The sequence below is a fragment of the Mobula hypostoma genome, chromosome 14 (assembly GCF_963921235.1).
Source record: "Mobula hypostoma chromosome 14, sMobHyp1.1, whole genome shotgun sequence".
In the NCBI taxonomy this organism is placed as follows: Eukaryota; Metazoa; Chordata; class Chondrichthyes; order Myliobatiformes; family Myliobatidae; genus Mobula; species Mobula hypostoma.
This window is the reverse complement of record NC_086110.1, coordinates 70,876,475-70,948,563: the sequence shown is the minus strand read 5'-3', so window position 1 is coordinate 70,948,563 and position 72,089 is coordinate 70,876,475.

The following is a 72,089-nucleotide window of genomic DNA, read 5'->3' as shown; positions in this document are numbered from 1 at the left end:
TATTAAATGTTATGAGAAGTATAATTAAACTGACACTGTTATAAAATGGCATTGATCATAGCATAGACAGTTTGTTGTCTTCATGTAATCACAAGTGCGAGGTAATGCATTTTGGGGAAACAAAACGCCTTCCTTAGTCAGGAGACTGAGTTCAAGAACTGTGAGGTAATGATGTAGTTTTAAAAAGCACTGGTTAGACCACAGCTGGTGTTCAGCTCTAGTGGGGTGACACGGTAGTGTAGTGGTTAGCACAGCGCTTAACAGTACCAACAACACAGGTTCAATTCTTGCCACCGCCTGTAAGGAGTTTGTACCACGTGGGATTCCTCCGGGTGCCCTCGTTTTCTCCTACAGTCCAAAAACGTGCCAACTGGTAGGTTAATTGGTCTTTGTAAATTGTCCTTGAGTAGACCAGGATTAAACTGTAGGATTGCTGGGCAGCGTGGCTCGAAGGGCTGGAAGGGCCTGTACTGAGCTGTTTCACTTTATGATCTATGGTTATGTTAAACCAGGGAAGGACTTTTGCTTCAACCTTCTATCGCATTGTTACCCTGCCCTCGAGTCTTGTATACTCCTCCAACAAGCTTGTGAAACAACTCGTCTTTCACTATGGGATTGTGTAACAGTAATGTCAATAAAATTTGGGCCATGTTCTTCCATTCATTCAGACTGTGCCTGTTGGCCCATTGACAGAGATTCAACACTTTTTGACTTGCTTTTTATTCCTTACCTGTGCACTTCTTGTTTTTTCTTCTAATATCTCCTTACAGGTCTCAACCCTGGGTGCCACAATAGCACAGTGCTTAATGTGACACTATTAAACTTTGGGCATCGGAGTTTGGAGTTCAACTCCGGGGCCATCTGTATGTTCACCATGTGACTGTTCGGGTTTCCTCTGGGTGCTCCAGTTTTCTCCCACAGTCCAAAGGTGTATGGGTCATTTTACCTACACCTTGTTCAAGCTCTCCTTCACAGAGTCCAAGAGTCATAGAGCATTGCAGACCATCTAGTCTGTACCAAACTTTTATTCGGCCCTGTCCCATCAACCCACACCTGCGCCATAGCCCCTATACTCTGCCCATCCAGGTACTTATCCAAAACTTCTCTAAAATGTTACAATCAAACCAGCATCCAGTACTCAGTCCAACTCGCACCACCCTCTGAGTGAAGAAGTTCCTCCTCTGGTTCCCTTTAAATGTTTCACCTTTGGCCCTTAACCTATGATCTCTGGTTTTAGTTTCACCCAACTTCAGTGGAACAAGCTTGCTTACATTAACCCTGTCTATACCCCTCATACTTTCATCGAGCCTCCCCTTGTTCTCCTACACTCCAGAGAATAAAGTCCTAAGTTATACAACTTCTCCCTGTAAGTCACATCCTCAAGTCTCAGCAACATCCTTGTAAACTTCCTCTGTACTCTTCCAATCTTATTTCCTATAGGTAGGTGACCAAAATTATACAGAATACTGCAAGTCTGTCCTCACAAATGTCTTATTCAGCTTCAATAACACATTCCCATGTAACTATGATTTATGAAGGTCAATGTACCAAAAGCTCATTATATGCCACTTTCAAGGAATTCTGGATCTGTATTCCCAGATCAGTCAGCTCTTCCTATCACAAAGCTTCCTTTTTGATTTATTTTTGTTGGCCCACTCCCCACCTGCCTCAAATCTTATCTTCAACTGGAACATTAACTCTCTTTCTGTGACCCCAGATGCTGCCTAAGCCACTGGACAAAGGACACAAGAAAATAGGAGCAGAATTATGTCATTCGGCCCTTCAAGACCTCCCTACCATTCTGAGAGTCTTAGAGTGATACAGCATAGAAGAAGGCCCTTCAACCCAACTGGTCCTTGCCAACCACCCATTGGTTCCAATTGCCCTTGTTAGGCCCATAGACTTCCAAGTCCTTCCTCTTTATGTTCCTATCCCAGTGCTTCTTAAGTACCTGCCTCAACCACTTCTTCTGGCAAATCATTCCAGGTATTCACTAGCCTCTGTGGAAAGAAGTTATCTTTGGAGTCTCTTGTAGATCTCTCTTCCAATACTGTGCATCAGAGTCTCCATACCAGGTTGTAATGCAACCAGTCAGCAAGTTCTCCATCAATACCCCTGTCCTCCATCTACACCCCTGCTCACCTCCCCTATCTGGCACTACCTGATGGTTATCTTACACTCCACCTCAGTCCACCAATCACCTCAGACTCCAGTCTCACCTCTCCCCTTCTTCTCTTTATACCATCAATCTCACCTCTCTACTCTCAGTCCCGATGCAGGATCTTGACCAGAAACATTGACAACTCCTTTCTTCCCCACAGATGCCGCCCGGCCCGTCGAGGTCCTCCAGCAGATTGTTTGCCACTTCCAGTTATCTAGTGCCTAATTTCAGGAAATCGCTTCTTAATCCTGACCACTCTCTCTTTTATTCCTTTAAAATGCTCATTTCCTCTGATGAAGTTTATGCTCACCTCTTCCTGAGATCCCCTACATACTTTAATAATGGGGTGCCACGGGAGAATAGCCATTAGCAGAACGCTATTACAGCTCAGGGGTGTCGGAGTTCGGACTTCAATTCCGGCACCGTCTGTAAGGAGTTTGTACGTTATCCCTGTGACCATGTGGGTTTCCTCTGCGTGCTCTGGTTATTAGGTTAATTGTTCATTGTAAATTGCCCTCTGATTAGGCTAGAGGAAGTATAGGAAGTATAGGCTGTTAGCTGGTGGTGTGGCTTGTTGGGCTGGAAGGGCCTGGTCCACACTATATCTTTAAATAAATAAATAAATGAACAATTTCTCTCTCTCTTCCTCTCTCTCTCTCTCTCTCTCTCTCTCTTTCTCTCTGAGAGCATTCCCATGAAACAGCTTGAGACATTTCACTGCTCTAATACAAGGTGTTGCCGAATTCAAAGCTGTCACTTTGCCACAGCAGTAGTTTAAGCTTTTTCTCCCGAAGGTTTGATTGGTGGCGAGCAGCAGCCTTTTGCATGTAAATCTCACCACTGTACAATTGTGCCAGAGAGATTGTCCGGCGATTATTTTTTTTCTCTCTGTCCCCAGTCGACAGAGAAGCTCATTATCCTGCACTCTCTGACACCACATAACTGAAAGTGTCGCCAACTGTGGCAGATTGCAGGAGAAACTGCCACCATCAGCGATCTGCAGATCAATGCGTGCAGCCTCCCTGTCTCGCCAGCCGCTGCACCTACAGGTATCAGAGAGTGATAATGGCTCAATCTGTCACTCTGATGAGAAGCTGCATTGGCTCCCGTTGATGGTAGCTGACAGACTAAGATAAATGAGACTAGTTGGTGAGACTTCAAAGACTTACTAGTTCAGCATTGCAGTTCATTTGTAAGTCATCATGGTGAAAATGTTGAAGCAAGATTTATTAGATTTTAAAAAATTGGGAAAAAATGCCTCCTACTCTTGCAGCCCCTTTGTCCAATGTTATTATTTCTTGGTTGACATTCATAACAAATTCACAGACATGGTGGTTCAGAGCTATAGAGTCATACAGCACAGAGTTTTCCGAGGATTGTCACCTCTTCATGATGGAGAGGCCTTTGAGTTCCTGAGATACCAAGAGTGATGCTGTCTGGTACTTAGCCATCTGACCCTTACCTGCTGGGAGGGTCACCCATGGTATTAAGGTCAAGGGGGAGGTCCCAGACAAAGAGTGATCCAACCAAGACCGCAATGCTGGAGCTGGCAGAAGATGGTGACACATCAGTACATCAGTGAAGGCGGAGGAAGGCTGCAGCTGTGAAGGGACCTCAGCCATCTTGTATTTCATGCCTTGGACTCTGACACTGATCTGTCCAGGACCGCGCAGTGGCTGCCCATGCATCAGTGTCCCCACATTAAATAAAGTCACACACAGGCATTCTCCATGAAGAGAATCCACCCTAAGGTCTGACTGTGCATGTGAATTCTGGATCAGCCTCTATAGCCACCTGAGGATCCACCAATAGGCAGCCCCTTAGGAGAAGATCATACTCAAGCCAAATGATCGGACCACAGCTTGAAAATAGGCCCAAACACCGGGAACTCTGCAGATGCTGGAAATTCAGGCCACACACATCAAAGTTGCTGGTGAACGCAGCAGGCCAAGCAGCATCTCTAGGAAGAGGCGCAGTCGACGTTTCAGGCTGAGACCCTTCGTCAGGACTAACTGAAGGAAGAGTGAGTAAGGGATTTTAATTCCACATCCCATTCCCATTCTGACATGTCTATCCAAGGCCTCCTCTACTGTAAAGATGAAGCCACACTCAGGTTGGAGGAACAACACCTTATATTCCGTCTGGGTAGCCTCCAACCTGATGGCATGAACATCGACTTCTCTAACTTCCGCTAGGCCCCACCTCCCCCTCGTACCCCATCTGTTACTCATTTTTATGCACACATTCTTTCTCTCACTCTCCTTTTTCTCCCTCTGTCCCTTTTTGTTGCTGTTTTCTGCGATTTTGGTCAGAGCAGACTGGCTCTGTGGCCAGGCAGCATCTCTAGGAAGAGGTACAGTCGACGTTTCGGGCCGAGACCCTTCGTCAGGACTAACTGAAGGAAGAACTAGTAAGAGATCCCACTTTCAAATCTCTTACTAGCTCTTCCTTCAGTTAGTCCTGACGAAGGGTCTCGGCCCAAAACGTCGACCATACCTCTTCCTTGAAAATAGGCCTTTTGGTTTAAATGATACATGCCAACCAAGACACCCATTCAGGACTCGGAGTAATGTGTTCATTTCTGGTCACCTTATTATAGGAAGGATATGGAAGCTATAGTCCCATTTGGGTTGATAGGTTCTTCATTAGTCAGGGTATCAAAGGTTACAGGGGGAAGGCAGGAGATAGAATATTATTTAGGCTCGATGGGCCAAATAGCTTAATCCTGCTCCTACGATAATGGTCTTATAGGTTCCATTACCTTGTCCGAATGCCATCGTCCTGGCTATTGGTAGAGTGGAAGCAAAACTGGATTGCCTATGAATTTGATCCAATACCGACCATCAACTCATTTTCTAGTCAGGACTGCCAGGTGAGAGACGTAGAATGCAGAATGGTGAGGATGTATCTCTTTTCCTGTTGAGCTCGGACTTCTGAATGGTCAATGAACCCATTTATACTACCTTGCTATCCCTCTTTTGTACTATTCATTGTATTTTTATTGTAACTTGTAAATTTTTACGTATTGTACTGTGCTGCTGCCACAAAACAAGACATCTCACAACATATGTTATTGATAATAAACCTGATCTTGACTGTGCAGAGTAGAACAAAGGACAGTATAGCATGCCATAACCACGGACCCTGCTTCAGGCTCCATGTGCCCCTGCAAGTGGACAGAACGCCAGATTCAGCAATTGCGCCCGTGAATATGCATGTGTCAGCTAATTACTATTTCATTACGGCGGTATTTAACTCCCTTCTTTTCATTGAGGTACTTGTCAAGATTTGAGCAAACCACAACAACTTTTCGCTGCCTGCTTGCATTCAGCCTTTCCTGAGAAAGTGAACTATCGACTGCTGGAGACTAACGATACTCATTTTATATTTAGATATTCCTTTCAGCCGCGGTGTTCGCATCTAGTTTGCTGTTTGAAAGTTTTAGTTAATGGCCCTCTTTGGCCTAGCATTTATTGCTTTCTTTTCCCTTAAATCCTGTTCACATTAAAGTCTGTGAACTATCAACCTGCCTCAGTGCCTCTCTCTCTCTGCATTTGGACTATATATGAATGTAGTGACAGCAAGTCCCTACCACACAAAGATGGACCCAGCACAGACAGAGAGAGACAGAGCAGCTGAAATTCATTGGTCAGGTAGGGGACAAGCTACAGGTGATTGAATCTGTTCTGGGTGAAGTTATTGGAACAATAAGCCCAGTTTCATTTGGAGAAACAGGTATCATCCCTTGCAGCAACTGTTCAGGTGCCTGTGATTTCTGAACTCACTCCAGACAGCCATCTTCAGATAACAACCATTAGCATTCTTGCCAACGCAATTCAGCAGCCTCTGGCCACATCAGTCCCATTCTCAGAATCTTGCAGGTCCTTCTTTTTCTGCTGCCCTGACAATCCTGCCATTAATGCTCCCTATCCCATGCCTGGACCAGAACTGACCCCTGCCTTCAGGCCACCACAGGCCTACATGTTCGGATCACTGTTGACTCCTGAGTAGATACAAGAAACGAGTATTCCACCGGGTAAATACTCTGGTAATCCCAATGGCTGCAGGAATTTTATTATCCAGTGCGAGCTGACATTCTAAGCCCAACCTGGTCGTTTTAGTGATGATGCATGAAATCTGTCGTACATGGTTCTGAGAGGCGGGACTGCGCAGGCGTGTGACGTCGGGCAGTGCAGCGCGGCAGATTTAAAAGGAACAGAGCCTCATAGAGCGGGCAGCGTAGTTTGCGGGCGGCGGAGTGAGCCGGGAGCAGAGTGAAGACTTAAGGGCTTCGGCTCAACGGGCTTAAGCGGAAACGGGCGAGGCGAGGAAGGTTTGGCATTCATTTTCTGTTGTTATTTGAGGAGAGGGGCAGTATGAGTGTGAAGGCAGTTTGCTGTTCTCGGTGTCGGATGTGGGAGGCCCTGGAGTCTCCAAGCCTCCCTGATGTCTACATCTGCGCCAAGTGCATCGAGATGCAGCTCCTAAGGGACCGCGTTACGGAACTGGAGCTGCAACTCGATGACCTTCGTCTGGTCAGTGAGAGTGAGGAGTTGATAGAGAGGAGTTGCAGGCAGGTGGTCATGCCAGGGCCACGGGAGGCAGACAAGTGGGTCACGGTTAGGAGGGGGAAGGGGAAGAGTCAGGTAATAGGGAGTACCCCGGTGGCTGTGCCCCTTAACAATAGGTAGTCCTGTTTGAGTACTGTTTGGGGGGACAGCTTACCCGGGGGAAGTGACAGTGGCCGTGCCTCTGGCACACAGTCCGGCCCTGTAGCTCAGAAGGGTAGGGCAAGGAAGAGGAGGGCAGTTGTGATAGGGGACTCGATAGTAAGGGGGTCAGATAGGCGATTCTGTGGACGCAGTCCAGAGACCCGGATGGTAGTCTGCCTCCCTGGTGCCAGGGTCCGGGATATTTCTGATCGTGTCCAAGATATCCTGAAGTGGGAGGGTGAGGAGCCAGAGGTCGTGGTACATATAGGTACCAATGACATAGGTAGGAAAAGGGATGAGGTCCTGAAAGGAGAATATAGGGAGCTAGGAAGGGAGTTGAGAAAAAGGACCGCAAAGGTAGTAATCTCGGGATTACTGCCTGTGCCACGCGACAGTGAGAGTAGGAATGCGATGAGGTGGAGGATAAATGCGTGGCTGAGGGATTGGAGCAGGGGGCAGGGATTCAAGTTTTTGGATCATTGGGACCTCTTTTGGCGCAGGCGTGATCTGTACAAAAAGGACAGGTTACACTTGAATCCTAGGGGGACCAATATCCTGGCAGGGAGATTAGCGGGGGCTACTGAGGTGACTTTAAACTAGAATGGTTGGGGGGTGGGAATCAAATTAAAGAGGCTAGGCGAGAGGAGGTTAGTTCACAACAGGGGGATGGGAACCAGTGCAGAGAGACAGAGGGGTGTAAAGTGAGGGTAGAAGCAAAAAGTACTAAGGAGAAAAGTAAAAGTGGCAGGCCGACAAGTCCAGGGCAAGCATTAAAAAGGGCCACTTTTCAACATAATTGTATAAGGGCTAAGAGGGTTGTAAAAGAGTGCCTGAAGGCTTTGTGTGTCAATGCAAGGAGCATCTGTAATAAGGTGGATGAATTGAAAGTGCAGATTGTTATTAATGATTATGATATAGTTGGGATCACAGAGACATGGCTCCAGGGTGACCAGGGATGGGAGCTCAACGTTCAGGGATATTCAATATTCAGGAGGGATAGACATGAAGGAAGGGGAGGTGGGGTGGCGTTGCTGGTTAAAGAAGAGATTAACGCAATAGAAAGGAAGGACATAAGCCGGGAAGATGTGGAATCGATATGGGTAGAGCTGTGTAACACTAAGGGGCAGAAGACGCTGGTGGGAGTTGTGTACAGGCCACCTAACAGTAGTAGTGAGGTCGGAGATGGTATTAAACAGGAAATTAGAAATGTGTGCAATAAAGGAACAGCAGTTATAATGGGTGACTTCAATCTACATGTAGATTGGTTGAACCAAATTGGTAAAGGTGCTGAGGAAGAGAATTTCTTGGAATGTATGCGGGATGGTTTTTTGAACCAACATGTCGAGGAACCAACTAGAGAGCAGGCTATTCTGGACTGGGTTTTGAGCAATGAGGAAGGGTTAATTAGCAATCTTGTCGTGAGAGGCCCTTTGGGTAAGAGTGACCAAAATATGGTGGAATTCTTCATTAAGATGGAGAGTGACATAGTTAATTCAGAAACAAAGGTTCTGAACTTAAAGAGGGGTAACTTTGAAGGTATGAGACGTGAATTAGCTAAGATAGACTGGCAAATGACACTTAAAGGATTGACGGTGGATATACAATGGCAAGCATTTAAAGGTTGCATGGATGAACTACAACAATTGTTCATCCCAGTTTGGCAAAAGAATAAATCAAGGAAGGTAGTGCACCCGTGGCTGACAAGAGAAATTAGGGATAGTATCAATTCCAAAGAAGAAGCATACAGATTAGCCAGAGAAAGTGGCTCACCTGAGGACTGGGAGAAATTCAGAGTTCAGCAGAGGAGGACAAAGGGCTTAATTAGGAAGGGGAAAAAAGATTATGAGAGAAAACTGGCAGGGAACATAAAAACGGACTGTAAAAGCTTTTATAGATATGTAAAAAGGAAAAGACTGGTAAAGACAAATGTAGGTCCCCTACAGACAGAAACAGGTGAATTGATTATGGGGAGCAAAGACATGGCAGACCAATTGAATAATTACTTTGGTTCTGTCTTCACTAAGGAGGACATAAATAGTCTTCCAGAAATAGTAGGGGACAGAGGGTCCAGTGAGATGGAGGAACTGAGCGAAATACATGTTAGTAGGGAAGTGGTGTTAGGTAAAGTGAAGGGACTGAAGGCAGATAAATCCCCAGGGCCAGATGGTCTGCATCCTAGAGTGCTTAAGGAAGTAGCCCAAGAAATAGTGGATGCATTAGTGATAATTTTTCAAAACTCGTTAGATTCTGGACTAGTTCCTGAGGATTGGAAGGTGGCTAATGTAACCCCACTTTTTAAAAAAGGAAGGAGAGAGAAACCGGGGAATTATAGACCGGTTAGCCTAACGTCGGTGGTGGGGAAACTGCTGGAGTCAGTTATCAAGGATGTGATAACAGCACATTTGGAAAGCGGTGAAATGATCGGACAAAGTCAGCATGGATTTGTGAAAGGAAAATCATGTCTGACGAATCTCATAGATTTTTTTAAGGATGTAACTAGTAGAGTGGATAGGGGAGAACCAGTGGATGTGGTATATTTGGATTTTCAAAAGGCTTTTGACAAGGTCCCACATAGGAGATTAGTGTGCAAACTTAAAGCACACGGTATTGGGGGTAAAGTATTGATGTGGATGGAGAATTGGTTAGCAGACAGGAAGCAAAGAGTGGGAATAAACGGGACCTTTTCAGAATGGCAGGCGGTGACTAGTGGGGTACCGCAAGGCTCAGTGCTGGGACCCCAGTTGTTTACAATTTATATTAATGACTTGGATGAGGGAATTAAAGGCAGCATCTCCAAGTTTGCGGATGACACGAAGCTGGGTGGCAGTGTTAGCTGTGAGGAGGATGCTAAGAGGATGCAGGGTGACTTGGATAGGTTGGGTGAGTGGGCAAATTCATGGCAGATGCAATTTAATGTGGATAAATGTGAGGTTATCCACTTTGGTGGCAAAAATAGGAAAACAGATTATTATCTGAATGGTGGCCGATTAGGAAAAGGGGAGGTGCAACGAGACCTGGGTGTCATTATACACCAGTCATTGAAAGTGGGCATGCAGGTACAGCAATCGGTGAAAAAGGCGAATGGTATGCTGGCATTTATAGCGAGAGGATTCGAGTACAGGAGCAGGGAGGTACTACTGCAGTTGTACAAGGCCTTGGTGAGACCACACCTGGAGTATTGTGTGCAGTTCTGGTCCCCTAATCTGAGGAAAGACATCCTTGCCATAGAGGGAGTACAAAGAAGGTTCACCAGATTGATTCCTGAGATGGCAGGACTTTCATATGAAGAAAAACTGGATGAACTGGGCTTGTACTCGTTTGGAATTTAGAAGATTGAGGGGGGATCTGATTGAAACGTATAAAATCCTAAAGGGCTTGGACAGGCTAGATGCAGGAAGATTGTTCCCGATGTTGGGGAAGTCCAGAACGAGGGGCCACAGTTTGAGGATAAAGGGGAAGCCTTTTAGGACTGAGATTAGGAAAAACTTCTTCACACAGAGAGTGGTGAATCTGTGGAATTCTCTGCCACAGGAAACAGTTGAGGCCAGTTCATTGGCTATATTTAAGAGGGAGTTAGATATGGCCCTTGTGGCTACGGGGGTCGGGGGTATGGAGGGAATGCTGGGGCAGGGTTCTGAGTTGGATTATCAGCCATGATCATAATAAATGGCGGTGCAGGTTCGAAGGGCCGAATGGCCTACTCCTGCACCTATTTTCTATGTTTCTATGTCTATGTTTCTATGGTCAATGTCCTAGATGGACCTCCACTCAGCCTATTCAACGCTTTGTTGCCCTCCTAAGCTCCTGTCAGCTTGTGAGACAGCCACCCTCTTGGTTCATCATGGGTTCAAGCTCCACTGCATCCCTCAAGATGTGGAGTCTGATTGAGGACCACACTTCACTTCCTGCTTTTGGAAGGCTTTCTGCTCTCTTGAGTGAGCCGCAGCCAGCCTCTCATTTGGTTTCCACCCCCTGACAGAAAGAGTGAATCAGGAGTTGGAGATAACCTGCTCAGCCTTGCCTCTCCCAACCTCACGTCCTAGAGCTCCCACTTGGTTTGAGTAGAGATCACCCACTATAGCCTACAGTCATCCTCCATGGGTATGTCACACTTTGAATGCCAGAAGGGTTTCCAGCCGTTGCCCTTCCCTGACCAGGAGAGTGATGAGCAGGGCCCTGTCACAACTATGAACTCTGCTGCAGGGTCTACGTTCCCCCACAGGCGGGCTGTGCAGCACTTCCAGCAATCGTGCTTGTGAACATACACATGTCAGCTAATTATTATTTCATCTGGGCGATATTTAACTGCCTTCTTTTTGTTGTAGCATTTGTTTGAAGGATCTATGTGTGCATTAGACTCCAAGATTTATCAGTTCCTCCACACTGCTGGAATAAGTGAGCTTCTTGAAATCCTATCACTCTACTACCGCTTCAGAAAAATAATCAGTTCACTACAAGAGACTTTTGAATATTTAATATACCTTATAACTACAATGAGTACAGAGAAAATTTACGAAGATGTTGCCAGGACCGGAGGACCTGAGTTATAACGAAGGTTGTACAGGTTAGAACTTTATTCCCCAGAGCACAGGAGAATGTGGGAAAAATTTTTGGAGTTAACAAATTTATGCAGAGTATAGGTATGGTAAATATGAGCAGGCTTTTTCACTGAGGTTGGGTCAGACTAAAACTAGAGGTCATAGATTAAGGGTGAAAGGTGAAATGTTCAAGGAGAACATGAGTCAAGAGAAAATCTGTAGAAGTCAGAAATCCAAACAGCACACACAGGATGCTGGAGGAACTCAGCAGGCCAGGCAGCATCTATGGATAAAAAGTACAGTCAACGTTTCCGCAGAAGGGTTTCAGCCCGAAATGTTGACTGTGCTTTTTCCCGTAGATGCTGCCTGGCCTGCTGAGTTCCTCCAGCATTTTGTATGTGCTGCTTAGAGAACATGAAGTGCAGCTTCTTCACTCGGAGGGTGGTGTGAGTGTTGAATGAGCTGCCAGATGGGGGTTCAATTGCACAATTTAAGAGAATTTTGGTTAAGTACATGGACGGGAGGGGTATGGAGGCCTATGCTTCAAGTATAGGTCAATTGGATAAGGAAGAATAATACTTCAGTACTAATGGTCTGAAGGCTTTTTGCTGTCATGCTCTCTGCCTCTCTGACTCTAAGCTGCTTTATTTCAGGGAGGAGGAGTATTATTCTCAATCTGAATCTGACCACAAACAAATGATTGACACCGAAGTGAGTTGGAGGGCGTCTGTCCAGGTGGAGACTTTCAGTCACAAAGACAACCAGGAAATGGAGCAGAAACTCTCTGACATCGAGAGGCAAGGTGAAGCTGCCATCATCCTGAGATTAATCTGAAAACAAGCTCTTTGTCAAAGTCAATGGGAAGCATCCGCAGCCTCCTGATGGTGCACTGAAGCATTGAGAACCTGACGCTGGGAACTGATTGACCACTTGGGACCATCCAGAAAGAAGCTGAAAAAAAAACATTCCGTTTTTATTGTTAACTCCCCAGGATATGCCTGTCCATTCCCTGACACGTATCAAAGGAACAAGCAAAATAACTTGCTGGGTATGTCTAAACTGTGAATGCCACGAAAAGGGGATTTCACTCTTTGTAAAAAACAGCTAAATTGGTCAAGAAACATCTGAAACAAGGCTAAAATGGTAAGTGTCCTAAAATGGTCTGCCCAGGGTTTCCTGTTGGACTTGATTCATTTAAGGATTACTGGCAATGCTTTGTTAAATGCAAAGGTAGAGACCATGATGGATCTAAGGAACGGGAAGAAATGAGTTGTGTTGTCTTGGAGCACATCCGTGATCAGAGGGAGGAGCTATTAGGGGGCTTAAAATACATTAAGGTGAATAAATCCCCGAGGCTTGACCAAATGCAATACTAAACCTTTAGGAAACTAGAGAAGGGTAGCATGGTAATGCAGCAGTTATCATAGTGATATTATAGAGCCAGCGACCTTGGTTCAATTCCACCACCCTCTGTAAGGAGTTTGTATGTTCTCACTAGGACTGCATGGATTTCCAGTAATGGCACAAACACTGATGCTTTACTGGTTCACTGGCAATTCCCTCTCTCTGAAATGATAATGCTACATTAGTAATGCAGACGTTGGCTGAGTTGGATTAGAAGATGCTGACCAATAGCTTTGTTTTGCTTCTAACAGCATCAGAGGTATTCCAATCATCCAGAAGACTGCCAGTGTCTTATGAGGATACATTGTGCTAGCTCAGGCTTCTCTCTTCAGAAAAGAGGATATGAAGTGACTTGACAGAGTGATAAGATGATAAGAGGCATAGAAAGGTTGGACAGCCAGTGACTTTTTACCAGGGTGGAAATGGCTAGTATGAGATATCCTCTGGGTGCTCCAGTTTCTTCCCACATACCACAGACATATGGGTTAGGGTTGGTACATTGTAAGCATGCCATGTTTAAATGTAAGGTGTTGGTAGGAAAGCACAGGGTAGATCTCAGAGGTCGGCTCTTTACATAGAGAGTGGAACAAGCTGCTGGAGGTGGTGGTAGAAGCTGACACATTAGGGGCATTTAGGAGACTCTTAAAATAGAGACATGGAGTGCTGTGTGGGAGAGAAGTGTTAGAATGGTTTTGGAGTAAGTTAAAGGGCTGGTAAAACATTGTGGACCAAAGAGGCTGTACTCTGCTGTACTTTTCTGTGCTCTATGTTTAGTGCTCATGATGTTAAGCTACTAAGGAACACTTCTGTACAACACATAAAAAGGCCATTCAGCCCACTCCATCCATGCTAGCCTTTTCCCCTTCTACTCAAATTTCATTTTCCTGCGCTAAGGTTCTTCTACACTTTGCCTTTTGTCTGTCTAAATGCCTCTTAACTGTTCTATCAGTGCCAGCAGTTTCCTTTCTCCTCACCTCTTCCTTTGTGAATTGAGGCTCAGTGAATAATTAATACTTCAGCCACGTCCTCTGGCAGAAGTTTCAACAGAGGCTGTGGATCAGTATTCTTTAGAGGTGACAGGACACCAGAAGCCAATTAGACAAAACTCTGGTGTGGAAAGGAGGCATCCACTGACAGGTGAAACAGAAGATCAGTATGGACATGGGCTGGAGAAGGGGAGTATTCAGAAAGAGAAACAGTTTCAATCTGCTTTACTTTGTCTTGTCTCGCTCAGTTCCTTAAGCTTGTCATAGCCAGGGGAGGGGTCAGATGGGGACGTCAACTGTATTTGGCAGCCTATCTAGGAGAAGGAAGACTGATCTCAAACACCTGCTGCCTTGCGCCTATACCCACTCATGGGGAAGGCTTCTGGAGTAGCACGGAAGAAAAATCTGAAGCTCAAGTCCCTAGGCAGTCCTTTGTTTAGATAGAAACATAGAAAACCCACAGCACAATACAGGCTCTTCGGCCCACAAAGCTGTGCTGAATATAATTACTTTAGAAATTACCTAGGCTTACCTATAGCCCTCTACTTTTCTAAGCTCCATGTACCTATCCGAGAGTCTCTTAAAAGACCCTATTGTATCCACCTCCACCACCATCACCAGCAACCCATTTCATGCACTCACCATTTTCTGTGTAAAAGACCTACCCCTGACATCTCCTTTGTACTTACTTCCAAGCACCCTAAAACTGTGCCCTATCATGTTAGCCATTCCAGCCCTGGGCAAAAGTCTCTGACTATCCACACGATCAATGCCTCTCATCATCTTATACACTTTGATCAGGTCACCTCTTATCCTTTGTCACTCCAAGGAGAAAAGACCAAGTTCACTCAACCTATTCTTATAAGGCATGTGCTCCCCACTCCAGATATCATCCTTGTAAATCCCCTCTGCACCCTTTCTATGGTTTCCACATCCTTCCTGTAGTGACGTGACTAGAACTGAGCATAGTACTCCAAGTATGGTCTGACCAGGGCACTATATAGCTGTAACATTACCTCTCGGCTCCTGAACTCAATCCCAGGTTGATGAAGGCCAATGCACCGTATGCCTTCTTAATCACACAACCAACCTGTGCAGCAGCTTTGAGTGCCCTATGGACACAGACCCCAAGATCCCTCTGATCCTACACACTGCCGAGGGTCTTACCATTAATAATATATTCTGCCATCATACTTGACCTACCAAAATGAACCACCTCACACTTATCTAGGTTGAACTTCATCTGCCACTTCTCACCCAGTTTTGCATCCTATCGATGTCCCACTGTAAACTCTGACAGCCCTCCACACTATCCACAACACCCCCAACCTTTGTGTCATCAGCCGATTTACTAACCCATCCCTCCACTTCCTCATCCAGGTCATTTATAAAAAATCAGTGCAGACTGACAGCTACTGGGACTCTGCTGGTTGGCAAACTGCATGTGTCTCTGCTGTTCCTTTGGATTCATCAGCCGGATGGAGAGGGGGAGCCTGCTGAAAGGGCAGCAGCTTACTTTCCATACCAATCTGCCATGTCTTGTGTATACATAGACAGCTAGGACGCAAAATTCATGGTTGACCCTGATCAATGGAGGGCCTCACTGAGTGTTGGCTCTCTCTATCACATGTGGCACAATCAGGAATGAGATGCCGAATTGTTGAGAATCGCCCCTCCCCCAGATGAGACACAAATCCTTGACCTCATCTGCCATTTTGTGCCACATTCCGAGATACTTTTCCATGATGCACTGAAGCTCTTTTCCATAATTCCACAATCAGTTTGTAATTTGAGCGTGAGACTTCTAAATCTGTACAAGTTCATTCCGAGGCAGCCAGTCGGCTTCTCGATGACTTAGTGTTCAACATGAAAAATGATCCTGATGGTGCCATTATATTAGATTATCTTTTTATTAAATATGAGCTAATTGCAAAGGGTTTCTTACAACGTTGACAAAGGGACTTTAATCAGCGATCACTCAAACATGTAATTAAATCAATAAAGCTAGAATGACAGGAAGATTATAAACCACGAAAAGAGAATCTTAAAGGTATTTTTATTTATTTATTCACCATGTCAAAGGCACTGTCAACACAATAAAAATCAGCAGACTCTCTAAACTCAACATGCGAGCTCACTGAAGGTCAAAATAATTGTTCCCATGGTTCTGCCGTGGAGCTGTGAAGGAAAAGTTAACTCTTTTCTTCATTTGGATATGGTGCTGAAGAAGTACTGCACTGCCGGAGGTCTGGCTATTGGACAGGATGCTCAAACCAATCTGCTCCATCCCACTGGATGAATGGAGAGGAAGGAGAGAAGAGGTATCACCCCCCTGACCTGGTTAGACCACACTTGGAGTATTGTGTTCACTGCTCATTATATGAAGGATGTGGATGCTTTAGAGAGGGTGCGGATAAATTTCAGGATCTGCCTGGATTAGAGGGCGCACCTCATGAGCATAAGTTGAGTGAGCTAGGGCTTTTCTCTTTGGAGCAAAGGAGGATGTGAGGTGCCTTGATAGGGGTGTACCAGATGGCAGCATGGAACTTACAAACTCACAGTTTGTAAGTTCTCACTGTGATGTGTGTGTTTCCCCTGAGTGCTCTGGTTTCCTCCCATAGTTCAAAGGTGTACTGGTCAGCTGGTTAATTGGTCATTATAAATTGTCCCGTGATGAAGCTAGGATTAAATCGGGGTTTGATGGGTACAGAAGCATTTATTCCGCACTGTATCTCAATAAACAAGAGGTACAGACGGAGCGGACGGCCAGAGACTTTTTCCCCAGGGTGGAAAAGGTTAATACAAGGAGGCATAATTTTAAGGTGATTGGAGGAAAGTATAGGGGGGATGTCAGGGTTAAATTTTTTACATGGAGAGTTGTGGAAGGCCCTGCCATAGGTTGTGGTGGAGGCAGATACATTAGGGACATTTTAAAAAATCTTACATAGGCACATGAATGATAGAAAAATGAAGAGTTATATAGGAAGGAAGGTTTAGATTCATCTTAGAATAGGTTTAAAAGTCGGCACATCATTGTGGGCAAAAGGGCCTGTATTGCACTGTGATGTTCAATATTCTATCTTCTGTGTTTTATGATCAATGTGAATCTCTTGTAACACACACAAAGTGCTGGAGGAACACAACAGGTCAGTTAGCATCTATGAAGGGGTAAAAACAGCCAACATTTTGGGGCTGACACCCTTCATCGGGTCTGGAAAGGAAGGGGGAAAAATCCAGAATAAAAGGTGGGTGGAGGGGAAGGAATACAAGCTGGCAGGTGATTTATGAGACCAGATGAGAGGGAAGACAGCTGAGTGAGAGAGGCTGTATGAAGTTAGAAGCTGGGTCCTGATAGGTGGAAGGGGTAAAGGACTGAAGAAGAAGAAATCCAGTAGGAGAGAAGGGTGGATCATGGGAGAAAGAGAAGGAGGAGGGGCACCAGAGGGAGGTGATGGACAGGTGAGGAGAAAAGAAGGGGCAAGAGGGGAACTAGAATGAGGAATAGAAAAAGAGAGGAGGAGGAATAAAGATTAACAGAAGCTGGAGAAATCAATGTTCATGCCATCAGGTTTGAGGCTACCCAGATGGAATATCAGGTGTTGCTTGTTGAAGCTGAGTGTGGCCTCATTGTGGCAGCAGAGGAGACTATGGACTGACATGTTGGAATGGGAATGGGGAGTAGAATTGAAGTGGATGGCCCCCAGGAAATCCTGCCTTTTGTGGTGGACAGAGGGAAGGTGTGTGACCCAATTGTCATTGACTGTCACTAATGTAGAGGAGACCTCACCAGGAGCACCAGATATAATAGACGACTCCAGCAGATTTGCTGTGAAATGTGCTCTTAACTGGAAGTACTGCTTGGACCTTCAGGTAATTGGTTTCTTTTGTGCTCTGTGTGCAATGGCCTCCTCGAGCTTCTAGGTGTGTGGCACACTTTCCTTCCCATTCCCAAACTGACCTGCTAGCCCTTGGCTTTGTTTTTTTGCTATGGAGAGCTAGAAACAAATTAGAACATAGAACATAGAATGCCGAACAGTATATCTCAGAAAAAGAGTCTTTGGTGCACAATGTTATTAGTTTAATAAGTTTCCACATCCTACGGGAAGGACATGGAAACCATAGAAAGGGTGCAGTGGAGATTTACAAGGATGTTGCCTGGATTGGGGAGCATGCCTCATGAGAATAGGTTAAGTGAACTCAGCCTTTCCTCCTTGGAACGATGGGGGATGAGAGGTGACCTGACAGAGATGTACAAGATAATGAGAGGCATTGATCGTGTGGATAGTCAGAGGCTATTCCCCAAGGCTGAAATGGCTAGCATGAGAGGGCATAGTTTTAAGGTGCTTGGAAGAATAGGTACAGAAGTGATGTCAGGGGTAAGTATTTTATGCAGAGAGTGGTGAGTGCGTGGAACAGTAATCAAATGGCTAACTAAACTAATCTCTTTTGCCTCCATATCTTTCTATTTTCCTCACATTCATTGGACTGTCTAAGTATCTCTTAACAGTCTCTAATGTATCTGCGTCTACCACCAACCCAGGAAGTGTGTTCCAAACACTTACCACTCTGTGTAAAATACTGACCTCTGATATCCCCCCAAACATTCCTGCAACCACCTGAAAATCATGCCTTCACATATTAATCATTTCTATCCTGGGGAGGAGTCTCTGGCAATGTCACATCATCTTGTACATCTCTACCAAGTTATCTTCCTTCACTCCAGACCAGAAAGCTCTAGTTTGCTCACCTGCAAATGCTCCTCCCCTACCCCCACCCTTTTATTCTGGCTTCCGTCCTCTTCCTTTTCAGTTATGAAGAAGGGTCTCCACTTGAAACATTGACTGTTCAGTTCTTCCAGAAGGGTCTTGGCCCAAAAAAATTTTGATTGCCCACTTATTTCCATAGATGCTGTCTGACCTGTTGAGTTCCTGCAGCATCTTGTGTGTCATGCTTCAAAAAGTCTACATCCATTATTAATGACCCCCACCATTCAGGGCATGCCCTCTTCTCATTGCTACCATCAGGACTCTGAAAAAAAGACACTCAATGTGTTAGGAACAGCTTCTTCCCTTCCACCATCAGATTTATCAATGGTCAGTGAACTCACGTACACTACCTCACTATTTTTATGCTTTTTTTTTTGCATGACTTACTGAATTTATTATATATGTATATTCTTAGTTTAATCTTGTAGTATTTTTGTTGCTATATATTGCACTGTACTTCTGCCGCATAACAACAAATACAAATTTCATGACATTTGCCAATGATATTAAACCTGATTCTGTTTCCACGATACGCGATGACCTGCAGATGCTGGAATTCTGAAATAGAAACAAAACTGGAAACACTCAGCTGGTCAGTCAGTATCTGGGCAGGTAATCTCTCAGCTATGGGTAGCTTCAGCCTTTCTTCAGACTCCACATAACTTAACAGCTTTCTCACCCCCTCTCTTGCTCTGAGAAAACCCCACAGATTCTTTGCCCCTTTATAGCTCAGTTCTTGGAATAAATTTGCAAAAGTTTAATAAGTTTCCACATCCTACAGGAAGGACGTGGAAACCACAGAAAGGGTGCAGAGGAGATTTACAAGTATGTTGCCTGGATTGGGGAGCATGCCTTATGAGAATAGGTTAAGTGAACTCGGCCTTTTCTCCTTGAAGCGACGGAGGATGAGAGGTGACCTGATAGAGGTGTACAAGATAATGAGAGGCATTGATCGTGTGGATAATCAGAGACTTTTCCCTAGGGCTGAAATGGTTAGCATGAGAGGGCATAGTTTTAAGGTGCTTGCAAGTAGGTACAGAGGAGATGTCAGGAGTAAGTTTTTTACACAGAGAGTGGTGAGTGCATGGAATGGGCTGCCAGCGGTGGTGGTGTGGTGGAAATGATAGGGTCTTTTAAGAGACTCGTGGATGGCTACATGGAGCTTAGAAAAATTGAGGGCTATAGGTAAAGCCTAGGTAGTTCTATGTAGGGACATGTTTGGCACAGCTTTGTGGGCCGAAGGGCCTGTATTGTACTGTATGTTTTCTATGTTTCTATGTTTCTAAGTTTGTCAAAGTGCTACACCTCCAATTCACCTCCTCCCTCACCTCCATTCAGGGCCCCAAGCAAATCTGCTCGGGTTGTCTATTGTATCCAGTGCTCCCAATGCGGCCTCTTCTGCACTGATGAAACCTGATGTAGATTGGAGGACTGCTTCATTGAGCTCCTCCATTCCATGTGCCAAAAGTAGAACTTCCCAGTGGCCACCCATTTTAATTCCTGGTCCCATGCCCATTCCGACATGTTGGTCGATGGCCTCTTCTCGTGAGGCAGCTCTCAGGGTGGAGGAGCAATGCCTTATGTTCCATCTAGGTAACCTCCAACATGATGTAATGGACATCAATTTCTTCTTCTAGTAAAAACTGTTTCCCTCCCCCTTCCCTCTTCTATTCCTCATTCTGGCCTCTTCCCTCTTCTTATCTGCCTACCACCTCCCTAGGCTCCCCTCCTTCTTCCCTTTCTCCCATGGTCCACTCTCCTTTCCCATTAGATCCCTTCCTCTCCAGCTCTGTACTTTTCCTTCACCTTAACCTCACCTATCACTTTCTAGCTAGTCCTCCTTCCCTTCCCCCCACCTTTTTATTTTATCGTCTTCCCCCTTCCTTTCCACTTCTGAAGAAGGGTTTTGGCCCAAAACATTGTTTATTTATTCATTTCCATGGATGCTGCCTGACTTAATGAGTTCTTCCAGCATTTTATGTGTGTTGATCAAGATTTCCAGCATCTTCAGAATCTCTTGTGCCTTTGAATAAATTAATTGAATCACAAATGAGACAGTGAGGCTGAACAGGGGTCGTTCAATATTAGAATTGAAATCTGGCTTATTATTGTTAGGGATTATGGAGGAGTTATGGAATTATTTGAATATATCCGATATTAGTTCAAATGACTCCCACTCCTCAGTTCTTAATGTAAATTAGAAGAAGTAATCAGTTTGAAGTCAAAAGGGCATCTTTACATTAAATAATACTGTCTATGGACCTAGGCCTACAGCAGTGGGCTGGCTGTAAGAAATATGGTCTGTGAAGTCAAATGACCATGCATTAGCTAAATATTATATTTTAATTGTCCAGCATCAATCCAGGCAGCTGTGAGTTTAAGTAATTTGCACCATTGTAAACAAATTCAAGAAGATTGCAGACCAGACTGATATTATCTCCTACAAGAGAAAATCTGCAAGTACTGGAAATCCAAGCAACACACACAAAAGATGCTGCAGGAACTCAGCAGGCCAGGCAGCATCTATGGAAAAGAGTAAACAGTCGACCTGATGAAGGGTCTTGGCCTACAACATGGACTGTTTCGATGCTGGCTGGCCTGCTGAGTTCCTCCAGCATTTTGTGTGTGATCCCTGATATTATCACTTAGCAGATCAAATAGTTGACCTATCAATAGTTGGGAGACTTGTGTGTACTCAGAGAGTCAACCCTCAACATTAATTTTGGGTATTAGCTCTCTTAGAAACCTTTAGACTATCTGCGTGAATTAGTTTGTCCCAGCAAAGGTATTTGAACTTTCCGAGGTGCCTTATCAGTTACAGTGTGCCTCTACTGTAAAAATACATGCACCTCAAAGGAACAAGTTGTCGGACACAAAATATTGAGGAGATAATGCAACTGTAACTATGGAATTGTATTGAATCACCTTTGATCTAAAGCAGAGGTTCCCAGCTTTTTTTATGGCATGGACCCCTACCATTAACTGAAGAGTCCGTGGAGACCTGATCGGTAACCTCTGATTTAAAGAGTATACGAACATGGTCAGAATCGGAATCACATTATTGCCAGTATGTGAAACATACCAGAATCGATTGTGGCTTGGTAAAAAACACAGGCTAATACCATAACAGACAATACTACAGCAACCAACGGTTTACAGTCCAATAGTGCAAACAACCATGAGCAATCAACAATTAGCAGACTGGTCACATCCGCAAATGTCAATAATCATACTTAAGTAAAAGTGAACACATGAGCAGACTCAATAATTATCAAAAGAATGAGGAGAACAGGAAAGGCCTTTTAACAGATGTTGAGTAGGGACATTTTAGGGTATTATACCTGAGTAAGTTTTGTTAATGTTTACAGGAAAGAAGCTTTGGAGGTGATGTGCAGTCCTGGTGATAATAGACTTGTAGCATCTCCCTGACAGCAATTTGATGAACAGGTGACTGTTAGAGTGTTTGGAGTTAGTAGTAATTCTTTGGATCTTTTCTTTGCTCTGGCAATGAACTTCAATGTACTTTGTATTTGGGGACTGAACCAAGATGGTCTCCAAGAGAATCTCTGTTTGTCATGATAGAGGCCCCAGAGGACGGTGCATGCTTTTGACTGGTCTCTATTGTACTCTCATTCGATGCTTCCAGAGGAAGTTGCTCACATTTGATTGGCCTCTCTCTCCCTCTCACTGGATGCTACCAGAGGATGGGGCGGAAATCTTTGGTCCTGAGCAAGGTTTAACCTCCAACGGGATCCCACCACTAAGCACATCTTTCCCTCCCCCCCTCTCTCTGCATTCCGCAGGGATCGCTCCCTACACAACTCCCTTGTCCATTCGTCCCCCCCCATCCCTCCCCACTGATCTCCCTCCTGGCACTTATCCGTGTAAGCGGTACAAGTGCTACACATGCCCTTACACTTCCTCCCTTACCACCATTCAGGGCCCCAAACAGTCCTTCCAGGTGAGGCATCACTTCACCTGTGAGTCGACTGGGGTGATATACTGCGTCCGGTGCTCCCGATGTGGCCTTTTATATATTGGTGAGACCCGACGCAGACTGGGAGCCCGCTTTGCTGAACATCTACGCTCTGTCCGCCAGAGAAAGCAGGATCTCCCAGTGGCCACACATTTTAATTCCACATCCCATTCCCATTCTGACATGTCTATCCACGGCCTCCTCTACTGTAAAGATGAAGCCACACTCAGGTTGGAGGAACAACACCTTATATTCCGTCTGGGTAGCCTCCAACCTGATGGCATGAACATTGACTTCTCTAACTTCCGCTAAGGCCCCACCTTCCCCTCGTACCCCATCTGTTACTCATTTTTATGCACACATTCTTTCTCTCATTCTCCTTTTTCTCCCTCTGTCCCTCTGAATATACCTCTTGCCCATCCTCTGGGTCACTCCCCCCCTTGTCTTTCTTCCCAGACCTCCTGTCCCATGATCCTCTCGTATCCCCTTTTGCCTATCACCTGTCCAGCTCTCGGCTCTATCCCTCCCCCTCCTGTCTTCTCCTATCATTTTGCATCTCCCCCTCCCCCTCCAGCTTTCAAATCCCTTACTCACTCTTCCTTCAGTTAGTCCTGACGAAGGGTCTCGGCCTGAAACGTCGACTGCGCCTCTTCCTATAGATGCTGCTTGGCCTGCTGCGTTCACCAGCAACTTTGATGTATGTTGCTTGAATTTCCAGCATCTGCAGAATTCCTGTTGTTAAGGTTTAATTGACATGGTTTGTGGATTGAACCTTGTAGTTCATGTTATTTTGTGTTTCTGCTTTCTGGTGGCTCCTTTTTGTCGCTGTTTTTTGCGATTTTGGTCAGAGCAGACTGGCTCTGTGGCCAGCAGTTAATAAACAACACAGTGCTAGATTGAACTGAACTATACATTTCTGGTGTGTTTCGATGACTTTGTAGTTTGATGTTTTATGTTCTATGTTTTAATGCTAATTTTTGTCATTTGCATGATTTGTTTTTCTTTTTGCACATTGGGGGTTTGCTGTTTTTTCTTTGAATGGGTTCCATTTTTTTTTGTTTTGTGGGTGTCTGTGGGAAGACAAATCTCAGGGTTGTATACTGCATACATACTTTGATAATAAATGTACTTTGAATCTTGAATCTTGAATAATCATTTGCTATCCACAATTTCTCCAATTTCTCTAGTGACTTTGTCTGAATCACTACAATTAACAGTTAATGATTTGGTCTGACTACTGTCCCCTATAAACTGCAACGGTGCTGTAACTGTTAACATTCAGCTGGAATTTTTAATATAATATTAGATTGTTGAAATTATGTTAATATAATGGTGAAATACCCTGTAATTAATTATGTGTTAATGAATATATTCCATTCACATTCTAAATAAAAAAAATTACAGCATTAGTGTATTTACATTGCCAGTGTTTCAAATTACAATAGTTTTACAAATTGTAACAATAAGCACAGAATGGACATCAGTAGCCCATCATTAATAAACTAACAGGCCGCTGAATGCGGACACCATCTAACCAAAACATTTTACTTTTGTCATTGGGCCTGTCAGTGTTGTGACTGCTTGGCATTGTTTACTTGTGTTATAAGTTTTGGCTTGTGTTTGCTTGTTGTGAATATTAAAAACAGAAAATGAAAGTGCTGCACAGTTTACAGGTCATTCAGAACAATGGCTGGTCTTAGCAGGTTTTTAAAACATTAGAGAGAACATTGGCTGAGACCCTTGGATCTTAGCCTGAAATGCTAACAGTTTATTCTCTTCCACAGATGCTGCCTGACCTGTTGAGTTCCTTTAGCATTTTGCATATGTTGCTCTGGATTTTGAACATTTGCAGAATCTCTTGTGGTAATATTTGACTCAAGGCAATCTGAGCACTTCCTATCCACAAACCTGTCCAAATGTCTTTTAAACATTGTAATTGTACCTTCCTCTGGCAGCTCACTCCATAAACATGCCACCCTCTGTGTGAAAAAATTGCCCCTCAATTCCCTTTTAAATCTTTCTCTTTTCCCCATAAACCAGTGCCCTGTAGTGGTTACTTGAAAGAAAATGAAAAGCGCTTGGAGATTAAGCACAGGAGTTGACACTGTATGACACACTCCAGAATAGTGACATTCCAAAGTTCAAAAGAGTACATAGAAACATAGAAGACCTACAGCACAATACAGGCCCTTCGGCCCACAAAGTTATATTGAACTTGTCCTTTCCCCAGAACTACCTAGGCTTACCCATAGCCCTCTATTTTTCTAAGCTCCATGTACCTATCCAGGATTCTCTTAAAAGACCCTATCATTTCTGCCTCCACCACTGCCAACGGTATCCCATTCCACGCACTCACCACTCTCTGCGTAAAAAACTCACCCATGACATCTCATCTGTACCTACTTCCAAGCACCTTAAAAACTATGCACTCTTGTGCTAGCCATTTCAGCCCTGGGAAAAAGCCTCTGACTATCCACATGATCAATGCCTCTCATTTAATCCTTTATTAAGGAACCAGCAAAGGCAAACACTCTTTTAACAATAAACAACTAACAAAACTACAGCTAGCACTATAATGAAATAAACAATGATACAATAGTAATCTGGTGGTGGTGTTAACATTAGCGGTCAAAAAAATGTATCATTCAGGTTGCCTCTCTTGCCCTACCTTGAGTAATATGACCTTAAATAAAGCATGAATACATAACTATACTCATTTGCTTCTACCACACCCCAACCCATGTAACAAATTACTCATGAAGAACATGTAACACAAAACACAATAATGACAGAGAGAAAATAGATTCATGGCTCCTACTCTCCCCTCCTCTGGGAAAAATCTGTGGGCATGCTACAGTGCCTATAAAATGTATTCACACCCCTTGGAAGTTTTAATGTTTTGTTGTTTTACAAGATTGAATCACAGTGGATTTAATTTGGCTTTTTTTTTACACTGATCAACAAAAAAAGACTTTACTGTGTCAAAGTGAAAACAAATGTTTACAAAGTGAACTAAATTAATTTCAAATATAAAGCACAAAATAATTGATTGCTTAAGTATTCATCCCCCTCCAATCAGTATTGGATAGGTGCACCTTCAGCAGTAATTACAGTCTTGAGTCTGTGCGGCTAGGTCTCTATCAGCTTTGCACAACTGGACATTGCAATTTTCCCCAATTCTTCTTTACAAAGCTGCTCAAGCTCTGTCAGATTGCATGGGGATCCTGAGTGAACAGCTCTTTTCAAGCCAGCCATAAATTCTCAATTGGATTGAGGTCTGGACTCCGACTTGGCCAGTCCAGGACCTTAACTTTGTTGTTTTTAAGCCATCCCTGTGTAGTTTTGGCTTTATGCCTGGGGTCATTGTCTTACTGGAAAACAAATCTCCGAAGTTACACTTCACTTGCAGGTTTTCCCCCAGGGTTTCCCTGTATTTTGCTGCATTCATTTTATGCTCTACCCTCACAAGTCTTCCAGGGCCTGCTGCAGTCAAGCATCCCCACAGCATAATGCAGCCACCACTATGTTTCACTGTAGGGATGGTGTGTTTTTGATGGTGTGCATTGTTTGGCTTACAGCGGTTAGTCTGACGGCCAGAAAGTTCAATTTTGGTTTCATCAGACCATAGGACCTTCTTCCAGCTGAGTTCAGAGTCTCCCACATGCCTTCTGGCAAACTCTAGCTGAGATTGCATATAAGTCTTTTTTTCCAGCAGTGGGTTTCTCTTTGCCACTTTCCCATAAAGCTGCAACAAGTGAAGCACCCGGGCAACAGTCATTGTATGCGCAGTCTCCCCTACCTCAGCCACTGAAGTTTGTAACTCCTCCAGAGTTGGCATAGGTCTCTTGGTGGCCTCCCCCACTAATCCCATTCTTGCACGGTCACTCAGTTTTTGAGGACAGCCTGCTCTAGGTAAAATATAGCAAAATATAGCTGTGCCATAGTCTTTCCATTTCTTGATGATTAACTTAACTGTCCTCCAAGGCATATTCAGTGACTTGGAAATTTTCTTTATCCATCTCTTGACTTTTGTCTTCATAGTGTAGTTTTTGCCAGGATACTGACTCACCAGCAGTTTGACCTTCCAGATACAGGTGTATTTTTACTACAATCAATTGAAACACCTTTACTGTATGCAGGTGATCTCCATGTAACTAATTATGTGACTTCTAAAACCAGTTGGCTGCACCAGTGATGATTTGGTGTATCATATTAAAGGGGGTGAATACTTACGCAGTCAATTATTTTGTGTTTTATATTTGTAATTAATTTAGATCACTTTGTCAAGATCTGTTTTCACTTTGACATGAAACAGTCTTTTTCTGTTGATCAGTGACAAGAAAGCCAAATTAAATCCACTGTGATTCAATGTTGTAGAACAACAGAACATGGCAACTTCCAAGGTGGATGAATACTTCTTACAGTCACTATATTTACCTGTATACCTCATGATCTATTCTACCTCAGTAAGTTCATCCGTCAGCCTGCTTCACTCTAGAAAAGAGTTACAGGGAAGTATCACAGTGATATCGTTAGTGGTGCCTCTGTCTCACAGTGCTAGAAACCTGGCTTCGATCCTGACCGCGGGTGCTGTTGGTGTGGAGTTTGCACATGCTCACTGTGGGTTTGTGGTTCCTTTGGCTGCTGTAGTTTCTGTAAAACTATAAGATATGGTAACAAAATTAGGTCATTCAGTCCATAAAGTCTGCTCCCCAACCAATCATGGCTCAGCCCATTCTTCCACCTTCTCTTCATAACCCTTAACCACTTTACCAATCCAGGACCTATTAATATCTGCCTTAAATCCACCCTTTATCTTGTTCTCCACAGACCTCTGTGGCAATGAATTTCACAGATCCACTGCCCTCTGGCTGAAGAAATCCCTCCTCAATACGGTTGTAAAGGGATGCCCCTTTATTTTGAGATCATATCTCAAAGATGTGCAGGTTAGTAGGTAAACCTGTCACTGTCAGTTGTGCCCAGTGTGTAGCTGAATGGCAGAAACAGAGGGATGATGATAAGAACATGGGAAGAATTTAAAAAATGATGGGATTAGTGCAGGACTAGTGTAAATTGGCAATTCTGATTCATTTATTTATCACATGTACATGAAAGCATACAGTGAAATGCATAGTTTGCATTAACAACAAACACAATGTAAAGATGTGCTCAGGGCAGCCACAAGTGTTCTACACATTCTGTGCTAACATAGCCTGGTCACAATGTTTAACAGAACAGCAACAAAGCAACAACAGTAAAACAAGCCCATTTCACCCCCTCGTCTACAGTCCACCCACTCACACACTCTGATATCTTCCAAGCCCAGAACAGGTTACCTCACCAACCTCCACTGGACTTGTGGACCCACATACATCAGGCCTAAGACTTCCCCAGGGGACTCACAGATTCGCAGACCCTCAGCTTTGGCCATTGAGCCTCAGCTTCTGAACTTCCAGTCAACCTTCAAGCTATGATCTTCCGTATTGACTCCAGGACTCACAGATAATGGGACACTAAAATCCAGGCCTCGAAATGCAGATTCAGTGATGATGGGATACTGAACCCCAGGCCTTGAACTCCAGACTCGTCAATGACAGGACCCTAAAGTCCAGGCCTCATAGTCATACTTTATTGATCCCGGGGGAAATTGGTTTTCGTTACAGTTGCACCATAGATAATAAATAGTAATAGAACCATAAATAGTTAAATAGTAATATGTAAATTATGCCAGGAAGTAAGTCCAGGACCAGCCTATTGGCTCAGGGTGTCTGACCCTCCAAGGGAGGAGTTCTAAAGTTTGATGGCCACAGGCAGGAATGACTTCCTATGACGCTCTGTGCTGCATCTTGGTGGAATGAGTCTCTGGCTGAATGTACTCCTGTGCCCACCCAATACATTATGTAGCAGATGGGAGATATTGACCAAGATGGCATGCAACTTAGACAGCATCCTCTTTTCAGACACCACCGTGAGAGAGTCCAGTTCCATCCCCACGACATCACGGACCTTACGAATGAGTTTGTTGATTCTGTTGGTGTCTGCTACCCTCAGCCTGCTGCCCCAGCACACAACAGCAAACATGATCGCACTGGCCGCCACAGACTCGTAGAACATCCTCAGCATCGTCCGGCAGATGTTAAAGGACCTCAGTCTCCTCAGGAAATAGAGACGGCTCTGACCTTTCTTGTAGACAGCCTCAGTGTTCTTTGACCAGTCCAGTTTATTGTCAATTCGTATCCCCAGGTATTTGTAATCCTCCACCATGTCCACACTGACCTCCTGGATGGAAACAGGAGTCACCAGTACCTTAGCTCTCCTCAGGTCTACCACCACCTCGAGCTCTGAACTCACCTACTCATGTACCTTTGTGTCAGTGTCCAGTGTAGACTCAGAAGTTCGAAAGGCCTGTGTCCATATGTTTCTGCATAACTCTATGTCTCTTTGAGAAATACACAAACAGGAGAAATCTTCCTTTATTGCTACATGTTCGGGGATTCTCTGCTTCATGTTCTGTGTTTTGTTTGTTTACTTTTTTATTGTTTCCACAAAAAGAATCAGAATCAGGTTTATTATCACTGGCATATGTCATGAAATTTGTTAACTTTGCAGCAGCAGTACAATACAATACATGATAACAGAAAATGAAAACTGAATTACAGTAAATATATATATATATATTCATAAAATAGTTAATTTAAATATGTAGTGCAAAAATAGAAATAAAGGAGTCGTAAAGTAGTGTTCATATGTTCAATGTCCATTCGGAAATTGGATGGCAGAGGGGAAAAAGCTGTTCCTGAATTGCTGACTGTGTGCCTTTAGGCATCTATACCTCCTTCCTGATGTAGCAATGAAAAGAGAACATGTCCTCTTTGGTGGGGGCCCTTAATGATGGACGTCACCTCCCTGAGGCAACATTCCTTGTAAACGTCCTAGATACCATGGAATCTAGTGCCCATGATGGAGCTGACTAATTTTACAACTCCCTGCAGCTTACTTCGATCCTGTGCAGTACCCTCTCCATACCAGACTGTGACACAGCCAGTTAGAAAGCTCTCCACAGTACGTCTGTAGAAATTTGCTAGTATTTTTTGTGACACAACAAATTTCCTCAAACTCTAATGAAATATAGCTGCTTTCATGCCCTCCTTATAGCTGCAGCGATATGTTGCGACCAGGTTAGGTCCTCAGAGATATTGAAATTGCTCGCTCTCTCCATTTCTGATCCCTCTGTTAGGACTGGTGAGTGTGTTCCTTCATCTTACCCTTTCTGAAGCCCATAATGAGTTCTTTGGTCTTACTGACATTGAGTGCAAGGTTGTTGCTGCACCATTTCTCAGCCAGCTGGAATATCTCATTCCTGTACACTCTCTTGTCACCACCTGAGATTCTGCCAACGATGGTTGTATCGTCAGCAAGTTTATAGATGGCATTTAAGCTGTGGCTCTGTGGCTGGCCACACAGTCACAGGTGCAGAGAGAGTTGAGTACCCAGTCTTGAGGTGTGCCAGTGTTGATTGTCAGCAAGGTGAAGATGCTATTTCCAATCTGCACAGATTGTGGTCTTCCGGTTCGGAAGTTGGGGATCCAGTTGCAAAGGGAGTTGGTACAGAGGCCCAGGTTCTGGAGCATTTCAATCAGGACTGTAGGAATGATGGTGTTAAACACTGAGCTGTAGTCAATAAACTGGATCCTGACAAAGGTATCTGTGTTGCTCTGGTGATCCAAGGCCATGTGAAGAGCCAGCGAGTTCACATCCATTGTGGTAATGGGTGAATTGCAGTGGGTCCAGGTCCTTGCTGAAGCAGGAGTTGATTTGAGCCGTAGCCAACTTCTTAAAACACTTCATCAGTATAGAGGGCGTGCTGCTGGATGATCGGCATTAAGGCAGCTCACTCTCTTCTTCTTGGGCGCTGGTATGATTGCTGGCCTTTGGAAGCACATGGGAACTTCTGACTGTAGTAACGAGTGATTGAAAATGGCTTTGAACATCCTAGCCAGTTGGTTGGCACAGGTTTTCAGAGCCTTACCAGGTACTCCATCAGCCTGTGAGGGATCACCCTCTAGAAAGGTAGCCTAGACAGCCTCCAAGACAGAGATCACAGGGTCACCGGGAGCTGCGGTTTTATTGTCCCTTTCAAAGTGAGCATGAAAGGCGTTGAGCTCGTCTGGGAGTGAAGCATCTCTACCAATGGGTTTTGCTTTGTTGGAAGTAACGGATGGCAAACCTGCCAGAGCTGACACACATCCAATGTCACTTCCAACCTCACTCAGAATTGTTCCTTAGCTCTTGAAGTAGCCCTCTGCAAGACATACCTAATTTTCCTGTGCAGACCTGGGTCGCCAGAGTTGAATGCCACAGTTCTAGCCCTGAGCAGACTATGAACCTCTTGATTCATCCATGGTTTTTGATTTGAGTATGATCAATAAGCTCTTGTAGGCACACACTCAACCATATAGGCTTTAATGAAGTCAGTTACAACTGTGCTGTACTTATTCAGACTCAGAGATGGATCCCTGAATATTGTCCAACATATTGTGTGTTTGACGGTCTTTGTTATGTCAGGTCTTTGTTTTTTTGTGAATTCTGTTGTGTTTCTTTGTTTGTTAGTGGCTAGCAAGTAGATGAATCTCAAGGTTGTATATGACGTATATACTTTCACCTCCGTTGCCTTGTGGCCGTACCCACTCATAGGAAAGGCTTCGGGAGTAAACCCTGAGGACAAATTTGGAGCTGGAGTCCCTAAGGCAGTCCGACTTTACTTTCAACCTCACTCTGACAGCTCCTGCGACGTCACTGGTGCCAAGCTGTATCATCCCTGGCCCTTCCCTTGGACAACATCGTTGGCATGGAGAGGGGAGACTTGCTGCATGGGCAGCTGCCGGTCTTCCATGCAACCTTGCCTAGGCCTGGCCCTAGAGAGACTGAAGCAAGACTTTCCACGCGCAGATCGATGGTTTCGCAAGACTAGCAGATGCCATATACTTTGATAATAAATGTACTTTGAACTTTGAATTGAGCATGCAGTGTTAAAACTGAAACAAAAAACTGCAGCATTACTATGGGAAAACCAAAAGCAGCAGAATCTTGCTGTGCAGTGATTCTAAAGATCATGAAATGCTGTTTGTATCTTGCTGAAGCTTATACTAATAAATACGGGATTGAAATGGAGTCACTAGCATTGGGGAAATCAAAATTGGGTGGCAACTTGTAATTATGGTGAGCCATTTATCATCAGCTAACATCGTGTGTGTGACTTGTGACTTGTCAGTGTTAATTACTGAAACAATAAATTTGGACATTAATAACATCTTCAACAAAAGGCGACCGATTTCCGTGGATGAAGAATGATGACAGCTCGGCACATTGAACGAGACACTCAGAACACGGCGCAGATTGAATTTAAGATCTCCAGCACGGATAATAAATTGTTATTCCACCAAATAGAAAATGATTGATTTGTTTGCCCGGCCCCAGCAAATCACTTGGGAATTCCTTCAGCTTTCATCCTTATTGTTGAGGACAGCGGTAAAATTTCTGTCCCAACTGTGTGACAAATGTAACTCTCTCAAAGTGTGACAGCTGCTTGGCAAAGGGGAAATGGTTGCCTCGCTTTTGCTGGGGGCTTGGCTCACTGATTCGTGAAGCCTCGTTTCTCATTTTAGGACAATGTTCGAGGAACACAGAGAATTCCCCGAGCACCTGTAGATAGATTTCTGAGGGAGAACTTGCTCAGACAAGTGATGCCTGTCACCTTGAAAACTTGATCCTTTTTCTTTAGATTAATGCTGTAAATTAGCTGTTACATTTTGTAACTTCAAAACATTAAATTAATTCAAACAAAGACACTGAGTCCAGGAATTCGAGTCTAGTGCGAGTTTACTTTAAGCGAGGGGGGAATCGTTTCATATGGTAGTGTGATGACGTGTGCAATTAATGTATTTTTACATATAACCTGTAATTTATTATTTAAACAAACAATAACGTTTAATCAACAACATTAACCTGCTCTAAAGGTTCACATTTATACATGGTGATCAGTGTGACACTATTACAGCTCAGGGCATTGGAGTTCAGAGTTCAATTCCAATGTCACCTGTAAGGAGTCTGTATGTCCTCCCTGTGGAATGCTTGGGTTTTCTCCAGATGCTCCGGTTTCCTCCTACAAAGATGTAATGTTTAATAGGTTAATTGTTCATTGTAAATTGTCCCATGATTAGGAGGGTTAAGTCGGAGGTTGCTGAGCAGCTCGAAGAACAGGAAAAACCTATTCCATGCTGTGTCTCAGTAAGTAAATAAATACATATATGCAGACCTTTTATTATTTTTTTACTGGATTGATCATTCCTTAACATGAAAAGAAAAGGACATAGGAGAAATTCATCCTTCACTGGACCCCAGCATCAGAGTCAGGGCTTGAATTAAATTGTGGTAGAGAAATGCAAAACTCATGAAGCACTAAGGAGGAAATCTTGAACAAAAGAGTGAAATTAAAATTCTGCAACAGTCTGCAAAACATAAGTAGTCAGAAAGCTTACCTCAATCAAAATTCTATTTGGTTCCTTTTCATTCAGTAATTGTGAGAAGCTACCCTGATTTGGAACTCTTATACTCTCCTAAAAATTGGTTGTTAGTCTGTCCTGAGCTAAAGTGGGATTATGTCTGATACACAATTACTGGACATTAAGGGGAACAGAATTTCCACCTAGGCTATACTTCTCAAATTTACATTCAATTTAGCAAACAGATTGCTAGCCTGTGAATATTAAATTATACCTATTTTGCCTGCTAATAGAATGGATAGGTTTCTATTCCATTCATGGCCTCAGGTTGAATAAAGCAAAAATTTAATAATGGTTTGGGAATGTAAACACAAGGAAATCTGCAGACAACACACATCAAAGTTGCTGGTGAATGCAGCAGGCCAGGCAGCATCTCTAGGAAGAGGTGCAGTCGACGTTTCAGGCCGAGACCCTTCGTCAGGACTAACTGAAGGAAGAGTGAGTAAGGGATTTGAAAGTTGGAGGGGGAGGGGGAGATCCAAAATGATAGGAGAAGACAGGAGGGGAGGGATGGAGCCGAGAGCTGGACAGGTGATAGGCAAAAGGGATACGAGAGGATCATGGGACAGGAGGTCCGGGAAGAAAGACGGGGGGGGGGGGGGGAGGTCCAGCTCTTGGCTCCATCCCTCCCCCTCTTGTCTTCTCCTATCATTTTGGATCTCCCCCTCCCCCTCCAACTTTCAAATCCCTTACTCACTCTTCCTTCAGTTAGTCCTGACGAAGGGTCTCGGCCTGAAACGTCGACTGCACCTCTTCCTAGAGATGCTGCCTGGTCTGCTGCGTTCACCAGCAACTTTGATGTGTATTGCTTGAATTTCCAGCATCTGCAGAATTCCTGAAATCTGCAGATACTGGAATTTCAAGCAACACACATAAAAGTTGCTGATGAACGCAGCAGACCAGCCAGCATCTCTAGGAAGAGGTACAGTCGACGTTTAGGACCGAGACCCTTCGTCAGAACTAATTGAAAGAAGAGCTGGTAAGAGATTGGTTTGGGGGTGGTTTATGAAGCTGAGGGCGGTGAGAGTAACTATGCTACTGAGGGGGAGAAAGAATCCCAAAATCCATAGACAGGGAGATGACTTGGCCTTTTCAGTCTTTGCGAGTTCCTCACAGATCAATCGATTTCCATTTGTTTACTGCCTGTTGTGTTGCTGGCATTTAGGGCAGCAATGAAGGACCTCCATCTCTGGTGGTGTTCACAGCTTCCTTCATCGTGTCAGTAGCTTCCTCTCGGTTTTCACTACTGTCAGCCATGCAAGTCCCATGTGGGGACTCTGGAATACCTTCACACTCAGATGTAGCAGGATTCTTCATTGCTGCTTCCGTAACAATTTTGTTTTACCAGTCAGGGTTACTAACCCTGAGCTGAAACCCTGAACCTGGAGGACTGGTGTGCCACTACCCTTTGACCTGTTTGGCATGGGTGACCCCTACCAAGAGCCAAAACATAAAGCCCTGACTCCAGCCAATATAACTCTCCAAGTCACTGAGGCATGCAAGCCTCCAAATTAGAAAAGGTTGTGGTCCTTTTGGAGGAATTCTATTTCCACCCATCCCCTTTCTCCTTGATGTTCTCAGATTCAGACCCAGTTTCACATTCAGATTTAATTATCACACAAACATTGAACATACAATGAAACATACTGCTTGTGTCAACAATCAACACACAAGGGTGTGCTGGTGACAGCCCGCAAGTGTTGACACACATTTCGCTGTCAACAAAGGAAGCCTACAATGTTCAACACAGCAAAAACACAACACACAACACAAGCAGCAACAAAATATAACAGAACAAAGCAAGAGAACAACAGGACAGACCACCTTCTGGCCTCTAGTCCTTGGCCCCGGACTCTCAATCTTGTAGACACCAGGCCTCCAAACTCCAGTTTCTACCCCAGACTCACCCTTGACCTCTGGACCTGCCGACTTCAATCTTTGACCTTTTAGGCTCTCCACTTCTGGAATCACCAGCTCTGTACTTTGAACCTCAAATTATTGTCCTTCATGTCTCTCCAATTTCCTGCTGAATGTTATGATTGACTTTGTCTCCACCACCACTAATTGCAGTGAATTTCAAATGCTCTTCATCGTCTCCCTGTGTTTGTAACCCAATACTTTAAGTCCTCTCATTAATGAACTTTCTATGAGTGGGAACAGCTTCCTTCTAAATACCCTCTCAAAATCAACCTTGGTTCTGTCCATGTCAAAGTTCAAAGGGAATTTCTTGTCAAAGTATATATGCCAATCAGAGGTTAATTTTCTTGCAGGCATTCACTCGAGAACAATAAAATACAATAGAATCAGTGAAAGGCTACAAAGAAACACACAGATAAAGACTGACAGACAACTGATGTGCAAAAGAAGACAAACTGTGAAAATATAATACTCATTTTTGCTTTATTATATGCTCTCTCTTTTGTCTTTTATATTGTCTCCTCTCCACTTTTTTTTATATAGAATCATAGAGCTCTGAAGCACAGAAACAGATCATGGTGAAGTGTTTTTCTGCCTAGTCCGATCCACCACACTCAGATCAAACAGCTGATGTTTCGAGCCAAGACTCTTCACTGTGACTCACTCTTTGCTCTTTTCAAAATCCATGTTGGCTCTGTCCAATCATAGTAAATGTTCAACATGTCCTGTTGACCTTAACGACAAGTTCTGGAACTTTATCTCTCAGACTAATTCATCAAGCTCCCTCTAGTTTCTCTCCTGCTCTTGAAAAGCTGGGCTTCCTTTGTCACTGTCCAAATTGAGAGGATTATGCTGGAATCTGAAGACATTTGAAAGATCAGATCAAATGCATCCATTATTCATACGGTCACTCCTTCTGAAACATCACCAAGTCAGAGGCATCTGCATATTTACCTAGTACTGATTCTTCACCATTTGTAATTCCTTTACTTTCGATTTTCTACTTCATAAAGACACACTCACCCCAGCCATTCTCTACTATCCCCCTCCTATTGGGCGGAAGATACAAAATCCTGAAAACATCTATCACCAGGCCCAAAGACAGTTTCTACCCCATTGTTTTCAGATTATTAATTAAAATAAACTAAACGATTGACTGGTCCCCTAATGTGATTAGTCATAGTCATAGTCATACTTTATTGATCCCGGGGGAAATTGGTTTGTGTTACAGTTGCACCATAAATAGTAATAAACCATAAATGGTTAAATAGTAAAAAGTAAATTATGCCAGGAAATAAGTCCAGGACCAGCCTATTGGCTCAGGGTGTCTGACCCTCCAAGGGAGGAGTTGTAAAGTTTGATGGCCACAGGCGGGAATGACTTCCTATGACGCTCTGTGTTGTGTTGCATCTCGGTGGAATGAGTCTCTGGCTGAATGTACTCCCGTGCCCAACCAGTACATTATGTAGTGGATGGGAGACATTGACCAAGATGGCATGCAACTTAGACAGCATCCTCTTTTTAGACACCACTGTGAGAGAGTCCAGTTCCATCCCCACAACATCACTGGCCTTACGAATGAGTTTGTTGATTCTGTTGGTGCCCGCTACCCTCAGCCTGCTGCCCCAGCACACAACAACAAACATGATAGCACTACCACAGACTCGTAGAACATCCTCAGCATCGTCCGGCAGATGTTAAAAGACCTCAGTCTCCTCAGGAAATGGATTCTTGGCCTCACCATCTATATCATGACAAACTTGTACCATATTGTCTATCTCAGCGGTCCCCAACCACTGGGCCGCAGAGCATGCGCTAACGGGCCGCGAGGAAACGATACAATTTGGCGATAGGAGTCAGTTGCACCTTTCCTCATTCCCTGTCATGCCCACTGTTGACCCATTACGCATGCGAGGTCATTACCCGCGCATCATCCATGTCTGCGTGGGAAGAGGATCAACTCCTCGAGCTTGCAAATGACGGCGGGCTGAGAAGTATGTTTGACATAACATCTCTGCCGGCATTCCGGATCAAAGTCAAGGCTAAATATCCTGAGATACCCACAAAAGCACTGAAAACGTTGCTTCCAACATATTTCTGCGAAGCGGAGTTTTCTGCAATGAATGCAACGAAAACTAAATTGCGGAATAGACTGGACATAAGGAACCCCGTTCGAGTATCGCTGTCTCCCATCACCCCTCGATGGGGCTGCTTGTTGCAGGGAAACAAGCCCAGCGCTCCCACTGATTCAGTGATATTGGTGTGTTGCAATGATTTTATATGTTCATACGGGGAAAATATGCGCTGTGTGTTTAATATCCAAATGTTACTTAAAATGTTATGATGCTATTGACTTACTTATATAACCATATAACAATTACAGCACAGAAACAGGTCACCTCAGCCCTTCTAGTTCGTGCCAAACGCTACTCTCACCTAGTCCCACTGACCTGCACTCAACCCATAACCCTCCATTCCTTTCATGTCCATATACCTATCCAATTTTTCTTTAAATGATAATATCGAACCTATTTCTGCCACTTCTACTGGAAGTTCATTCAACACTTACTTCAAGCTCCCCTGTCCTCCCCTGACAATTGACTTATCACGGCATTCATGCGAGGAAAATATGCGCTGTGTGTTTAATATTAAATTCGTTAGATAAACCCTTTTAGAAACGAAACTGGGTGTATTAGCGACTTATCACCTATATTCCGGTCATGATTAACACCCCCGCCCCCCCCGCCGAACAGAATCACCAAAAACGATTTGCGGGGTAAAAAGAAATCGGCGGGCGTACGGACGCATGTGCACTGGTGCTCGCGCAAGGCTTCATGGCCATTGTAGTCTTCCTCTGGGTAAACGCAACGTATTTGACTGCTACTCTTGTCCGTTGGCCACCCTTCCCCCCCCTCCTCCCCCCACACCCCCCGGTCAGCCGGTCCGCAAGAATATTGTCAATATTAAACCGGTCCGCAGTGCAAAAAAGGTTGGGGACCCCTGGTCTATCTGCATTGCACCTTCTCTGTAAATGTAACATTATAAGACCATAAGATATATTATAGGAGCAGAATTAGACCATTTGGCCCATCAAGTCTGCTCTGTCATTCCATTATGGCTAATTTATTCTCCCTCTCAATCCCGTTCACCTGCCTTCTTCCTGCAAACTTTGACCCCCATCCCCTTACAATTCAAAAACCCATCAACCTCTGTTTTAAATATACCCAATGACTTAGTCTCCACAGCCATCTCTGGCAATGAATTCCACAGATTCGCCATCCTCTGCTTAAAAAAATTCCTCCTTGTTTCTGTTCTGAAGGGACGTCTTTGTATTCTGAATTTGTGCCCTCTGGGGTTGAGAGGGACCACTAAATCAGCTATGATTAAATGGTGGAGCAGACTTGATGGGTCAAGTGGCCTAATTCTGCTCTATACCTTCTGCTTCTATGGCTGTATTCTGCTCTCTGTTATTTTTTCCCCCTTGTATTAACTCAATGCACTGATTTGCCAGAATAATCTTTTTTTCTTAAGTGCAATCGTGAACAATAGCCAGATCAGAAATGCTGATCAAGTCAACTAGTTCCCAAAGAGAACTTTGATAAGCCAATCAGATGGTTCACTGCTGCTTAGCGATAGAAAATAGGCACAAGGGTCGCTAGCCCCTGCACCAGAGAAACACACCTGAGCATTGCGGTGGAGGTATGTGCTATGCATGACCTGATCTGAAAGCACCATGACGACTCATAACAGATCGTGTTCATGGTGGAACAGCTTGGTCAAGGATGGGGTGATCAGCACTGATGGACAAATTATACCTCCACTACCCTACCTGTACGGATGGTATACAAAACTACATTTGTCACTATATCTCAGTGCATGTGACATTACTAAACTAATTTACCAATTATTTCTGGGATAAATCCTTTCATCGTGAAGGTAAACATTGAGTGACACACACAATGCTCGGGGTACTCTATGGAGGCGAATAAACAGCCAATGTTTTGAGCCATGACCCCTCATCGGGATTGGCAAGGAAGGTGGCAGAAGCTGGAATAAGAAGGTGGAGGGAGAGGAAAGAACACAAGCTGGAAAATGATAGATGTGACTAGCTGAGGGGGAATATGGGTGAGTAGGAGGGTGAGATGAAGTAAGAAACTGAGACGGGATAAGTGAAATAGGTGAAGAGATGAAGAAGGAGAGGACACAGAATAAAGGGAAGGAGGAGGGGATCTAGAGGGATACCAAATACATGTCTGATGCATATGGTGTTTCCCATTAACCATTGTAATTTACCTTTTTTCCTGCCAAAAGGGACCCAAGTGGTTTTACTACTAATCCTCTTTTAAAACCTTTAGAAATCTTAAAATTCAGTTTTTTTTTCCCTGTAACTTTTGTCTGATTACTCTAATGTTTATTTTTTTTTCTGTCAATTCCATGGGTGTCCTTTGCCAACACTTGGTATTCTTCCAATACTCAACCTGTCTAGTCTTCTTGGCATCATTTATAACACTTCCTTTAATTTAATGTGATATTTTACTTCTCTTAGGAGACATATTTGGAGACTTTCAGTGTGGAGATTTTATTTCCTAAGGGAATTATATTTTGTGATTTTTTTAAAGAAAATGTTTTTCACTATTTATTTACTTTCATAACTTATGATTGAATTTCCCAATTTGTTTTTGTCAACTTATTCCAAATACCTGAAGTTTACACTGTTGAAGATTATGACTTAAGTTTTGTGCTTAACTAAATTACTCTATTGATTGCATTCTTTCCACAAGCCTCTTTGAGAACATCCCAATATTTTATGAATCTTCAGGCCATGTCACTCAGGGATTTGTGCCAATATTATTTTTGTGACTGTGCTATCTTAACAATATGCGCTGCATTTGATTGAATGTTCTGTATTTTGCACCTTGGCCCCAAAGGAACACTATATGTGTGTGTCTGTATGTGTTTGTGTTGGGACACAGGGGTTGGTGACTCAGATATATAAGAGATTTCAATTTATTAATTCAGGACTCGGAAATAATTTCTGCGGAGCAAGGCACAGAAAACATCAGTCAGGGTAATTTGCAAGTTGTATGTTCGAATGACAATCAACCTTGAATTTGAACTTGACAAGGTTATGCATTCACCCTGTCTTTGTTCTAGATCCAAACTAGTCACATTCCTGAGTGCTCTGAAAAGTATTGTGTGTATCATGAATTTGTACTCCACACTGTTATTGGTCATTTGTTTTTGGATATCCATGTCTCCGATGTGTACTGCATTAACCCTGATAAATTCTTCTCTATTTTTACAAGCTTCTTTGTTTTTGAGGTCTATTAATGATTTACAATATTACTACTTTTCTGGAACTTGCAAGTTACCATGACTGATGTTTTCTGTGCCTTGCTCCGCAGAAATTATTTCCAGGACCTGAATTAATAAGTTGAAATCTCTTATATATCTTGGTCACCATCCACTGTGTCCCAGCACAAACACATACAGACACACACACGCACACAAACACACATATACAGGAACACACACATGCACACATTTACACATACAGACACATACACACACACACACACACACACACACACAGACACATAGAGAAAGACAGACACACACATACAAACACACACACACACACAGACAAAGAAAGGCTCAGTTTTTTTTTTATTTTGCTTCCCTTCCAAATCAATCAGCCTGGAACATTCAATTCGCAGTTTTGCCTACTCTGTCAGTGTTCTGTTAGAAAAAGTTTATTCATTTTATTTCCATCTTTGTTATTAATTCTTTTATTTGGTTGGAAATGCTTCATGTGAAAGTGTCTCTGGCTTTAACATCCTTTCCATTTTCTGCTAAAAAACAGTTTTCTTTTGTTAAGCTTCCCCTCTTTTCCTGATGCACTTGGATGAAGAACATTTTGTTCATCTGCTTTTCATTGAATTATCCAATAATTCAACTGATGATACTTTTCCCTTCAAGGAATTGCTTTAACTGTGTCATGGACAGTCCCAAGCACAGCTGCGAAAGGAGGAGGGTTGGGCATAGGGCTAGCAACATCATCCTGTAAAAAACTCAGTGCTACAGAAACACCAATAGCAGCTCCAAAGACCTCATCCTTGTGAGAGGAAGTATCTTCGCCTTGGATACATATGAAATCTTGTGGTAAAAGCAGAAAGGACAAGGCCCATCAACCTTCAGCCCAGGACAGAGGACTCTGGTGAGCTATTGTCTGCAGCCTATGCCCCAGTAAGGGTGATGGATTTAAGAAGAAGAAGGAATTATTTTTCTTCTCAAACATGCATCTAAGTCCACTTTTTGATGGCTCAACCTTAAAAACAATATCAGAGCAATTACTACACCCAAATCATAAACACAAGAGATACTGCAGATTCAGGAAATCCAAAGCCACATACCCAAAATGCTGGAGGAACTCAGCAGGTCAGGTAGCATCCATGGAAATGAACAAATAGTCAATGTTACGGGACCTTTCTTCAGGACCAATTGCCTTGCATTATGTCAGGTCTGAATTCCCTCATCCATCCTAACACACATGGGTGTCGGGGTGGAGATATGCCTCCAATGAAGGAGGTGCAGGGTGCTTCTTCTCTCTGCTAGCCTGTAGATCACCCCTGGGCAAGGTGAAGCCATGGGAACAGGTGGTGGATGGTCGTATGAGCAACTGGTACATTTCACAAGTCCTGGTTTTGTGACTGCTGCTGCCAGGCACATAATTTCTGAAGGGTATTGATAATGGCTAGAGTCACCCATCTTGTAAAGACACTGCTGAGAAGAAGTCAATGGTAAACAACTTCTGCAGAAAAAAATGTCAAGAACTACCTTGGTCATGTAGACCATGATCACCCACATCACAGGACATGACACAAATGATAATAATGAATGCACAATGATTTATCTCAAGCCTCAGTTTAAGTTTCTAACTGGCAAGGAGAATATTGGTAATCATGCGATCTTTTCTTCAGTAACTGAAAATCAAAAACAAAATATCCGCGGACGTTAGAAATGTGAAATAAAAACAGTATATGTTGGTTGTACTCAGCAGGTCTGACAGTAGCTGTGGAAAAAGAAACAGTAAATATTTTATGTCAAAGACCCTTTCATCAGTAGAGAATATAGAATTTAGTGCAGGCACTTGGGTCACGATGTTATTGCAACCTTTGAACCTTTCAATCTAACCTTTCCCGCCCGCAAAACCCTCTATTTTTCTATCATCCATGAGTCTATCGTACGAGTTTCTTAGAAGTCTCTAATACATCGGCCTCTACCACCACCCTCAGCAGTGCATTCCACAAACCCAAAACTGTCTGTGTAAAAAACTTACATTTGACATCCCCCCTACACTTCCTTCCAATCACTTTAAAATTATTCCCCCTTGTATTAGTCATTTCCAGACACTGTACAGACACTGGCCAGTGATGTTGTGCTGACTCCTAGGTCAATGTAACCTTATCCTCCCACATAACCCTCCATTTTTCTAACATCCATGTGCCTATCTATGAATATTTTAAATGTCTCTAATATATCTGCCTCCACCACTGCACCTGATGGAGGACTAGGAAGGGCTGCTTCCTGTTCTACCCATTGTCTTTTCACACTTTTCTCCCAGAACCAGCAACAAATCCAAAAATGTGAACTTCATAAACCCAAAAGTGCTCCATAATGAGACCAGAGTTTGAACTAACAATCCAAAATTATTCTTAAGCCGTGGGCCAACATTGACAACCGTAATGGCATTCACCTTCTTTAGGTGGAACCCAGAATCCAACACTTGTCACCTATATAAGCTAAATAAAGTTCTGTAAATACTGTACATCCACTCTTGATGGCCCTGGAGCACCATGAATCTGGGAGCAATGAGATAGAAATTGCAACTGTTGTGCACATAGTTGTCTTAACTGGGACATGCAATATTCTGAGATGGAGGTGATGAGTGTTTTTTTTTGGCTGGAGAAGATCTATTTTTAAGACAGAAATGAAGAGAAACCTCTTTCTCCAGTAAGCTCTAAATCTTTAGAATTCTCTGCCCTGAAGGTTCAGAGAAGTGACTAAGTTTGACTGGGTGAGTAGTGTCCCAACAATAACCTCACACTCAACATCAGTAAGATCACGGAATTGACTGTGGACTACAGGAAGCGGAAGTCAGGAGAACATACACCAGTCCTTAATGAAGGGTCAGCAGTAGAAAGGGTGAGGAGCTTTATGTCCTTAGGCATCAATATCTCAAAGGATCTAACCTGGCCAACAGATTGATGCAATCACAAAGAAGAGCACTGAGGATTTCGTTAGAAGTTTGAGGAGATAACAAATTTGTATAGATATGCAGTGGAAAGCATTCTAAATGGTTGGTATGGATGCTCCAATGCGTAAGATCATCCAGAGGGTTGTAGACTCTGTCAGCTCCATTATAAGCATAACTCTCCCCACTATCAAAGATATTTTGAGGAGGTAGTGCTGCAAGAAATTGACATCCATCACCGAGGACCCTCACCATCTTGTCCTTGCCTTCTTCTCATGAAGGAGTTACAGGAGCCTGAAGATCCTAATCAGTGATTCAGAAACTACATATTCCCATCCACTGTCAGTTTTCTGAATAGTCCATGAACCCATGAACACTACCTCAATTTTTTTTATTTACACAGTGTATTTATTGTTGTAATTTATATCAATTTTCTTTCTTTGCACTGTACTACTGCTGCAAAACAACACATTTCATGTCATGTAAAGATTTGATAATAAATTTGATTCTAATTCTGGTATGAACATAGAATTCTCCAACTTCCGGTAATTCCCTCCCCCTCCCTTCCTCTATCCCTATTTCACTCTGCCCCCTCCCCCAGCTCCCTCATGGTTCCACCTCCCTCTTCTACCAGCCATTGTTTTCAGGTCTATGACGTCAATGCTTCCCCTCCCCCACCCCTTTCTCTTTCAAATTACTGGTCTATCAACTGACGCTACAAGCATTCTTCAAATCCTTCCCCATTTTTCATTCTTCAGTCCTGACGAAGGATTCCGGCCCGAAACGTCGACTCATCATTTCTGACTGATGCTGCCCGACCTGCTGAGTTCATCAAGCGTACTGAAAGTGTTGCTTTGATTCTAATTCTGATACTCACTGAGTACTGGCACAAAAATTACACCAGTAGGGACAGTAAAGTGTACTTAGAGCACAGTGTCATTCATTATATTGAACAATTTAACAAGAAGTACACAATAGTCTAAAGCAGGGTTCCCCACCTTTATTATGCCATATACAATACCGTTAAGCAGAGGGTCCATAGACCACAAGTTGTGAATCACTGGTCTGGAGGAAATCAATTGGACAGGCAGCATCCATGGAAAGAAAGGAACAATTGGAATTTCAGGTGAAGATCCTGGTCCAGATGAAGTGTCTTGACCAAGCTGTTGACTGCCTGTTTCCATCCATAGATGCTGCCTGACCTACTGAGTTCCTCCAGCATCATGTGAATTGCTTCAGATTCCAGCATCTGCAAACTTGAGCTGGTGGGGTCCTGGCTTCAGAGCTTATCGAGGCAATTGAACCCAATGTTTGGATGTTAGTTTAGGTGCCAGGCCTGAGTGAAAAGGTCAGGGTGTCAGAGTGTCAGGGCTCGAGGCGAGGGACTGCCAGATCAGGTCACTGCCCCCGGCTCAGCTATGCTGCACTATGGGACTCTCTTCCGTTCAGAACGATATTTGCTTGTAGTTATTGTCTGCATGATGTGTTTTTTTTCTCTCCGCACTTTTTTCTGGGTTCTTTTACTTTTTATATGGGTTTATATGGTATAATGTGTTGCTTTTCTCTGCACATTGGGTGTTTGTTGGTCTTTTTTTAATATGGGTTCTTTTGGGTTTCTTTGTTTTGTGGCTGTCTGTTAGGAGACAAATCTCAAGGCTGTATAATGTATAAATAATTTGACAATAAATATACTTTGAACATTTGAATTTGATCTCTTGTGTCTCCGGTATAGCAGGTTTGATGGGCCAAATAGCCTATCTGGGTTTCAGTTTGTTGCATTCTTCTAATTCAATGATTAAGATGTCCTCACTCTCTTACAGCCAGGTTTTAGCAGAAAGAGAGAGAGATTACTTAAAATTAATAAAAAGTGACAAAGCATGCCAACAAAATCATCTATTGTTGAAAATTAAATATGATCAATTTATCACTTTCAGATTCATTTTAGATTTGCAATTTATCTGAAATACGTTGGTATAAACAGGATTATTATACATATGGAATGAATAAACTGCAGAGCACATACTGAATAATGCAGGTTAGCAAGTAATTGCAAGACTGTTATGCTTTCAACTTCATTAAGAGTTGCTGAAGTGAACCTTGGAATCTTTATAGATATCAATTGTCTTCCAATATTTACCAACAGATTGGAAATTAAGTTATGAGAGGGGAAAATGAATTGAGACAGAAAACGGCACAAGATGAAGAGGATTTCAATGAAATTTGAGCGGCAGTTTTTCTACCCAGTGTGTGTTATAAGACCATAATACATAGGAGCAGAATTCGGCTATTCAGCCCACTGAGCCTGCCTCACCATTCAATCATAACTAATTCATTTTCCTTCTCACCCTCACTCTTCTGACTTTTCCCCATAATGTTTCACACCCTCACTAATCAAGAAGTTATCAAACTCCGCTTTAAAAATCCCCAAGAACTTGGCTTCCACAGCTATCTGTGGCAGTGAATCTCACAGATTCAGCACTCTCCTCATCCCTGTTCCAAAGGGATGTCCTTCTGTGCTGAGGCTGTGTCTTCTGGTCCTAGACTCTCCATCTTAACTTTGTCTAGGCCTTTCAATATTTGGTAGCTTTCAATAAGACCTCCCACTCATTTTTTTTTAACCCAGCGAGTACAGGGCTAGAGTCATAAAATGTTCCTTATATATTAACCTTTTCATTTCCAGATAATTTTTGTAAACCTACTCTGGATTTTCTCCAATACTAGCACATCCTTTCTCAGATACGGGCCGCAGTACTGCTCACAACACTCCAAATGTAGTCTGTGCAATGCCTTATAAAGCCACTGCATTATATCCTTACTAGGGATGTACTAAGGATGTGTGCATTTGATCTCAAGTTACCTTGACCTTAGGCTCAGCACACAGATGTAACCACAAAGAAGGCCCACCAGTGCTTTAAATTTAGCCTCTGACCAAATATGTTAAGAAATTTGTATATATGCACATCAGAACATATCCAGTACATCAGGGAGCGGTATGGAAATTCCAGACTGCTGAGTAGCGGACACAGTCCAGTCCATCAAGGGTACAGCCCTCCACACCATTTTCAGCATCTGCAAGAGTCACTGCATCGCTCATTAAAGAGCTGCAGCATTTGGGCGATGCTCTCTTTTCACGGATAGTATGGGAGGTGCTGAAGCCTGAAGTCCCCCACCAGCTACATTCCTAGAGTTGTCAGATTTTTGAACTAAACCTACCTCAGCAATGGAACACTAAGGTCCACCTCTTGCTCTTCCATGGATTTTTCTTTGACAGTGAGCACCTCTTGCTCTTCCATGGACTTGTCTTTGACAGTGAGCACCTCTTGCTCTACCATGGACTTGTCTTCACAGTCTTGCATGTTTGTCTTGTGTGTTGTCTGTACCTACGCTGCAAGAAAGCTTTCCATTGCTCCTGTACCTTACCAGATTTATTCACAGTACAACTACCTTGTCTTCACTTGATTGATGCTAGATAAGGTGATAATGAGATGGCTTCTTAATTCAACTATGATGAGATATCGGTTTGCTGTTTTGCTGTTTTATATATATTATAAAAAATAGATATTTTTTCATATTTCTGACAGTACCAAAAGACACAATTTGGAACATCAAGTTCATGCTAGCTCTCAGTCCCAATTCCCCCATTTATTTTCAAACTCTCTCTCACAGATCAATACTTTTTCCCTGATCCTCCTGCTGCCCACCATCCTCTCTTCTCCCATTCTCCCACTGGGCAGGATACATAGAACATAGAACATAGAATAGTACAGCACAGTACAGGCCCTACGGCCCACATTGTTGTGTCAACCCTCAAACACTGCCTCCCATATAACCCCCCACCTTAAATTCCTCCATGTACCTGTCCAGTGGTCTCTTAAATTTCACTTGTGTATCTGCCTCCACCACTGACTCAGGCAGTGCATTCCACGCACCAACCACTCTCTGAGTAAAAAATCTTCCTCTAATATCCCCCTTGAACTTCTCACCCCTTACCTTAAAGCCATGTCCTCTTGTATTGAGCAGTGGTGCCCTGGGGAAGAGGCGCTGGCTATCCACTCTATTCCTCTTAATATCTTGTATACCTCTATCATGTCTCCTCTCATCCTCCTTCTCTCCAAAGAGTAAAGCCCTAGCTCCCTTAATCTCTGATCATAATGCATACTCTCTAAACCAGGCAGCATCCTGGTAAATCTCCTTTGTAAAAGCCTGAAAGCATGAACACTAGACTCAAGGAGAGCTTATATTCCACTGTTACCAGATAACAAGAAGAAACCCATTCTGTCATAGGAAAATGTATCTTGTAGATGGTGGGAGATCTTTAGTTAGGACCTGAGTAACTCATTGCCTGATAGTCTTAATGCAATAGCTTAGACCGTGGAATGGGACCTTCAGGAATATCAGTCTGATAGCTATAGAATTCAAATATTAGATAATTTTTAACAAAGAACTGCATTTGATTTCAGCATCATGTATATATCATAAGATGGTAATGTACAAAATATTAGACTTTTGACATGTGCTGGTGTCCTTAGGCAGAAATTAGCTTGAATTGAAAATATTCTGAGCGCTGAACTGCGAAAGCATGAATAATTGAAGATATATTTTATAGCAGGATGAGAATAATGTATTTAAGTGTTGTGCTTGATTCAGGTACTCTAAGGAGTGGAAATAAATGAAGAGTGATTGCTCTGGAATGTTCCTCTTCTCTCAACCAAAATGATGCAGGGAGGAGGGAATGGATTTGTGCTTGGTCATCGAATCAGAATCAGGTTTAATATCACTGACTTAAGTCTGTCTTAGAACATAGAACATAGAAATCTACAGCACATTACAGGCCCTTCAGCCCACAATGTTGTGCCAGCCCTGAAACCTACTCAAGGAACTGCCTAGGATTATCCTGCTACATTGCCCTCTATTTTTCTAAGCTCCATGTTCCTACCTATGAGTCTCTTAAGAGACCTTATTGTATCCGCCTCAACCACCGTCACCAGCAGTGCACTCCACGCATCCACCACTCTCTGTGCGAAAAACTTACCACTGAAATTTCCTCTGTACCTCCTTCCAAGCACCTTAAAACTATGCTCCCTCATGTTAACCATTTCAGCCCTGAGGAAAAGACTCTGTCTATCCACACAATCAATACCTCTCATCATCTTATACACCTCTATCAGGTCACTTCTCAACCTCCATCACTCCAAGGAGAAAAGCCTATGTTCACTCAACCTATTCTCATAAGGCAGGATCTCCAACGCCGGCAGCATCCTTGTAAATCTCTTCTGAGCTCTTCCTACAGTTTCCATATCCGTCCTGTAGTGAGGTGACCAGAACCGAGCACAGTACTCCAAGTGGGGTCTGACAAAGGTCTTATATTGCTGCAACATTACCTCCCAGCTCTTGAACTTAATCCCATGGTTGATGAAGGCCATCACCATACGCCTTCTTAAGAATAATGTCAACCTGTGCAGTAGCTTTGTGTCCAATGGACACAGACCCTAAAATCTCTTGAACCTTCACACTGCCAAGAGTCTTACCATTAATACTATATTCTGTCTTCAAATTTTATCAGCCAAAATGAACCGCTTCACATTTATCTGTGTTGAACTCCATCTGCTACTTCTCAGCCCAGTTTTGCATCCTATCAGTGTCCCGCTGTAACCTCTGACAACCCTCCAGACTATCCATAACACCCCTGACCTTTGTATCATCAGTAAACTTACTAACCCCGCCACCCTTCTACTTCTTCATCCAGGTCATTTATAAAAATCACTAAGAGGACAGGTCCCAGAACAGATCCCCGTGGAATACCACTGGTCACCGACCTCCATGCAGAATATGAAAGATCTATAACCACCCTTTGCCTTCTGTGGGCAAGCCAATACTGGATCCACAAAGCAGAGTCTCCTGCCTCTTTACTTTCTGAATGATTCTTGCATGGGGAACCTTACCAAATGCCTTACTGAAATCCATTTACACAACATCCACTGATCTACCTTTATCAATGTGTTTTGTTACATCCTGAAAGAATTCATTCAGGCTCGTAAGGCATGACCTGCACTTGAAAACACCATGCTGACTATCCCTAATCAGATTATGTCTCTCCAAATGCTCATAAATCCTGCCTCTCAGGATCTTCTCCAGCAACTTCCCCACCACTTCAGTGCATTAACTTTACTCCCTTTCATGAACAAGAGAGCAACATTTGCAACATTCGAACTCTCTGGTACTTCTTCTGTCCCTATTGATGATGCAAAGATCATCACCAGAGGCTCGGCAATCTCCTCCCTTGCTTCCCACAGTAGCCTGCGGTATACCTCGTCTGGTCACAGCGACTTATCTAACTTAATGTTTTTCAAAGGCTCTAGCTCATCCTCTTTCTTAACATCTATATGCTCAAGTGTTTCAGTCTGCTGTAAGTCATCCCTACAAACTCCTTGCAGACAGTAGTGTGATTAATTAACCTATTAACCCGTCCATATTTGGAATATGGGAGGAAACCAGGTACCTAAGTGAAACACATGGTCAGGGAGAATGTACAAAGTCTTTACAGACAGCGGTGCTCTCTGTAGCTTAATGATGTGAATATCATGTCCACTGTGTCTCTTCACGGAGGAGATCTGCGTTTGCAGTCTAGCCGAGCCCTAGCCCTGGGAAACAGTGGTTGAGAAGGATCTTTGCCACGAGTTTCCCTGTCACAGTCAGCAGGGAATCCCAAGTGCAGTTGCTACGCTTGGCCTGGTCTTCTTTCTGGATGGTGGTCATGATTGGAATGGGACCAAAATCCCAAGCACATCCTCCTCTCCCGACAAATAATTAAAAGTTAACAGATCGGTTTGAGGAAAAAGGTTGTTCTTGAGAGAAAAAAACTCTTGGGAAAATCTTTTGCATAATGCAGCTTATACAAAGTAAAACAGTTAGAGTCCCTGAAATCCATTACCATTTTTATTGCACCAGTCTATTTTTATGCAATTGGCCTTGATGTACCACTGACCTTGCCAAATGAAAATATACTTTTAATATGCATATTCCCTTTAGTATCACTTTACCAGCATGTGTTGCCAAAATTTGATTATGACTGGAGGCGTTCATGAGGAAACTTCTATCTGTGTTCAGTGTGAGCATGGGACTGCATAGTTACACAATGGTGCTGGTTCACATGCCCTCTGCATTACCCACAGCAACCACGTTTTATCTTGCCCATCAATAATGAAATTGAGTTACAAAACAAGAACAAAAGAAATTAATGGGTTGGGGGGACATTGAACACAGTTAGAAAGAGCAATCCAGTCAGGGTCTTCTCCTTTCGTCCCCTTAAAGATTACTCAGACACAGGAGGCCATTTAGGTCCATTTATCTTTATAAGACACAGGAGCAAATTAGGGCATTCAGCCCTAATGGGGAGAACAGAAATGCACACAATATTCCAAATGTGGCAGAGCAAAGTTCCTCTTCTTATCAATGGAGTCCTCAGAGACCACAGACATATTAATATTTCCCCGGAACTCAAGGAATTCTGCAGATGCTGGAAATCCAGAGCAGTGCACGCAAAATGTTGCAGAAACATCTGCAAGTCAGGCAGCATCTATGGAGGGCAATAGACAGTTGTCATTTTGGGCTGAGATCAATTATCAGTCTGGAATGAAGTATGTCCTCCAGTATAAGGCATCATCACCCCGGGAAAAAGTGCTGGCTCTCTATTCTATCTGCACGTCATCATTTTATACATCTCTATCAAGCGGCTTCTCATCCTCCTTGCTCTAGGGGAAAAAAGTTCTTAATTTCTAAATCTTTGCTCATAAAACATGCTCTCTAATTCAAGCAACACCCTGGTAAATCTCCTCTGTATCGTCTCCGAAGCTTCCACATCTTACTTAGAATGAGCCGTTGTTGCTTCTACATTCTTATTGTGTCTTATTTTGACTGTGATTTGATAATTCCCCTGTAAAACATCTTAAGATTCTTGGTTACATGAAAGAAGCTAGATAAATATTGCTGTAATATGGAAAGGAATGAGAAGTAGTAAGTAATTCATTCTGCTGTCTCATTTTATACTGTAATCTGATCCATACCTCTGAATCCCAAGGGTGTAATCTGACAAGTACATTTCTAACTGTGATAATAACTCTATAAATAGTGGAAAATTCAACATTTATTCAGCTGTATTTAAATAAAGAAATATCATAAAAGGATACAAACACATAGTGGCAACAATGGCCTGGAATTATGATAACTCATGGCAAACCTTTTTGCTGTTTACTGCCCCTGAAGCACTGTAAATGCAATGTATACAGAGAGGAACATAACTGCATTAGAAAAAACATTTTAGAATTGTTATATGAGGCCGCTGAACAAAATAAGAGCCCATGGCATTACAGGAAATATACTGGCATGGACAGAAGATTGGCTAACTGGCACAAGGCAAAGAGTGAGAATAAAAGAAGTATTTTCTGGTTGGCTGCTCGAGACCAGGAGTGCCCAGCAAGAAATAGTGTTGGGATCACTTCTTGCCTTATATGACAATGATTTGGATGATGGAATTGTGGGCTTTGTGGCTAAGTTTGTGGACAACACAAAGAGGGGCAGGTAATGTTGAGGAAGCAGGGAGCATGTAGACAGATTAGCAGGATGGACAAAGAAGTGGCAGATGGATACAGTGTAGGGAACTGTATAGTCATGCGCTTTGGTAGAAGGTATAAAGTCATACACTATTTTCTAAATCGGGAGAAAATTCACAAATCAGAGATGCAAAGGGACTTGGGAGTCCTCATGCAGGATTCCCTAAAGGTTAACTTGCAAGTTGTGTCAGAAGGCAAATGCAATTGGTAATTATTTTCCAATGTTCTATAGATTCAGGATCAGTTCCTGAGGACTGGAGGGTAGTTAATGTTATCCCCCTTTTTAAGAAAGGAGGGAGAGAGAAAACAGGGAATTATAGACCATTTAACTTGACATCAGTGGTGGGGAAGATGCTGGAGTCAATTATAAAGGATGAAATGGCGACACATTTGGATAGCAGTAACAGAATCGTTCCGAGTCAGCATGGATTTACGAAGGGGAAATCATGCTTGACTAATCTTCTGGAATTTTTTGAGAATGTAACTATGAAAATGGACAAGGGAGAGCCAGTGGATGTAGTGTACCTGGACTTTCAGAAAGCCTTTGATAAGGTCCCACATAGGAGATTAGTGGGCAAAATTAGAGCACATGGTATTGGGGTAGGGTACTGACATGGATCGTAATTGGTTGGCAGACAGGAAACAAAGAGTAGGGATTAACGGGTCCCTTTCAGAATGGCAGGCAGTGACCAGTGGGGTACCTCAGGGCTCAGTGCTGGGACCGCACCTATTTACAATATACATTAATGATTTAGATGAAGGGATTAAAAGTAACATTAGCAAATTTGCAGATGACACAAAGCTGCGTGGCAGTGTGAAATGTGTGGAGAACGTTGAGATAATGCAGGATGACTTGGACAGATTGGGTGAGTGGGCGGATGCATGGCAGATGCAGGTTAATGCGGATAAATGAGAGGTTATCCACTTTGGTGGCAAGAACAGGAAGGCAGATTACTATTTGAATGGTGTCAGGTTAGGAAAAGGGGAAGTACAACAAGATCTAGGTGTCCTTGTTCATCAGTCACTGAGCAGCTACAGCAGGCAGTGAAGAAAGCTAATGGCGTGTTATCCTTCATAAGAGGAGTTGAGTATAGGAGCAAAGAGGTCCTTCTGCAGTTGTACAGGGCCCTGGTGAGACCACACCTGGAGTACTGTGTACAGTTTTGGTCTCCAAATTTGAGGAAGAACATTCTTGCTATTGAAGGAGTGCAGCAGAGGTTCACGAGGTTAATTCCTGGGATGGCAGGACTGTCATATGTTGAAAGATTGGAGCGACTGGGCTTGTATACACTGGAATTTAGAAGGATGAGAGGGGATCTGATTGAAACATATAAGATTATTAAGGGATTGGATACGCTAGAGGCAGGAAACATGTTCCCGATGTTGGGGGAGTCCAGAACCAGAGGCCACAATTTGAGAATAAGAGGTAGACCATTTAGAACGGAGTTGAGGAAAAACTTTTTCAGGGAGTTGTGGATCTGTGGAATGCTCTGCCTCAGAAGGCAGTGGAGGCCAATTCTCTGGATGCTTTCAAGAAAAAGTTAGATAGAGCTCTTAACGATAGCGGAGTCAAGGGATATGGGAGAAGGCAGGACTGGGTTACTGATTGTGGATGATCAGCCATGATCACAGTGAATGGCGGTGCTGGCTCGAAGGGCCAAATGGCCTACTCCTGCATCTATTGTCTATTGTCTATTGTCAACGCTAGCATTTATTCCATGAGTATTAGAATATAAAAGAAAGGATGTAGTGCTGAGGCTTTATAAGGTATTGGTCAGACTAGACTTGGACTATTGTGAGCAGTTTTGGGCCCCTTATCCACGAAAAATGTGCTGGCATTGGAGGTTCACGAGAACTATTCCAGGAATGAAAGAGTTAACTTGTAAGGATTTTTCGATGCATCTTGTCCTGTAAACGCTGGAGTTTAGAGGGGAGATCTCATTGAAACCTGTCAAATATTAAAAAGCCTTGAGTGGATATACAGAGGGAGAGCCTGGAACCAAAGGGCATAGCCTCAGATTATAAAGTCATCCTTTTAGAACAGAGATAAGGAGGCATTTTCTTAGATAGAGGGTGGTGAATCTGTGGAATTTATTGCCACAGAGGGCTGTGGAAGGCAAGTTATTAGGTTTATTTAAAATGAAGCTTGATAAGTTTTTGATTAGTAAAGGTCACAGGCGAGATTGAGAGGGATAATAAATCAGCCATGATGGAATCACAGAGCAGACTCAGTAGGCTGAAAGGCCTAAATTTTCCCCTTTGCCTATTGTGTTATGGTCTTATGGTCCCATACTTGCAAGAGTAGTGTGCGGAAGATCATCTCTGAATGCACAACACGTTGAACCTTGAATAATCTGTGACAAATCTGTCATTTCACTCAGAGTGAGTAAGGTGGGAAGATAGCAGCATACTCAGATGCAGTGGCTTCCACTGGGTCAGCCAAAGGTGTTATTATCTCTTTTAAACATATTTTATGATTGCAAGACCCTGCTGGGCATTAAGAACTTAAATTGCTGCATGTCTACCTCATCAGCGAGTTGCTCATTGGCAGAGAAACTGAAGCTGGTCTTGGTGCAGATCGTGATCCTGCCTGCAATAGCGAGGCATTGGTGATTGAAGGAGGTGTACAGTCTAGCAGCGATTGATCATCTTAGTTGCTTTTCTTGTGATCACAAAGCCATGTTGGACATTGGTGTGTGGAAAGCTGCAGGTCCAATTCATTGGTTTATTGGCGAATGGTGGGGGGAGTTGAATGGCCTCGTCCATAGCGAGGCTAAGCCTCAAGCCATGATGTTGCTGCTTGCGGCTGCCCAAGGGATGGCATTAGAATCAGGTGCTTCACCAGAGTACTGGAGGTGGTGTGGCACGGTATCCATGCTGAGTCAATGCTGCTCTCAAGTGTTTGCTCAGCAGAAAACAAGAGATATTGTGTTTGACAGCAAACTGCTGCAACATTCATGGACTCAGGGACTGGGACTATATTTTATTGCTATGTGTGCCTTGTGTTGTTGTATGACTGTTGGTACTGTGTTTTGCAACTTGGACCCAAAGAAATGCTGTCTCATTTGGCTGAATTCATGAGTATCCAAGTATGGTTGAATGACAAAAAATCTTGAATTTGAACTTGAACTTATTTCCTCACAAAACGTATCCACAATATGAATCGATATTTGGCATGGAGTCTAGTGATAACCCATTTATGGAGACGTTAGTAGGTTCAGTGGAAATCATTGGCACAGGGAGGGGCAAGGGGGTTTGTTATAGGTAGTTCAGCACATAATCCAGGCTGATTCTATCATAAGGGGCACGGTAGAGTGCAGTAGAGGCATAGATCAGATGAATGAACATACTCTTTTTTCCCCAAGGTTGGGGAAACAAGAACAGAGAGCACAGGTTAAAGATGAGAGGAGAGAAACTTAACAGGAACCTGACAGGTAACTTTTTTCATCCAGAGGGTGGTGTATCTATGGAGCGAGCTGCCAGATGTATAGGGCCCACACTCAAAGATTCAGGAACAGCTTCTCCCCAACCCCCAACCCCCTGCCCCACTATCAGATCCCAGGCACCAATCTATGTTACATGGCCTATACTTCCATGAACATGGGGAGGTGGTGCTTCAGGAAGGTGGCATCCTTCACAATGAACACTCACCATCCAGGGCATATCCATTTCTTGCTACTAGAGGAGGAACAGCTACTTCCCATTGCCATCACAACAGTCCATCAACCCATGAACAGCAGCTCACTATCAGCACTTTCACACTTCAGCACTGTTTACTTAATGTAACTTCACTTTTTATGCCTTGCACTGAATTTCCCAACATGGAAATACAATATATCTGATTCTGAGGAAGTGGCTGAGGTACAGTACTGTGCAAAAGTTGTAAGCACATATATACCTATAACTAGAGTGCCTAAGACTCTTGCACAGTACTGTAGTAATTTTATGTATTGCACAGTACTGCTGCCTCAGAAAACAAATTTTATGGCATATGTGAGCAATGATAAAGCTGATTCTGATATGGGTGTCTATTGTGGACTGAGGGTTGGAAGGGGAAGAGAGAGGGGGATCATGGTTAGGAAAAGGAGGAGGGAGAGAGGTGGGAGTGTGAAGCACCAGAAAGATATTCTGTAAGGATCAACAAAACTAATTGTTTGGAATCAAATGATCTTGCTGGTGTCTGAGGGCTGGGTGTGTCTGCATCCACATCACCCACCACCCCGGCACTCCTTCTCTGCCACCTGCCCCACACCCCTCCCATGGCACTCGACCTTCATCATTCCCAACATCATTTTCTTCTGTCAGATTTACAAATTCACTTTACAAAGTCTAATATGTGCCTAAGGCTTGTGTACAGTACTGTATGCCCATTGACATCATTGGCATTTATAGCGAGAGGATTCGAGTACAGGAGCAGGGAGGTTCTACTGCAGTTGTACAAGGCCTTGGTGAGACCACACCTGGAGTATTGTGTGCAGTTTTGGTCCCCTAATCTGAGGAAAGACATCCTTGCCATAGAGGGAGTACAAAGAAGGTTCACCAGATTGATACCTGGGATGGCAGGACTGTCATATGAAGAAAGACTGGATGAACTGGGCTTGTACTCGTTGGAATTTAGAAGATTGAGGGGGGATCTGATTGAAACGTATAGAATCCTAAAGGGATTGGACAGGCTAGATGCAGGAAGATTGTTCCCGATGTTGAGGAAGTCCAGAACAAGGGGTCACAGTTTGAGGATAAAGGGGAAGCCTTTTAGGACCGAGATTAGGAAAAACTTCTTCACACAGAGAGTGGTGAATCTGTGGAATTCTCTGCACAGGAAACAGTTGAGGCCAGTTCATTGGCTATATTTAAGAGGGAGTTAGATATGTCCCTTGTGGCTACGGGGATCAGGGGGTATGGAGGGAATCAGCCATGATCATAATAAATGGCGGTGCAGGCTTGAAGGGCCGAATGGCCTACTCCTGCACCTATTTTCTATAAAGGATATCTGGACAGGTACACTTATAGGAAAGGTTTAAGGAGGTATGATTTTAATATGGGCAAATGGGACCAGCTGAGGTGGCAATATTTGTCAGCATGGACCAGTTGGACCACAGTACCCATTTCTATATTCTATGACTTCATGAGTCCAAGTGAAAGAAAGACGGAAGATTCTGCAGATCATGGAAATCTTGAGCAACACAAAATGCTTGAGGAATATCATTCTGGAGCAGCATCAATGAAAATGAATAAACAGTCAACATTTCTGGCCATAGGAGACTACAGACGGTGGAGTGGTGGAGATGGTGGCAGTGGTGGAGGTTTGCTGTTCCAACAAGAGACCTGTGATTAGCAGAGTTCCAGGAAACCACCACTCTATGCGTAAAACAATTAACCTGCACATTTCCTTTAAACTTCCTCCCCTATCTTTAAAACAGTATCTTTTAAGATTTGTCATTTCAATGCTGGGAAAAATATAACAATCTTTCAGGTCTCCTCTCAGCCTCCTAAGCTGAAGAAAAATAAACAATCCAAATTTCTCCAGTGTCTCCATTTGCTTATTCCCTCTAATCCAGACAGAAATCATTCTCTGTCCTCTCTCCAAAGCCTTCATAACCTTCCTGTAATGGGGAAACCAGAAATGTACATATTATCCCAAGCGCAGTGTAACCAAAGTTTGATACGGTTACAACATAACTTCCTGACCCTAATACTCAATGCCCAGACTGATGAAGCAAGCATGTTGTGTGCTCTCTTGATCACCCTATTTACTAGTGTTCCCACTATAAGGGAGCTATGGATTTGGACCCCAAGATGCCAATACATCTTGCTGTAAATGATGCTGCCATTAGCTTTTCCCTTACACTTGACCTACCACCTCACACATTCTCCAATCTGGGAATCTGAACCAAAAACAGGAAATGCAGGTCCAAAAGTGCATGTGAAAAGAGAAGCGTTTCCATTGGAGTTCAGTGGAGAATGCTGGACCATTTGCATTGTAGCATGGTGTGGAGGCTCCAACACACAGGATAGCAAGAGGTTGCAGATGGCTGTAGACTCAGCCACCTCCATCACAGGCATTCTGTCTTCTCCCCTCTTCCACTAAGCAGAAGATGTAAAAGCCTGAAAGCAAATACCACCAGGATCAGGGGCAGCTTCTATGTTGCTGTTATCAAATTCTTAAATGGACCTCTAAGATGGACACCTGACTTCACAATCTACCTCATTATGATCTGGCACTTTATTGTTTACCTGCACTGCACTTCCTCTGTAGCTTTTAAGCTTTATTCCGCATTTCTATTGTTTTACGTAGTTCTGCCATAATGCACTGACCTGACTGAACGCACACAAGACTGGCTTTTCACAGTATCTCAGCACATATACATTGGTAAACCATTTCCATTCCCAATTCCAACCCTTCCCACCATTGAGAACACCTTCAGTAAATGGTGCCTCAAGAATGCAATTTCCAAAACTAAGAACCCTCCACCATCCAAGACATGCCCTCTTCTCGTTTCTACCATTGGTAAGGAGGTACAGGAGCCTAAAGACCCACTCTCAATGATTCAGGAACAGCTTCTTCCACTCCACCATCAAATTTCTGAATGGTCCATGAACCCAAGAACACTACCTTGCTACTCCATTTTTTCACTATTTATTTAATTCAATGATGAAATTTTCAGATTCTGATTCGAAGGGAGCTTCTCTGGAGGGTACAATTCTGATTCTGATTCAAAAGGAATGCCTCACTAGGGCGCAATTCTGATTCTGATCGTGATACTGATTCAAAGGGAACATATTCTGGAGGGTACAATTCTGATTCTGATTCTGATTCCAATTCTGATTCAAAGGGAACGTCTCTGGAGGGTACAATTCTGATCAATTCTGATTCTAATTCTGATTCCATTTCTGATTCAAAGGGAATGTCTCTGTAGGGTATAATTCTGATTGTGATTCTGACTCAAAGGGGACATTTGTAGGGTGCAAATTAGTAAAGACTCCTGCACAGACATAAGTTATTAACAAAATCTTCACTGCCCCATTGGTCAATCAAAGAGGTGAATGAGATAATTACAGCTTGATACTCAGAAAACAAGAATAATTAATGTACAAGTTGAAGTTCTATTGTTTGTTAATGAGTCAGGATCCATTTTGAATTTTTGTGAAATCAAACACTGACAAATCCCTCAATGTTAAAACAAATAAAACTGCAGATGCCTGTGATTATTTCAGAGACTTTAATATTGCATAATGTTAATACACTGCATTGGAATTGTAGATGCTGAGCTCATGGTGATTTATTTTGGAGATATTAAAAATGCTTTATTCATTTACCCACACCATGATTTAAACAGGAGTCAAATTCACAGTAGATGGAGGTTACCTTTTATGCAATATTTAATTCAATATATCCTATTGAATAATGAATATGGCACTTTGTAAATCAGTTATCATAAATTAGCTGTTTTAAAAAAATATCATTTTCAAGTTGTAAAGGATCATACTGTTGGACAAAACTGTCGTGTCAGTGGAAAAGTTTCTTTCTGATGTCATTGCTTCCTTGAAACTAGATAGAATGAGATTCCACTTTCTAAGTTCAAATTCAAGTTTATTGTCATCTGATTGTGTATATATATCAAAATTCAAAGTTCGAAGTAAATTTTATTACCAAAGTATAGATAGGGTGCATCTCAAGTGGAGGATGTTTGATTAGTCAGGGTGTCGAATGTTGCAGGGAGAAGGCAGCAGAATGGGGTTGAGAGGGAAATGGATCTGCCATGTTCCTGGTGGCAGCATTAAGAAGAGAGGATGTCGAGGGTGGTGTTTACCTCAGCCTCCAACCTGATGGCACAAACATCAATTTCTCCTTCTGGTAAAAATAATCCCTCCCCCTTTTCCCTTCTTCTATTCCCCACTTTGCCTTCTTACCACTTCTTACCTGACTATCACCTCCCCCTGAGTTCCCTCCCTCTTCCCTTTCTCCTATGGTCCACTCGGCTCTCATCAGATTCCTTCCTCTCCAGCCCTTTACCTAAATGGTTTCACCTATCACCTTCTACCTATCCTCCTTCCCCATCACCTTCTTACCCTGTCATTTACCCCCTTTCTTTCCAGTCCTAAAGAAGGATCTTGGCTCCAAATGTTGGCTATTTATTAAGTTCCATAGTTGCTGCCAGACCTGCTGAGTTCCTCCAGCATTTTGTATGTGTTCCTCTGGATTTCCAGCATCTGCAGTCTTTCTCATGATTACTCTTTTCTTGTCATTTGCTCTAAGCCTTGGTACTACCTCCCCAACAGCACTGTCACTAGAAGAAAAGAGAGGCTCCAGATCCACTTCATCTGTCATGATTCACACCTCTTCAGTCCACCGATTACCTCAAGCTCCTGCTTCCCATCCCACACTTTCTTCTTCACACTGGCCATCGCCCCTCTCCACTTTCAGTCCTATTGCAGGATCTCAACACAAAATGTTGACAATCCTTTTCTTTCCACAGACACCACTCAATGCCCTGAGTTCCTCCACCAGATAAGGCTGTAAAATTGACTACAATACATACTTCCCAGTTTTGATGGGAGATTACGAGTTTACAGGGAAGTGGAATTTGACGGAGGGGCTGTTGAGACCTTCTGCAGTGAAAAAGAATTGTGACATGCAAAATTCTTGCAGGAATTCACAGTGTAGATACAAAGATACTTCCCCTGGCTGGAGATGTTCAAAGTTCAAAGGAAATTTATTATCAAAATACACGTCACCATATACAACCCTGACTTTCATTTTCTTGCGGGCATACTCAATAAATCTAATGATCATAATAGAATCGATGAAAGACAGCACAAACAGGGCAGACAACCAATGTGCAAAAGACACATCTTTAAGGAATGGTGTCTCAGAAAGACAAGGTCCTTTATTAAAGACCTCCAGCACCCAGGGCATGCTCTTTTCTCACTGTTACCATCAGGTAGGAGATACAGGAGCCTGAAGGCACACACTCAGCGATTCAGGAACAGCTTCTTCCCTTCTGCCATCCGATTCTTAAATGGACATTGAAGCTTTGGACACGACCTCATATGTTTTAATAAACTGTATTTCTATTTTTGCACATTTTAAAATAATCTATTCAATATACTTAATTGATTTACTTGTTTATTTATTATTATGTTTTATTTTATTAATTATTACTATTTTTTTCTCTCTCTGCTAGATTATGTATTGCATTGAACTGCTGCTGCTAAGTTAACAAATTTCACGTCACATGCCGATGATAATAAACCTGATTCTGACAACAAATGATTCAACTACAAAAGGAAAACAGGAAACAATAATAATAATAATAATAATAAAGCAATAAATTTCAAAAGCATGAGATGAAGGGTCGTTGAAAGTGAGTCTAGAGTTTGTGGGAATATTTCGGTGATGGGGCAAGTGAAGTTGAGTGAAGTTATCCCCTCTGGTTTAGGAGGCTGATGGTTGAGGGGCATTAACTGCCCCTGAACCTTCTGAACCTTCTTCCTGATGGCAGTAGAATGCATGACATGGGTTGTGGGGGTCTCTGATGATCAATGTTGCTTTCCTGCAACAATGGTCCATGTAGATGAGGCTTTACCTGTGATGGACTGGGCATATCCACTATTTTTTGCATGATTTTCCATTCAAGGACATTAGTGTTTCTATATGAGCCTGTGATGCACTAGTCAAAACACTCTCCATCACACACCTGTGGAAGATTGTCAAAGTCATAGATGTCATACCGAATCTTTGTGAACTACTAAAGAACTAGAGGTGTTGCCCTGCTTTCTTCCTAATTGTACTGTGCCCAGAACAGGTCCTCCAAAATAATAACACTGAAGAATTTAAAGTTGCTGATTCCCCAATGAGGAGGCTTCCTCCTGCTGAAGTTAATAATCAGCTCCTTGGTCTTGTTGACATCAAGTAAATGGCTGTTGTTATAGCACCACTCAGCCAGGTTTCCTTATTCCCTCCTCTTCAACTCAATTCTTCCACTAGCTCAGAATTAGTGGTCTCGGTTCTATCAACAAGTTCTTCACTCAGACAGTAGTGCAGACACTGAGTGATTTCAAGGACAAAATGATAGGTTTTTAGATATTATAACTTTCTTTAAATTTAGGGCAGGCGTTCCCAACTGTTTTTATGCCATGGACAAATAACATTAAGCAAGTGGTCCATGGACCGTGGTTGGGTATACCTGATAGAGATACAGCACAGTAACTGGTCCTTCTGATTCAACAATCCTGTGCCATCCAATTATACCCATCTGGCCAATTAACCTACTAACTTGTGGAACACACACAAATTGCTGCAGGAATCTAGCAGGTCAAGCAGCATCCTGATGAAGGGTCTCGGGCCAAAATGTCGACAGTTCATTGCTCTCCATGGATGCTGCCTGACCTGTGGAGTTCCCCCCGGCATTTTGTTTGTGTTGATCTGGATTGCCAAGTATCTACAGAATCTCTTGTCTTTACGAAGCCATCTTTGGAATGTGGGAGGAAACTGGAGCAAACAGAGGAAACAAACACAGTCATGGGTAGAACGTCTAAAATCCTTCCAGAGAGCAGTGGGAATTGAAACTGGGTCACTGGCGCTGTAATAGCATTACGCTAACAACTACACCACCGTGTTGTCCTAAGTGCTAGACACTCATGCTAAGGTGAAGTGGGAATGGTGGAGCAGACACAAGGGACGGATTAGTTTATTCTTGCTTAGTGCCTTATGTTCTAAACAATTCTAGTCAGGCATTCAACAGAACACTTTCTTTCAGTGTATTTGATGGTATAAAAGAACAACTGTTCCTACTGAAAAGCTTTGGTCAAAGAAAGAACTCATTGGCTGCTAATCAGTGTGCAAATCCCTCTACTGTCTCACATCTTCCTCAAAGGAAAAGGGCTGAGAGATAAAAGTAATTACAACCTTTCCTTCATGTCTAATATCCTCCCAAAATCAAACGTATGTTTTATGTGGTAATCGTTAAAAAAAAATCTCCTCACATTATGCTGAAAATGGTTTCAGGTTCAAAGTTTTCATCTGCAGAAATGACTCATCCAAGGACAGTTGGAAAACCCCTAATGATCACATCTAAGAGACAGGATTGAGATCAAACAGGGGGATACAGAACTTGCAGTGGACTCCTTCCCATATTCATGAGGTGACAGTTTCACAGTCCTCTCATCTAAGGCTTCAGCTCTCATGTGAGACTTCACCTGCACTATGCCACACTGCAAAAGTATAGAGGGTCGAAATGCTATCACACACAGCAATTTCATGCACGATGCAAAGCATTGAGGATTGTTGCCTTGTTGGGATGGAGAGGCTTGTAACTTCCTGAGGTACTGAGGGCATTGCTGTCTGGAGTTTAGCCTCTTTCCGCTTAGTCCCTGTTAGCATCACTCATGGCAGTAGGGTCAAGGGGGGATTCCAAATAAAGAGCAACCCATCCAAGACGTCAACGCTGGGACTGGCGGAAGATGACAATAAAGAAGAATGGCACTGAAAGTGGAGGAAGGCTATAGCAGTGAAGGGTCCCCAGTAACCTTAAACACAAAATACTCTGCAGATGCTGGGGTCAAAGCAACACTCACAACATGCTGGAGGAACGCAGCAGGTCAGGCAGCATCCGTGGAAACAATCAGTCAACGTCACGAAGGGTTCTGGCCCGAAACGTTGACTGATCGTTTCCAAGGATGCTGCCCAACCTGCTGCATTCCTCCAGTGTGTTGTGAGCATTCTCCAGTAATCTTTTCCATGCCACTGAACCCTGACACTGATCCATCAAGGACCGTGTGGTGATTGCCCTTGCATCAGCCTTGCCACATTAAACAACACCACATGCAGGCATACTCCATTGAGCAATTCCACCGTAATATCCCGGATACCCCTTAGGAGAACATCATATTCAACTCAACTGATTGCACTACCATGGTTTGTTTGTGCTGGGTTAAGACCAGTGTGGCGTGTGCTCTTGGAGACTTTTGGGCTTTACACAATGACCTCAAATGACTGAACCTAGAACTTGCTTGCAGATTTGTATATCTCTGCACAATAAAATTCATAAAGATCTCAAAAGTTGGCTAATTCCACCACAAGCACAGACACAGACAGGTACACACACACACACACACACGCATACACACACACACATATGCATACATAAGCTCTTACAAACACACCCCAGTGACACACCTATACACACAGATACAAATAAATACACTCACACACAAACAACTCACAGACACAAAGACACATACGCACATATCCCCACAGACAGACAGATACACACACACACACACACAAATAATTAAAAGACTGCCTGTCCCGTTGAGTTCCTCCAGTGGTGTGTGTATTGGCACAGACAGCCTGTGCTGTGCCTCACTTAAGCTTGTAGGGATGGAAGGTTTCTAGCTAAGGGGTCGGGCAGCATTTAATCTGGTACCAGTTTAGCAGGGCAGACTTAAACCCTCTGCTCTATACCTGTGGACAACACAAAGTGATTCACCCTGCTGTAGTGCACTATATAGTATAACGAAGAAGGCATCTGACATGATTCTGCAGGAGTTTAAATAGCAAAAGCAACAATGACATGTGATAGTGTAGTGGTTAGCACAATGTTATTATAGCTTGGAGTTTTGGAGTTTGGAGTTCGATTCCAGCACCATCTGTAAAGAGTTTGTATGTTCTCTCCATGAACTGCATGGGTTTCCTCCCATATTTCAAAAACATAAATAGTTAGCAGGGGTTAATTGGTCATTGTAAATTGGCCTGTGAGGATTAGTCTGGTTTTAAGTCGGTGGGTTGCTGGGCAGAGCAGCTTGTTGTAACTATAGGGCCTGTTTGGCACAGTATCTCAAAATTTAAAAAAATAAGCATCTCTACGCAATCACGGGATGATATAGCGTGGAAGAACGTTATTTATCTAATTGTACCTGTGCTCACTGAATAACCCACACAATTTGTCGTACATCCCTCGATGACCAGAGAAATTACATTCTCTTTTTTTTAAATGCTCAACCAATTCCTTGTGCAACCTCAAATTCAAGTTAATGTTTAATGTCACAGGAACGCATCCACGGATATAAATGTCACGAAAATTAGCCTTTTGCAGCAGCAGCACAGTGCATTACAAACATGACAATCCCAAGTTAACATAAATTTAACATAAATTATGCCTAATTTACACGTGCAAAGAAATAAGCAGTAAAATAAACATGAGTGTAAGTTTGTAGAGAAAAAGGAGGAATATAGACTGTGATAAAATTAGCCTTTTTCAAGTTGGTTCAAGAAGCTGATAGCAGTGGGGGAAGAAGCTGTTGTTGAATTCCTCCGGGTCCAGCTCTTTACCTTTTCCACTTATCACCTCCCAGCTTCTGACTTCATCCCACCCCTTCCCCAACCATTTGGTTTCACCTATCACCTTTTAGCTTGTCCTCTTTCTCTTCCAGCCACCTGCTCATTCAGGCATCTTTCCCTTTCGCTTCCACTCCTGACGAAGGGTCTTATCCTTAAACATCAACTGTTCATTCATTTCCACAGATGCTGCCTGACCTGCTGAGTTTCTCCAGCATTTTGTGTGTGTTGTGCTGAATCTTTAGGTTCGTGTAATGTGGTACCTGATGGCAGCAATGAGGAAAGGGCATGTCCTGGGTGGTGCGGGTCCCTGATGATGGATGCTGTTTTCTTGACATATCGTTTCTTGAAAATGGCCTTGCTGGTGGGAAAGGTTTTGCTTGTGAAGGAGATGCCTGAGTCTATGATCCTCTCAGCTTCTTGCAATTCTGTGCTTTGGAGCCTCTATGCCAGGCAGTGATGCAACTCATCTCAATGTACTCCAAGGTACATCTGAAGAAGTTCATCAGAGTCTTCAATAACCATAAGACCATATGACATAGGAGCAGAATTAGGCCATTTGGCCCATCGGGTCTGCTCCACCATTCAATAATGGTGGATCCTTTTCTCCCCTCCTCAGCTCCAGCCCCACTCCCCAGTAATGGCATGTCAAATTACTGAATCATAATCTTGCAAGAAAGTGGAGAAAATAATGCACCATCTTGATGGTTGTAGCTGTGTGTTGTTTTCAGGATAGCTCCTCTGTGATGTTGACACCCAGAAACTTAAAGCTGCTCACCCTTTCCACTGTAGAACCTCCAAAGAGAACAGGTGTATGTTCACTTGACATCCTCTTTCTGAAGCCTATGATGAGTTCCTTGGTATGCATCAAGATGAGGCCACCCTCAGGGTAGAGGAGCAACACCTTATATTCTGTTTGGGTAGCTTCCAACCTGATGGCATGAATATTGATTTTTGCTTCTGATATTTTTTCTTCCTTCCCCTCCTATCTTCTTCAATACCCCACTGTGGCTTTTTACATCTTCACACCTGCCTATCAATTCCCTGTGGCTCCGCTCCTCCTTCCCTTTCTCCTACGGTCCATTCTCCTCTCCTATCTGATTCCTTCTTCTCCAGAGCTTGACCTTTCCTACCTACCTGGCTTCACCTGTCACTTTCCAGCAAGCCTCCTTCCTCTACCCCCATCTTTTTATTCTGCTGTCTTCCCCCTTCCTTTCCAGTCCTAAGGAAGGGTCTTGGCATGAAATGTCGACTGTTTACTCATTTCCATAGATGCTGCCTGATCTGCTGAGTTCCTCAAACACGGGGAAATCTGCAGATGCTGGAATTTCAAGCAACACACATAAACGTTGCTGGTGAACGCAGCAGGCCAGGCAGCATCTCTAGGAAGAGGTACAGTCGATGTTTCAGGCCGAGACCCTTCGTCAGGACTAACTGAAAGAAGAGCTAGTAAGAGATTTGAAAGTGGGAGGGGGCGGGAAAGATCCAAAATGATAGGAGAAGACAGGAGGGGGAGGAGTTCCTCCGGCATTTTGCGTGCATTGCCTTGGTATTTTTGACGTTGAGTGTAAAGTTATTTTTACAACACCACTCAACCAGCTGACTTACCTACCTCCTGTATGTCTCCTCACCACTAAACATTTTTAAATAGGTTCAGATGGCTTCATTTATTTTGATCGTTGGGGACCCCCTTTGCCCTGTTTGTGACATTTACTGAGAGTTGTATATGAAGGGTTTGAAGCATTGCTGAGCGTCCCTTCCGCCCATCGTACGATCTCTTTGATTCACTACCATCAGGAAGGAGGCACAGAAGCATCAGGATGAGGACTACCAGATTGGGTAACAGCTTCTTCCCTCAGACTGTGAGACTAACGAATACCCTGCCACCACCGAAGTCACATCACTAGGACAGTGAGATGTTTACTGAACAGCTTACTGTTTGCTTGTGCTGCACAGTACGTGCATTTTGAATTACAATTTATTAACTTATTTGTGATAATGCTTTGTTTTATATGCTGTGCATGATATATGTTTTGTAGGTGCACTGTGTTCTGAAGGAACGTTGTTTTATTTCTTGTATGTATGTGCAGTCAGATGACAATAAACTTGAAAGTGAGCTTCATTAAAATGGTTAGGAATGACTCCAAGGAAGACAGGCATGTTTCAGGGTGCTCACGTTTGATTATTTCAAATTAGTAGTTCAAATTCACTTAAAACATTTTAAATTATGCTATCTTTAAATACAAAGGTTTTCATGATATTTAAACATTTTTGATGCCATCATTAAATTTTAACAGATTTTCATGCTTGTTCGTATCATAAACATACACAGACACACGCAAAGACTCTGTCTACCCTGTCTATCAAAAGCAAATAGACACATAAAAAAAGATCTCAGACTGCATACCCTATCTATTCCCTTCATAATTTTATCAACTTCAGTCAAGAGTTCACTATCTACATCCTTGAAAACAAAGCGCCTTATCTCTCCTCTGACTCCACGCTGAATTAATACTTTTAAAATAAGATTAAGATTAGTTTTTATTTACAACAAAATATCAACACACAGTGAAATGTGTTGTTTGTGTCAATGAGCAACATTGTTTGAGCTTTGAGCTGAGGGAAGCCTACAAGTGTCACCACGATGCCAGTGCCAACGTGTGTGTGTGTGTGTGTGTGTGTGTGTGGCCTCCGTGGGTCGTCGGTCGTGGTCGACCATGGGTACTGCGCTTCTGGTAGTCACTGGTTTGTCGAGCAGCATTGACTGTGGCTGTTGAGGCCGATTCTGGAATGGTAGGCTCTGCCACAGTTGCTGCATGTGTAGGGCGTCGTGGAATTGTTGTTGCTGTCCGCTGTGCTCTCCGTTTAGCTCTCCGCTCCTCAAACTGACTCAGGATCACTCTTTCGCCTTGCTGTAGGTGTTGCTGAAGATTACCTCGTCATTTGTTGCGGTCATCTACTGTAACCTCCCAGCACGCTGTGTTGATTTTCAAGGCCTTCATGCCGCACTTGCAGAGGTCCTTGATGTGAAGCTGGAGTCTACCAACGTTCCTCTTGCCTGTTGCTAGTTCTCTGTAGAGGATGTCCTTTGGCAGTCTACCATCCTTCATACGACGGAAGTGGCCCAGCCAGCGCAGTCTGCGTTGTCTTAAAAACGTGAACATTGTGGGAAGTCCAGCGCGGGAGGGGACCTCAGAGTTCGGGACTTTGTCTCTCCAGGTGATGTCGAAGATGCAGCGAAGGCTGCGCAGGTGAAAACTATTGAGTTTCCTCTCCTGCTTGGAGTAGATGGTCCAAGTCTTGCTACCATACAGGAGGGTGCTGATAACGCACGCATTGTACACAGCAGTCTTGGACTTTGTAGTGAGTTTCGGATTCTCCCAGACCCGCGAGGAGAGTCAAGCAAGGATCGATGCTGCTTTGCCAATACGCCTATTGATTTCAGAGGGGTTTCTGTTGTTCCCTGCACTTCTCCTGGAGTTGACGGAGTGAGAAAATCATGTTGACGGTTGACTTCCTTGCGCAAAAACCTCATTGGGACTCAGGGTAGACCTGTTCAACAAGAGTTTGTAGATGTGCCAGAGTTACACGAACAAAGAGTTTGCCAACAATACTCAGGAGGGAGATACCCCTGTAGTTGTTGCAGTCACTCCTATCACCCATGTTCTTGTACAATGTGATGATTTTGGAGTCACCCATATCCTGTGGTACAGCTCCTTCCTTCCAGCACTGAAGGAGGACCTCGTGTAAAGGTTGGAGGAGTGAGCTCTTGCAATGTTTGATCAGGTCTGGAGGAATCCCATCATTACCAGGAGCTTTCCCTGGGGCCAGACTGCCAATTGCCTTGCTGAGGTCCTCAATGTTTGGTTCAGAGTCGAGTTCATCCATGACTGCTAGACAATCGATGGCATCAATGGCTGAGCTAACATCAACATTTTCCCTCGAGTAGAGCTCAGAATAGTGTTCTACACAACGTTCCATCTGCTTGCTTTTATCGGTAATTATTTCACCACTGGATGACATCATGGGTGCTGTCTTGCTCTGTGATGGGCCAAGGGCCTTCTTGATACCATCATACATCGATCTGATGTTGCCTGTCACAGCTGCTGTCTGAAGGTCTTCACTAAGCTGGAGCCAGTACTCATTTGCGCACCACATTGCAGTCTGTTGCACTTTGCTTCTAGCAGCTTGAAGTGCCTGGAGTGTTTGGTCAGATGGTGAGCGCTTCTACTCTGTGAGGGCTGCACGCTTGGCTTCAATGACAGGAGTCATGATGGTGGACTTTGCCTCAAACCAGTCACTGCTCTTTGTGGTCTTTTTTCCAAAGATAGAGAGTGCTGATTCATGGATAGTGTTGCAAAGGTATGACAATCGTTCTATTGCAGTATCTCCTTGTGAGGAGGTAGTCATAGTACCCTGTACTGACTTGGCAAACTGGTCAACCTTTTCTGACTGTTTCATTTCTGTTGTGTTGATGCGAGGTTTTCCCGTTTGTTTGGAGTGGTGGATTTTCTTCGGATGTAGTTTGATCTTGCAGCATACTAAAGCATGACCTGTATCACAGTTTGCACTGTGTTATAAGCGGGTGATTAGTACAGAGTTGATGAAAGAGCGCCTGGTGATGATCATGTCTAGTTGGTGCCAGTGTTTAGACCATGGATGTCACCATGAGACCTTGTACTGCAACTTTGTCTGAAAGTAGGAGTTAGTTACACACAGGCCATGATAGGGGAAGAATTCCAGGAGACGTTGTCCATTGTCATTTATTTTGCCAATACCAAAGTGGCCAAGACAAGACGGCCAGGAATCGTTATCGGCTCCCACTCTGGTGTTGAAGTCACCAAGGAGAACGAGGTGCTCATCACTGGGAATATTCCTGACAACAGCTTCTAATTTATCGTAGAACATGTCTTTTGCCTCAGAGGTGGAGTTCAAAGTAGGGGCATACACACTGACAAGAGGTACTGGGCCATGTCTGGTGTGTAGGCAGAGCGTCATAAGTTGTTCTGATCCATTTTCTGGTGGCTCCACCATTTGTAACAAGGAGTTCCTAATGGCAAAACCCACTCCATGCTCGCAGGGCTCATCGTGGTCCTTTCCCTGCCAGGAAAATGTGTAGTCCCTTTCCTTCAGTGTACCTGAATCCACCAAACGTGTTGCTTGTAGGGGAGCTATATTTACCTTGAGCCTTAGTAGCTCATTGTTCCTGACTGCTGTTTTTCGTTCATCTTCGATATCCTTGAGGTTTTGGTCAAGTCCAGTCATGATTGTGCGGACATTCCAACATCTCAACTTGAGGGGAGTTGTCTTATTCGATTTTTGTTCTTTCTTGTCTGGTGCAATAGTTACAGTCAGCACTTCATGGAATAATCCATTATCCGCATGCACCCAATGAGGAAGACTGACTGTGGTGGGACAGCATCTTATTGGCTGGGGGCTGTCCAGCTTGAGGTGGGCAGTAGCTGTCTAGTGGTCTCTCCTACCATCGGAAGCAACCCCTGGCGCCATGCTGTACGCCAATCAAGCATTATGACTTATAACTGGTAACTGCTGCTTCCCGTCTTTGTCCGACACTATAAAGTGAAGCTGGAGTGGCCTCTCCAGGGCACAAGCCACGGCAGAGTTGACATGGAGACCCGTTTGTTGCCCATGCAGTGGGACTCCTCTTCTCCATGCTGATGACAGGTCTAAAGGAAGGACGAAAGTCGATATAGTTTGTGCCAGCAGCATCGCAGGAGTGGACTTGCCGGTGCTGGGTACAGCAGTCAGCCGCCTTCGGGACTCCGACTCCAGGTTTTTCCTCGGGGTTTACTCCCGAAGCCTTTCCCGTGAGCGGGTATAGCCACAAGGCAGCGGAGTATCCCTCTCCTAGATGAGCTACCATCCATGGTTAACGAGCCCCATCTGCCTGCAGCAACTGGTTTTAAGGCGCCAGAGGCCCGCTCTTGCCCTTTCTCCTGTCAGTGAGAACAGCTCCGCCAGGCAGAAGAACTATGCCACGTGTGAAGACCAGGAGTTGGACTTGGTTGTCAGAGGGTGTTCGAGACGCACGCCATGGAGAGTATTTGTTTAGCAGTGGGAGCTTGTCCCCACTACCACCCTTCGGCTATGACGACCTTTGGAACCAGTGCCAACATAGTACACCCACAACTCACTAACCCTAACCCTAGATGTTTGGAATGTGGGAGAAAACTGGAACACTCAAAGGAAACTCACATGGTCACAGGGAGAACATACAAAACTCTTCACAAATAGTGAATCCCAATCTGTGAGCTCTGGTGCTATAAGTGTTGTGCTAACCACTGTCCACAGAATTAAAAATTCTGTTAATATTTGGATAACATTTTAAATATATTAAACATATGAAAATATTAACGTAAAGAAATAATTCATTGATTTTTCTTTAGAGTAAATGCCCCTTCTGGCCTAATGATCTTGTGCTGTCCAATTACACAAGTGACCAATTAACCTACTAACCTGTACGTCTTTGGAATGTGGGAGGAAACTGGAGTACCCAGAGGAAACCCGCATGATCATAAGACAACATGCAAACTCCGTACAGACAGCGAAGGGAATTGAACCCAGGTTGCCGGTACTGTAGAGTGTTGCACTAACTGCCAAATTTCTTGTTAGAAGTTATTCCTTTCCATCCTTCAATCTATCCAGTTTCCTCCCACATTCCAGTGAAGTACCAATTAGTAGGTTAGTTGGTCATTGCAAATTGTCCTGCGATTAGGCTAGTGTTAAATTAATGGGTTGCTGGGTGGTGCAGCTCGAAGGGCTGGAAGGTCTGTTCCTCACTGTATCTCCAAATAAATAATATTGATGAGACTTGTCTCAGCTTCTGTGACTGAGAGCTCCACAT